This window comes from Seriola dumerili, unplaced genomic scaffold (assembly GCF_002260705.1).
Source record: "Seriola dumerili isolate Sdu_G_001 unplaced genomic scaffold, Sdu_1.0 BDQW01000120.1, whole genome shotgun sequence".
NCBI classification, from domain to species: domain Eukaryota; kingdom Metazoa; phylum Chordata; class Actinopteri; order Carangiformes; family Carangidae; genus Seriola; species Seriola dumerili.
Window position 1 is genome coordinate 674,525 of NW_019174375.1, and position 70,267 is coordinate 744,791.

The following is a 70,267-nucleotide window of genomic DNA, read 5'->3' on the forward strand; positions in this document are numbered from 1 at the left end:
TTGTCACATAATTTCTGCTGCTTGATCTCAGGGAGGAAAGATTATGGCATTACTAAACCAATACTGGCCCACAGACTAGTGAGAGACAACTATGCATTTTGAGTGAACTATTCCTTATTCCTTAGTCCATCCACACTGTGGACTATTCTCTCACTTGGCAAGTCGGTGGTTTCTTTTGTAAACTGTCTCTTTGAACAGCTGATTTGCAACAGATAGCGTGGACCAGAGTGTGCCACTATTATAAAATTAACATGACTTGATCAGGAGTAGCTTGTAGGTATTACTGGTCACACAGGCAGCCTGCATGAATGTAAAATGTACATGAGGCAAACATGGTGTTTCAGTCATTTTTTGAACATTTATTTAAATAAAATACTTCAGATCTGAATTTGACAACACATCCCTGTTCATATTTCACCTTAGATTAAAAAAAACACAAATCATTCTCTTCCACACATCAAAACCAATCAGATAAACTCAAAAGTGCACTGTCGTAAAATTGAAATAAACACTATTTTAGCATACCTCGTTAGATATATATAAATATCATATGATGATTGAACATCATTCAAATTATTCAACAAAACAATATGTAACAAAACAACAATATTTAGTTAACATTGAAAAAATATATATGTATTTACAACACATCAACAGTGATATACTTTCTCAACCCAGTACTGGGTTTCTAACCTTTGCTCATACTACAGTATATTCCAGACAGACTTGCTTTCTGCAGGAGTTTTCACACTGCACTGTGTAGAACGCACAGAAGAGGCGGCACAATGGCTCCTCAACCAGGTCCTTGTATACTTTCTAGGATCAAATTTGGAAGTAGGCGGGCCGTTAATATTAATCATCATCAAGTTTGATATGTTTGAGATCAGTAGGACAGCCCTCTTGTCTGAGCTTATATTGTTCATAAGGCTAAAGTTCCTCTCACACTCTGCTGTACTGACAGGGAATGTTTTCATACAGTTCATGAGTGGTTTTAGGTCCTTGGGCTCACTACTGGGCTCTTCCAGTAGGTCCCGCATCCCATTCAGTGCTTGGTCTGTGCACAAGTTAAATCGCTTGCACAGTCGCTTAATTTGTTCTTCACCATGGCGGATGCTGGGCTTTGATGGCCATTTACTCTGATCAAGGATGCTGAGGTCCTTGATGGTCTCATCTTCAAAAGACAAGTGTTTCTCCAGATTGTTCACAAGGCTTTGTAAGAACTGGCCTGGATTGATAGACTTCAGCTTTGCATTTGTTTTCAGTGCTGTAGACCGATACTCCCCAGTCTTTTTTGCTTCTAAAGCCTCACTATATTTCTCACCTGGACTCTCTATGAATGACTGGATCACTCTGAGCGTTTCAGCAGATGCTCTGCTCTGAGGAGAGTTATCGAACGAGACTGAAGCTCCTGTGACAGGAGACTTAGTTCATGGAGAGTGTCATACATGAGCCCAAGGTCACAAATAAATTCTGGACTTTGAACACGGTCTAGTAAACCTCTGTACATTTGCCTCTCTTTGGTGGACCTCTTCTCATCACAGCAAGCATTTTTAAAGTGCTGCACAAGAGCTCCCAGGGATGTCCAAACAGCACGAACAGTCCCAAAGCTACTGGCCACCCAGCGTACATCCAAGATTCTGCCAATGCGAAGAAGTTGTGAGCCTACTTCAGCTACTGCATTTATAAGTTCACGTTCATTTTTGTTTGATGTACTATACAGAGAATATAGCTTCTGGATAAAGGTTTTGAAGTGATTGACAGAGTTTACCGCATCAACTGCATCTGACACAGCGAGTTCAAGTCTATGGTTCATACAGTGCCATACAAAAAGCTTTGGGAATCTCGAGGTCAGCCTGGTTGCTACTCCTGACTTCTTTCCTAACATGGCACTGGCTCCATCAGGTACAAATGTTCCCCAGTTTTCATGAAGCCACTCTTCTGTAAAGCCAGCATTAGTTAAACAGGTGAGTAACGCCTGTACTATGCCATCTGCTCTCTGATTTTCCAGTTCAACAAGTTCAAGGAATATGAACTCAGGGCTTTCTTCTTGAATTGATGCTTTAATAGAAACTGTCATGACAGCTTTGTGACTTAAAGAAGATGCCTCGTCAATTAGGACAGCTAACTTACTGGATGATGCTATAATGCTACTGATGATTTTGCTCTGCATCTCACTGGCAACATGTTGTATTATTTGTGTTGCACTGTAACGTGAATGAAGTATTGAGCCCATTTTTACACCACTCAGTTCATGCAGCTCAATGAGGCTCTCGTGGTCAGAAAAGGGTCAGTTCTTTTTGGCCGGATGGTAGGCTGTTCGAAACACAGCTTCAGTTTCCTTCATGTAGGACTCAGTCATAGCCTCCATTGCGTTCTCAGTGGCAGCTTCGTTCTGTTGCTCTGCCACCTTCACAGCCTGAGTGCGGGCCTTGGACAAAGCATATTTCCTCACCTTATTTCTCAAGGCCGAAAGACTTGTTGTTCTACGTCCCTGGCCAGACACTTGAATTTCAAAGTTCATCCATTCTATTGAGAGTGATACACCTTGCTCCTTGTTGATCCCAACGGAGTTCACACTGCTACAGACCAGACATCCTGTGAAGCATAAACAAACAATGCAACTACTGTATCCACAGCTGTATGTGTGCATGGTCCATTTCTTCCACATACATCCAAGGACACACACACACACCCACAGGTCTGGCCAGTCATTATTAATGTCTACAGGAAAACAACAAAAGTGATTGAATTACAGGCTATTAATGTAACAATGGAAACAATGACCACAACCCATTCAAAAGTGTAAAGTTGTCATAATACATTTCATTTTATTTATTAAATTTTTTCCCCCTAAGCAGTCAATTACACATGATGTAGCTGTAGCTATATCCGTGACTGTCGAGCCCTGACATGTTATTAACATCATTTACAAGGTCCAGCAATAAAAAAAAAGGGCCCACGCCCACCTACCCTAGTTGAAGTCTTTATCTGAAGTTGTACCGGCATCTTTGGCTGTGGGCGAAGAGGCAGCATCTCCCTCACTGACAGCATCCTCTCTGACGGGGGTGGGGGGCGGAGCAGGCGGAGCGGGCGTCGACGTTGGACTCAACTGTACCAGTGTAGCATTGCTAACATTAGCTGAGCTGCTGGCTGATGTTGATTCGCAAGGACGTTTGTAATTGTGAAATTAAATTTTTGTTTGAATAGCTCGCTTCATCGTACTGGTTCATTACATATCGTAAAGACAAATCATTTGAAGTAAACTTGTAAAAGTAATTTTGTCAGTTAGCAATATTTACCTCAGCATGACCCGCCCTTCTCTGCCTCCGATTGGCTCATCAGTCCTGATGCCTAAAGTTAACCAATCTAATCAGTAAAGGCAGCGAGTAACAGCCAATAAGAGGCAGAGTAGTGTGGGTCATGGCTTCACCATTCTAGGGAAAAAATGGGCAATTTGGCTTGCAGATACCACTGAATGGTGCGCATCAGGGGGGATTTAGAAGTGGGTATACGCAATGCTGACTGAAAAATAAGTGGGTATATGCCGTATACCCACATATACCCTGGACTACACCATTGGTTGATACATAACAAGAGGACTGGACTGTAGGTGTACAGTAATCTACAGTTGTATTTAGTCTCTGTTTTTACCCTCTCTTGCCTTAAATACCAGTAACTTGAGATTTGTGCTAAAATGCTGGATCACTAAGATTTATCCTGAACTATAGTTGTACTGTATTTGTGTGAACAGCACTTCACAGCTTTAGTATTATCACTGAACAATGTGAGGTAGATGTTAAAACACTTGCTGATCTCTCAAACAGGTTTCACAGTGAAGAATGGAAGATTCCTTCATTAACATCACCTCACAGAACAGAAGCTACGATGACAGCACCACCATCTACTTTAATACAGAACAAAAAATCATGTACGTGGTGACATGCATTATCATTTGTATCGGCCTTCCTTTGACCCTAGTGGCCATCCATGGAGTCTGTTCTCTGGTGAGTACATGATGACTGAGAAAGTAGGAACCAATGAGAGTTTGATGAAAAATACATCTGACTGCAAATGTTGAGCAGAGTAAGATGATAACGTGTCATCAGCAAAGATCATGATTTTTTCTACCAATGTTTTCCTGCAGGTCAGAAACGATCACGTGGCTCCGATCTACATCATCAACCTTCTGATTTCTGACCTCATTCAACTCTGCTGCATGATTGTTGAAGTGGTACTACCTGAGGATTCGATCATCACAACAATCTTCCTTTTTATTTACATTTTTGGTCTGATGGCGAGTGTTGGCTTCATGGTGTGTGTCGCCATGGAAAGGTAGCTATCAGTTTATTNTGTTCTCTGGTGAGTACATGATGACTGAGAAAGTAGGAACCAATGAGAGTTTGATGAAAAATACATCTGACTGCAAATGTTGAGCAGAGTAAGATGATAACGTGTCATCAGCAAAGATCATGATTTTTTCTACCAATGTTTTCCTGCAGGTCAGAAACGATCACGTGGCTCCGATCTACATCATCAACCTTCTGATTTCTGACCTCATTCAACTCTGCTGCATGATTGTTGAAGTGGTACTACCTGAGGATTCGATCATCACAACAATCTTCCTTTTTATTTACATTTTTGGTCTGATGGCGAGTGTTGGCTTCATGGTGTGTATCGCCATGGAAAGGTAGCTATCAGTTTATTCAGTATTTGTGTAGCTACTTACATGTCTGACCTTTTTATATATGTATACTGTATATAGTGTTTGTATTATACATGATATAATTCAGATGCTCTACAAAGAATCTGTGTGTCTATGTTGTATCACAGGTATTTGTTCATCGCCTGGCCGCTGTGGTACCGCTTCAGACCAACCATCAAGACCTCTGTAGTGGTCTGTGTCGTGGTCTGGACCCTTCCTCTTGTGACTTTCCTCTCTATAGTTTTCTTTGCTGATTTAGATGACATGCTAATCCCCTTTGCAGTCTTGCTCCTCCTTCCCTTCCCTCTGTTCATATTCTTCCTGCATGGGACCGTTAAAGCCCTGTCTGCAGCCATTAGTGTCCCTGCTGATGAAAAACGACGAATTGTTGCAGTTTTGATTCTGGTTCTACTTATTTACACACTGTTGTTCCTGCCCTCCATCATTTTGTTCCTTGTTGAAGAAGCCAAAAATAACAATACCTTCAATGGTATGTGTAACATTTTTCTAAGGTTGAGTCCTCTTGCAGACGTGTTCCTGTATGTTTTCAGTAGGAAAGGAGCTGTAGACAAGCTGTTGGCCTCTCTGTGTCGTTGCAGGATGGACAGCGATGATAGAAACAGACCAACAGCATGAATGATGACAACTTATACACAGTCGCTCCATGTAGGCAGAGAAAGAGAGAAAAACAGAAGAAGAAATGGAGGAAATAGAGACAAGACAGATACTGTCGTCTTCTCACATGATTTCCTACAAGACATCTAACTGTAGGTTCACTTGCTGCGGTGCACTGTGAAAGCTTCAAGACATGTACATAAAATGTTCTATAAAAAGTTCATGTATATCATTATTACACTTTAATCACAAAAACAAACCTTATATTATTTGAAGATAATCAGCAGCATGATCACTCTGCCAATATAACCACATCTCTCTCATTCTTAGATCTTTATTTGGTCTGTTTTCTGTAAGTTTGACTTTTTCCTGCTTATAAATAGTGTCTAACCACAACTGTATTTTTGTTGTTGTTGTTGTATTTTGTAAATTATTTTATAGTAAAGTAAGTTTTTGTGGTTTGTTGTAAATTTATTTTTCAATAAAGTAAATCCTGCTTGTTTACCTTTATTCAATGTCAATTTTCTGTTTACATCACATATAATAAATTGTTTTGCAGGTCTCACAGTTTGAACTAATATAAACTAACTAATGGCGTCACTACACTCAGAGCAGAGTATGATCACTATCATCTGAACTTTCTGTCAGATGGTTGAGCACCCACTCATCCCCCACACCTTTCTGACAACATGTCTCCTTAAATCTTACTTACAGGTTGTATTCAAGGAACCATTAAAAAACAAGGTTTGGTTTTACATTTTTAATAGAAAATAACAGAGGAAGAAACGGACACAGAGAAGTCATGCATCTGCATATCTATGGCATGAATGACACAGCATTGACCTCTTTAGAAAACCACATCTTCCTTAGAGAGAGAGATCACATCATCCTGAACCTCCTTTGCTTCATATCTTGCTACATTACTGCATTTCACATCACTAGACTGTGGATACAGAGGAGAAAACAGCAGACTCTGGTGAAAGAAGCACATCCAGATTGTGGTCCACCAGCTTTCAAAGGTAAAGTTTGTGTTACATTACTTCTCTTAATCAATGTTTAACCTAATACATTAAAAGTGTAAAGGTGTTGATACATAACAAGGGGACTGGACTGTAGGTGTACAGTAATCTACAGTTGTATTTAGTCTCTGTTTTTACCCTCTCTTGCCTTAAATACCAGTAACTTGAGATTTGTGCTAAAATGCTGGATCACTAAGATTTATCCTGAACTATAGTTGTACTGTATTTGTGTGAACAGCACTTCACAGCTTTAGTATTCTCACTGAACAATGTGAAGTAGATGTTAAAACACTTGCTGATCTCTCAAACAGGTTTCACAGTGAAGAATGGAAGATTCCTTCATTAACATCACCTCACAGAACAGAAGCTACGATGACAGCACCACCATCTACTTTAATACAGAACAAAAAATCATGGATATGGTGACATGCATTATCATTTGTATCGGCCTTCCTTTGACCCTAGTAGCCATCCATGGAGTCTGTTCTCTGGTGTGATGACTGAGAAAGTAGGAACCAATGAGAGTTTATTTACACTGTTGTTCCTGCCCACCATCATTTTGTTCCTTGTAGAAGAAGCCAAAAATAACAATACCTTCAATGATGTGTCTTTCGTGTTTGTAAAGTTGAGTCCTCTTGCAGACGTGTTCCTGTATGTTTTCAGTAGGAAAGGAGCTGTAGACAAGCTGTTGGCCTCTCTGTGTCGTTGCAGGATGGACAGCGATGATAGAAACAGACCAACAGCATGAATGATGACAACTTATACACAGTCGCTCCATGTAGGCAGAGAAAGAGAGAAAAACAGAAGAAGAAATTTCCTACAAAACTCAGCTCCATTCAACTTTATTTGTACATATAATAAGAAAGAATTTGATATCATTTTATCTAATATTCTTTGTTTTTATATTGTTTTAATACTGTTTTCCTATTATTAAAAACAGTTTTCTTTAAAAGGTTACCAAGAAAATGAAGATTAGAAATGGTAATAATGTTGTTCAAATTTGATTCTTTGAGGAGAGGTTTGATCATTGACGTTTTTAAAGCTTCAAGACTGTTTTTGTTTAACTAAAACATTGTCAGTAGTTTGTAGTTTGTAGTAGTATGTGTCTTTTTTTTAACCACAGTAAGTTTATCTTTAAACCACTTCTCCCGCAAATCATCCAGCCTCTATCAGACAGATTCAATCTGTATTGCATTATACCACAAGAAAATGGTTTATAACCCCAGTAGCTCTGTTCCTGTTTAGGTTCACAGAAATAATAAACATTATTTCTAAGAACTTCTCTAAAAGTTTTCACTCTTTTCTTCCTGTATCTACACCACATTGGACCAGGTCCAGATCAAAAACTACTACACTCAGACTGGACTACATATCCCAGAGAGGCTAAAGAGTCTTTAAAACATTCTGTCTGACTTGTGAAACTTGTGTATGCTGTTCATGAAAATGCAAAAAAGTCTTTTCACAGCTTTTTTTTTGCATCTAGACAACATGGGACCAGTTTTGGATCAAAAACCACAAAACTTAAACTTGTCAAATCTGGATAATTTTCCTCCATACTGCACATTTGATAGGTTTACAGTCGGTTCATACATACACACACACACACAACTACACACACACATATATACACTGTATGTATATAAATGAAACATAAGACTTTGCACTGGTAAAGGCAACAATCTTTATTTACTACAGTTGATGCTAAACGTGAGGGCGGCTCTATGTTCTATGTGTTGTGTGTCTGAATGTGGTTTTTCCTGCTCTTTCATGACACTAGTAGTAGAAAAGTATGTCATTCATGCAGAAGTCGGGTTGCAGGCTCTCAAAGGTGCAGTCAGATGTGTCCATCGCACACCTGCCGCAGTGGCAGCTCAAAGCCACCGGGTAGGTGACGGTGGGGTTCACATCAGGAGGACAGTCAGGAAGGTCAAATGTCCTGTAATACAAGTCCCGGTACGTGCACACATGCTGGTACACGTTACTGAATGGTATCTTGATGACAGGGTCCTGGAGAGAAGCAAAAGTAAGGAGCATTATCTGTGAATGTAAAGTCTGGTATATCTGATTCATCTGAGCCATACAGCTCCATCATTGTTCCCAAAAACCATTATCAGTGAGCCACACACGTGGTTTATTAGGGCCAAATCCCACACACACCATCCTGCTGCCCCAAATTCTCACTAGAGCACCAATTGTGTATTAATCCACAGCTGAAAATAGTCCCCAACAAATGTATTATTTAGTCTTGTTTGAGCAACATTTGCTAAAAACTGTAGCCTCAATTACTGAGACTATTTTTAAAAAATACACATACAGACGAGTAACGTTTGATTAATGTTTTCTAAAAACTTACAGTGATCAGCTGTTTTCGGAAATTTTTGAGATTTAAAAATTAAACTGTGTATTTGTGTGCTGATTTTAAAGATTTACGCTGAGAGCCGCAGACACGGCATTACATTATATTTTATTATTCCTACAATACAATAAAATCTCCCTCTTGCCTTTCCCTGCACTGTATGCTATTTGTTTTTCTTTGTCATTCTCTATGTATTCTAAATTGTGCAAAATAAATAAACTAGTAAAGTAATTCACTAATTAATAGGTGATTGTAGTCACATTGGGTTGAATTATAAATGAGTTGATTAAACCATTATCTTACTGGGTGAAAAAGACGAGACAGAGATTGTGAAAAGAAAATTAGTGTTTATCTGAAAACATAAAACTGAATATATTTTTCATGTGAGCTCAATACATAGATTTTATAAACCTGCCATTGCTTGTTATTTACAGTATATATTATTAATAATTCCTTTTTTATTTAGTTTTTTTCTTGCAAATTTTAAAATGGTCATTTGGTCAATTTTTTATTTGTTCATCATTTACCATTTCAATAATTTCTGTTTTCACTTTAGTTAAATAAAATATAAATTCAAATAAAATGTTGAATATATAAACTTGTTATCATGTAACTGAAGTTCAGTATTATATATCCAATAAATATTGCTTTTTCCAGCCATAACTCCAAATAATTGTTACCAAAATTATCAAAAATATTTGGCGTTCCAAAATAGAAAATTAATCTTTTTTTTTATTATTATTTTCTTTATTTGAGCCCCGTCCTCTAATTCCCTCCTTCTCATTTCTTTGGCCAGAATACCTTGGTGATGCAGTGACCACTGCAGATGGTAGTTTCCACTGCGTGACACTTGGGGCAGCCCTCCTTCTCCAGAGACACCGTCTGGTTGATGAGCTGGCAGGGCGGCAGCTGGAAGGCCGCTGCTGACAGAAAACCATGCAGTTTGGTTCAGATGTGTCACAAACTGGAACTCTGTGCGTTTTCTCAGCAGAGGAGACGCTAACATAGGATTCCTACTTACACATTATAGTATAGATTTATTGCTCAGGCTCATGGGTCAAAAAGATGTTGATAAATGTCAAATGTTATTTAATGTTACTTAATGTTAATGTAAAAGTCAAAAGCCGCCACTTTCTTTATTTTCAGTGAAAACATTCAGATTTCGATCAATAAAATTCTGAATGAGTTGCAAAATGTTTCTTTTGCATGAAAATAAAATAAATTTAAAACTGTCTTATTGTCTTATTTACCTGCAGGAGCCAGGGGCCAAATGGAAGATGGGGCTCCCAGAAACAAACTCAACATCAGGGGGAGTATCACTCTGGTGACCTGTGGAGCCGTCATCCTGTAGGAGATATATTGACTTCTATCAATAAACTAAGATCAATAAATGCTACATCATCACAGTCTGTGATTTTGATTGTGAAATTATCTATGAATAATACACAATCAGGGACTTTATTCAGCTTTAATTAATCAACAAAGAGCCTCTAATGGAGTGTTTGACCCCTGACCTTCTTGAGGGATCTGGGCCAATAACTATTTGATAATGACTAGTCTTCATTGTTTTCTGTAAATGGGGAAAAATTACACAACCTGGCAACCCAGCCACAAACCACAGTGCAAAAAGAAAAGAAGAATAAATAATATGCAGATAAATTGAATGAATCGGCTGTTGATCGTTGGTAACTTACCTCTCCGGTGTCTGCGGCAGGTGTGCTGAGGCCGGCTGTCCTGCTCCGGCTTTATACAGCACAGAGGAGCCTGGTATCCAGGAAGACACTTGCTCATATTGGATGTCACACTGCTTTGAACCCGATCACCTGTTTTTGTTCAAAGGAGGGAACACAGGACAGTTTTAACCTTTATTTACCCAGGAGATTAATCTGTCTCTGTATCACTTTCACATCCTGTTACAGTGGACGTTTTAGAAGGAGGGAGGAGGAGGGGTTAAACTCATCCTCCAGATTGACCTGCGGCTGAACTGTGAAGGGGTTAATAAAAAGATAGAGATTGAATAGAGATTTATTATAGTATTTAATATTAATTTCTAAAATATTTGGTTTTGGTATTTGGTTTGTATTGCTTCCATTTGAATAATCACTTTATTGTTGGTATGTTGGCCTCCCTTGTCTTCTCTACTGAGGCTGCTGTCCTCAGACATGACCACCAGATGGCGGTTGCGCCTCTTTCACAGCCCTCACTACCTTTTCATTGTAAGCAGTACATTCTACGGCTGTTATGTTACTTGAGTTTAATCGCAAATTGATTTTAAACTTTGTGTATTCATGGGCAAAATGGTAAAATAGTGCGCACAAACAATTTTTTTTTACACTGCATATGAAATGCAGAAAGTAAATTGAATTTATGAAGTAAAACAAATGTGTTGTTTTTCACATCGTTGTGTTAATGTGTTGATGTCCAGCTGGCGGCAGTCTTTAGTTAATTAACAAGTCCCATATGGTCTAGCGGTTAGGATTCCTGGTTTTCACCCAGGCGGCCCGGGTTCGACTCCCGGTATGGGAACTGGAGTTTTCATTCTAATGCTGTACGTCGCGGATACGGCTGATATGAGACTTTATTCCAAAGCCATGTTCTGTAGCGTGTGGCTTGTTCTATAAGCTGCTGGTCGCATGAAATGACTTATAGTCTGTTCATAGATGTGCTCAAACTTCAGCTTATAAGACTCAAAGAAATTGCGTTATAGAAGTTAGTGCTGTTTGTATTTCCAGTATTTTCACGACGAAATTCAGTTAAATATGTTAAAAGAATATATAATAGCACAAATATATGGATCTCCAGTTTTAGTCTCATTTTCATATTATATTATTTCTGCCTTTATTTTCTTTAAAGTTGTGTCTAACTCAAACACACTCGTAAAAAATGATAAGACTCATTATTGTATTCGGAAATAATATCCAACACGTAAACAGGATGAATGTTTGTCAGGTAGTAATCTGCTGCTGCCGGTGAAATAATCCTGTTTTATCGGTGTGGGATCACAGTGACACGCTGGTCTCCTGTTTGACTTGGTTTGTTTTAGACCTTGATCCTGTAGCTTTTCTACAGCCATAATTCCTTGTTGCAGTTTTTTATGGGCTAATACGACACTACAGTTCTTTTTTTCCCTTCAGTTTACTTGAATTTCATTAAGTGCTTCTTCTTTTCCACATATCATCTGGATCACAACGTAAAAAATTAGGAAATTTCGGTTAAAGAAGCAAAAAAGACGCAAATAGGCCGGAAACTCATCTGCAGACTGTATTTACAACATAGAATAAAATGTAAGAAATACAGCCTCACCGTGTCTGTATTATGCTATATTTTAGATTGTAAAATATTCCTGTTGTAGTCTATTTTGTTTTCTGCTTGTTTGCATGTTATTGATTTATGAATTTATGCATCTCTAAATAGGGAATAAAAGCAGCTGTAAGCTATTAACCTAACCTTAAAATAAATAATTAACACAAAGAATTTAAATAAAATTATAACAAAAGTAATAAATATAATTAAAAAAAATTATAATAAATAGAAATAAAGGAAATAAAATTGACTTACTTGCTTTTTATTAATTTATTTTAGATTTATTTGTGAGATTTATTTTATTTGAAAACATGTATTTACAGTATAGAATTTATCTAATATCATCATGTACATTGATCGGAACTATACAGCGGTAAACACCGTTTCCTGTTTTCCTGTCGGCGATTAAAAGCGAACGGACCCATTCGGCAGCTACAGCGCAGGCGCAGAAGAGCCCAATATGATTACGAGAATTGTCGTTACATGATGAGTTTTTTCGAGCTAAACTGGTCGTAAACGTTTCACAAGTAGACGGACACAGTGGTGCGATGGCGGGAGAAGAGCAAGAGAGCAAAAACAAGGTAAGAGTCTAAAAATTAAATTCAACCGCGAAACGTATTTTAAATGGAAGATGTTTGCTAGGCTCCAGTTTTCAGAAGGTCAACAGCAGCTAGTAACTTTCAGAAACTGTTGACGTGATTTATGAGGTTATCACGGTTAATGTCGGTAAAGTTGTGTTATCTCAACGCATTTTAACACTTTAGTTTCCCGCTTTAACAAGACATATCTAAATTTCCGTAAAACTAGCACGCTAATAGCTATCCGTTATCAGAAATAGTTTGGTCCCACCAGATCCCGTTCAAATATTTGATGATTAAAGGTTAACTTGTACCCGGAAACGAAAATTATACCACAGGAAGTTACTGAGAAGTTTTTCAGAAATATGATATCCTACAGAAAATCTCGGCTCACAGATTATTAACCAAATAGAAATGGATTTCACTAAAACAGCCTCAACCCAAGTGATACAAACATTTACACTCACATTCATACATACATTCACACTAACACGATACAATACATATAACAAAACATGTTTTAAAATAACTGAATAAAGATGGTATTTGCCAAAACAAGATGCACATTCACTTCCCCATTACATTTCATGAAGGTATGAATTTTCAGTAGGTGTTAATACCTCACGTCCGCTTCTGTCCTTCAGGGTTTCAGGCTGCTGGGGATTCTGGATGTCCAGAAGACTCCCTGTGCCAGAGAGGCCATCCTGCATGGAGCTGGAGGTTCACTGGCTGCTGGCCTTCTGTATTTTCTGACCACCAGTGAGTTTTAATTGGGCTTATGTTGAATCTTGAATGACCTGTAAAATTAAATGGACAATGTCACTGGAGTCTTTCCCATCCAGAATATGAGAGTTTAGCCTCCAGGTAAACTAAGGGGAAGTTGATGATGGTATATTGAAACAGACACAAAAGATACAGGTATGCTAAAAAGCAAAATTACTCTTAATTTTGATTAGTAATTAATGTTCAGAACCTGCAGCTGCAACCTAAATATGAGACGTATGAGACAATCTGGATTTAATCCACTTCATTTTAGAATAAAATAAAATAATAATGTCAAATAATCTCATAAGTCTGTTCTGATGTCCGCAGGTCGGGTGAAGAGGTCTTTTGACATCGGATTTGCAGGCTTCATGTTCACCACGCTCGGGTCCTGGTAGGTCTTCACACTGACTGACACTTCATCTTTTTCTGGTCTATCTCTCTTGTAAGAGAAACGCTCCTCCTGTGTCTCCCTCTCCAGGTTTTACTGCAGGATGAACAACGCTAAGATTCGCGTGCAGCAGAGGATAATCCAGGACGGCATCAAGAACAAGGTTGTGTACGAAGGATCTGGTTTAGACCCCACAAACAAACCTGGAGCAGAAACAACATCAGGGCCCTCATGATCTCCAGCACCGGAACTCATCTCCCTCCTGTATGAGGGCGTGGAGAAGAGAGGACACTGTCAGGGTAAACTGATGAAAAGCCACTATTTTACGGATGCTTTTTTTGTTATTGTTGTTTTGGTTTGGTCCAACAACTTCTCAAGCAAGTTCGCAGTCTGTAAAATGCCTGGTCTGTCAGTCACATGACGGGACAGATGAAGTCTTTCATCATATAGAAACACCAATTCTAGATCACTCACTTTCAAATTCCAGCCCCCTCAAACAAAATCTCTTTTGAATTTGATCGTTTTTACAAGTCACACTTATTGATCAGGTAAATTTACCACTCCCTCAAACTCTGTGATGCATAAATTCCTGTAATTTCAGTCATTTATTTCTCTTGTCTGAAAGTCAAACCACTAAATGGTGTAAAAAAAAATGTTTTAAAAAGTGACACATCCCCGCAAAGCTCCAAAAACTGAGATGTCGTCTTTATTGAGAACCGTGTTAAATCGCTTGTTGTTGGGGAAAAATATGTATAAGACAAACAAAGTGTGTGCTCGTGTTTATTTTACTTGTATGTGACAACCAGATCTCTGCTGTGTTATTTCTTTATTTAAGAATCACTGATGTGGTGGCTTCGAAAGGTAAATCAGCGCTGGATTTATACTCTTTCACTCATTTCACTCGAGTTACTTGTAACGTGTTGCTAAAACAAATCAGAGCCCAGTGGGTGTTTTCATCCCCCACTGAGCCAGAATCAGATATTGTTTTTATTTGATGTGGAGGATTTTAATTCACAAAGGGCCGAACGGCAGCAGTTTCCTGTGATCCAGTGCTGTATCAACCTTTCACTTCACCTCAAACCCCCGACTGTCAATATGTTAATGTTAATATTTAAAACTTGATGTGTGGAAAATAAATTTTGTGCTGATGTAAAAAAAAAAAAATTGTGCAATCAAGGATGTTGTCGTCATTGTTGCTGACATTGTGAGTAACTGTTGCACCTCTACCTTCAGCTAGTCTGTAATTAGTCATCAGGAAATTGATCATTTTGATAGTTGTTGTCAGGTTAAATTAAGTTAATTGGCGACTCTAAATTGCCTGTCGGTGTGATTGGTTGTTTGTGTCTAAGTGTCAGCCGCCATGCGACTGTATATGATAGCGGCGTGGATAATGAATAAAGTATAAATGAATGTTTGCTTTATATTGTTATACTTGCGGCTGCTTTTTTGGCTGCTGATCAGATTCAAGTGAGAAACGAAGTCACTGGAGAAAAAAAAAAAGAATTGTAAGTTGAATATTACGTTTGTTAATTCATTAACTGAGAATAATCATCAGCAGCAGCCTCACTGAACATGTGCTGTCCCGTTTTAGAGGATGAAGCAGTGCTGAGAAATGAGCGTCAGTACAGTTTGATCCATGGAGGAAACAACCGTCCAACTGACTCAAAGTGAAGTGCCCATGAGCAAGACACTAAATCCCTTCAACCTCCAGGTAGGTTGTTCACAACTTGGGTGTGATGGTGGACATTAACTTTGTAAAACTGATTTATGTATGGTGGCCCGGAGAGTTCAGCGCACTGCAATTTGAGAAAACAAACATGCTGCAAATTCAGTCCTACAACAGAATGGAAGTGTTTCCAGGGGACACTAAAAAGTGATGAACCTGGCTGGGACTTGTTCAGCCCAGTTGTGACTTTTGAAGTTAAAAACATTGAATAACACGTGCATCCCAGCGGGCTCATCACTTTTTAGTGTCCCCTGGAAACACTTCTGTTGTGTTGTAGGACTGAATTTGCAGCATGTTCGATTATTTGCACGTGTTTTCATTAGTTGTGGTGTGTTGAGCTCTCAGGGCCACCGTACATATGCGCTGAATGCTGTGCTGGCTGTTCTACTAAAATGTGAAAAATGCTGTTGTACCATCAGTGGGCCAGCAGATGTCACCACATCCACATCCTGTGATTGAACTTCCCGTCCAGTCACACACTTCCTGTACCTGACACATGTGACATAATCCTCCAACAGAAATGAACCATGGTAGATTACATCAGCATGTAAGATGTGACTCGATCACTCTGCTACAGAACAAAAACGAAAGCCAACTCTCGTGAAGTGCATCTGTTTTTACTGACAGCAGAAGCCAAAACCATTTCACTCCTGTTTGACAGTTTATCTCCTTTTACAACCTTTTTTTTTTTTTTGTTTGTTTGTTTATTGCTCCAAGTGAAATTCTGCAGACTTGTCTTTATTTACCTCACTCACAGAGAACAAATACAACAGATTTTACACCTATTTGAGAAGAAAACTTTGTGCATCATATCCTGATCCACAAAACTTTCTTAGTTGGTGCACCTAATGCAGACACAACAGTAGCCACAGAATTTGTGCATTTAGCAGCTGTAATGTCACTCTTTATTCTGCGTTAGAATTTAATGGATTAAACTATTATGTTTTCTACATCAACTCAAAGATTTAATAGGAAAATACTCAGATTATTGTTCTATCTACACTGTTGTGCCAAAACATGTACAGTACAGGGCCGTAAAACCCCCTGAAACTGTATTGAAACCATCATGAAACTCTCCACTCAAATCTGATTTAGTGGCAGAGCAACATGAGTGAAATGTAAGGCCTTTAGCAGAATCATTTTCCAAACAAACATTAATTAATTTAACATGCAAATAAACAAAAAAAATCATATAGAAGTATAACTTGTCATTTTGGAGCTTTGCAACTCAAATAATGTCAAATTGATTTATTTATCCAACACTACACATTCACTACCTAGTTAGTGCACACTTAGACTTTGCATTCTGAACCTCATCGTCGACTTAACCATCAACTATCAAACGAAGGACACAGGAAGCAGCCGGAGCAGCGTCCTCTTGTGTGGTCTTATTTTAGAAGACCTTTATCTCGGTCAGCGTCTCTGTGTCCTGTGGGACGATTTTTCCACTAGAGCTGTTGGCACGAGTCAGGAGCGAGATGCCACCTCATATAATACCACACTGATATATTGTTGCATGACTTAGACTGACACAGACGTGGGGGAGGGAGAGAGAGAGCGAGAGAGAGGGGGAGGGAGAGAGGGAGGGATTGTCCAGACATCTGTCACTACCGGACATGCCACACAGTCCCATGCTGAATTATGTAACAGAGGGTGGTTATTTTTGTGTGTCATCATAAGCTCATAGGACACATGAAGTCAGGTTAAGTCCAGTGGACTTTAAGCAAATTAAGGGTTTAATTCTAACACTGATTATATCCATGTTTAGCAATATATCCATGCAGATTTTGATAATTTTAAAACACAAAAGGTCTCTGTCCTTACTAAATTGATTTTATTTGAAACTATCTAAAATCATTAACCCATTAACTGTTTAATTATGCCAACAGTCAATAGAGAAGAGTGGATACCTTCTTTTTAAACAGATAAAAACAAGGTATCTGTATCTTAAAAGCAGTGCGAGAAAGCATGTTTAAAACATAAATTTCTGGTCACTTTGCCCTTTTTGCTTCCATGTTTATCTGTTTATCTCAGCTCTGGGTACAACATAATTTAATCAAGTTGGCCTTCAAGGCACAAAAGAACCTGTTAAATTAGTCCAGCTGGTGTTTCTCTGTATTTATTCACCGATCAGTTGTGCAGCATGTCGGCAGTTTTAATCAAACCACAGGTGAAGCCCTGGTTTTTAACATTTGCAATACTTTACTGTTGACAGCCACTGTTTTTTTTTAAATGCTGAAGCTGCAATAAAACCAGGACCAAAAGAACCAAAATAAGAATGGTGTGCAATCAAATATAAAATTACTTTTAAAGCACAGATGGATCATCTTATGAGCCAACCAGGCACAGGCGCAGCCAGGGGCCCTTAAACCAGAGTCTCTGTATTAAGTGGCAGTGATTGATATTAAATTCAAAGAGCTCATTTAAAAATAGGGATGTTATATTCATGTCCTTTTGCCCCTGATCCAAATCCATGTCCATTAATTTTACTGAGTGCCGCAGGAGTGTGTCCTAAAACCCGGAAATAAGTTAGCATTTTAGCACTTCTGGTTCCCTCGTGCTCAAGTCTGTGGGGTTTTTTTTCGTTAGACGGTTAAAATAACATTATCTGTGGATAACGTACGGTCACTATATATTCACATTTTGTTGTACAACATAAAATACGTCAGTAAATAGACCAGTCGAGATTTATTTAAAGCTTTTACGTCTCTAAAAAAAAAAAAGCCGGTTGTGTTGTCGGGGACGTTAGACGTCATCATGCAGGACACGAAAGCCGATCTACTCACATGTCCGTCTTTACAGCATCGTTGTGTTTGTACTAACTTTAAAAGAGGAAAGGCCTTTTTGTAGAAGAGGTCAGAGTTAAATCAAATTACAAATTTGGAAGTTCAGCAGCGGTGACGTTGAAGTCATGTGACCGTGGTGAAGTTAGTTTGTAGCTTAACATTGGCGTTTCACTTCTAGCTTCAAACATCATAAAGTGCTGCTCATTAGGTAAAATTATCCTGCTGAACAAAACGTGTCATTATCATAAACTGTTGGTCACAGAGTATTTTCTGTAATAATCCAAGTCAGTCAAAATACAAGGGAACCAGGGTGATGCTAACTTCCGGGTCGGCCTACAAAAATTCGTCATCCCTGCGTCACTCTACACCTTTAGTCTGATCTGATATTTTAATATATTTTTTATGTGTCTGTGCTCTGGGGTCCATTGTCTTATAATCCGTCAATGCTTGAAAGTATCAATGCTGCATAAAATTGCAGAAAACATTCTGAGCTCTTATAACAAAGAGCATAGGTGTGATGTTTTTTCCATTTATGCTGCATATAAAAGTATACAAAACGAAAATATACTGTACTATAATTAAAAGTGTGCCATTACACAATACATACATTTGTTCTCAAACCAGTCAAAACAGATGAAACATGTATTTCAAATAATTTTTCCTACTTAACATGTTGATTCTAACATCGGTTCACACGCTTCATTGTTCTCGTTCTGTTCTTTCAACTTCTGGTTCGATTTGGTTTCACCTTGTGTTTGTGACGAATACTGAGCTTTCACATTAAAAACATCCCATTTCTCAGGAATCAGGCCTCTGTTAAAGAGCACAGACGCCAGGTAGGAGAACAACAAGATGGCCGCCACAGCTGACAGCATGCAGATGGTTCTGATTGGGGACTGCTGGACGTAGACGCCGTTTACCAGGGTGCATCCTGGGAATTTGATCACAGGTGTTATGCCTAGCAGCGGCTCCCCGCACAGCACCCGCAGCAGCACGCCCACCACACAGCCCAGGATGGCGCCGTAGCCATTAGAGACGCTGAAGAAGAGGACGCAGACGAGCTGCGGCAGCATGAGGGTGTAGGTGAGGTCGGAGCGAAGCAGCCAGATCATCAGGACGCTGTTGTCCAGGAAGGTGAGAGATGTGCCGGCCAGGCCCACCACCACCACCGAGACCCTGATCACCCACTGGATCTCCTGCTCTGACGCCTGTAGGGAAGAAAAGAAACTTTTCTGTTTATTTCCAATGACCATTTTTAGTAAATGTTTTGGTTCGCCTGAATGGATGAGTAAAATCTTTTTGACAATCTTATTGTCAGACCTTCCCCTCCCCTCACTCGCCTCCTCCTCCTTTTCCTCACCTGTGTCCTCAGGATGGCCCTATAAATGTTGGAGGTGAAGATGGAGGCAGCAGAGAGCAAGGCAGAGTCAGTGGATGACATCACAGCGGCGGCCACCGCCCCGATACCGACGATGGAGATGTAGGTCGGGGTGAGGTGCTGCAGGACGATGGGCAGGACGAGTCCTGTCTCGCCACGCTCAAACGGAGATGGAGATCCATAAGAGGTCAGGTTCCAATCTGAGGAACATTAAGGCAAAAATTCAACTAATGCCAAGTTACATGTCAACTTAAAATAAGATAGAAAAAATAACATTAAAAAGTTTAGATTTATTCCGTACTTGTTGATGCAGCCACTGCACCGAGCAGTATGGGCGGGATGCCTAAAGTGGGAACGATGAACGCGGCGGCGAAGCAGGTTATCTTGGCTGTAGCCGAGGAGGCGGCGGACAGCGTCCTCTGGTGGAAGTTCTGAAGACCCAAGTTTCCCAAACCCTTGGATGACAAGAAAAATGTTGTCAAGGCAACATCGAGTACAGGAAAAACATACCCAGCTTCAACCTTTGCCCCTTATATATCACTGAATCTTAGCGTCTGTTTTTTTTTTCTTTTTTGTTTTATTTTGAAAGAGTTGCATCACTTCCAGTTACCATGTCTGTGTGGACTCTTTTGCAGAATCCCCAAAGAGTCTTTGGGGATTCTGCAACATCTTTCACCCGAAACCTCTATCGCCCTCTAAGGAATCCTGCAGGTCTCCTGGGCATGCTGCGAAATATAGTCCTTCAGTATTCCCCACCCAAGCTTCCCAGCTGCAAGTCTTTGCAGTGACAAAAACAAAACATTTCCTAGTTGTTTAAAGGGGCTATTTGTCATTTTTTTCTGCCACCGATCGTAGCTTCGTGCCAGGAAGAGGTGGTGGTGTTTACATGACAAGAGGTTATAATATGTCCTCTGAGCAACGCTACGTCTTCAGGGCAAACTGGAGGCTACAGTGAGCCGCTATCAGGAAGTGACGAGACGGGCCTGGGGCTAGCTTGTTAGCATGCTAACTTAAGAAGAAGAAAAGACGTGATAGAGACAAGAGTTAACATTGGCGATGTTTTGAAGTTTGATGCCGAACTTGCAACGTTTCTTCTAGACTGGTAGGTAAACAGCTGTTAATGCTAACATTAGCTATGCAAAACTTACAAATAGCTCCTTTAAGTCCTATTTAGAAACAAAATATATCATCTGAAAATTAATAAATGAAAGTAAGTCCAGTAACCTCATAGCTGTGTGTGAATTTTAAAAAACAGTAGGAGAGGCCTGGAACAGTTAAACCTTGAATCTATTTTTTGATGTGAGGTTTTCTATTTTCCATCCTTACCAGCAGCAGAAAGTTGTCGATCCACCTCCAGGCTCTGTCTGCCTCCAGAGTACCGACCCATGGGGACTGGAAGGTGTTGTTGTAGGCTGTCTCCGTTATGTCCAACACAGCGGGGCTCATCAGGGCAAAAGGGACGCACAGCCACTACGAAGAGACAATGACGCTCAGTAAACAACAGTAGGCTAACTGCTAACCCTTCACACTGACTGCAAAGTAATAATGTTAGCACTCTCGAGTCTGGAGCAAGAGCTAAGATTATCTTAGTGTGGCATACAGGCTGGATATAGGGCAGCTAGGCTTTATGCTAGGCTAACTGCCTACATATAAACACAGACTGATACGAGAGTGGTATTAATCCTCTCATCTAACTCAAAGCAAAGGAGCTTGTTGCTAATGTTGAACTATTCCCCTGATGTGTTTTTTAATAGCTGCCCTCGGGACAGTCAGGGAGTAAATTGGGCAACAGGAAGGGCGGCAACTCACCAAGCTAATGAAGATGAGAATGAGCTGTATGATGTCTGTGTAGGCCACTGAGTAGAGGCCTCCCAGCAGAGTGTAGGTGATGGCCACAGCCGCAGAGATCCAGATGCTCACAGTGTAGGACAAGTCCAGGATCACACTCATAGTTACACCTTAAACACACACGTTTATGTTTTAGACATAATGTTTATATATATATGTAACAGTTGGAAAAATAAACTTGTCAGTGCTCTTTGGTGAACAAACTACAGTATGTGATGGAGGCACTGCAGCCAATATATATCAGACCAGGCAACTGAAAACAGCACAATTTACGCTATAATTTGAGACTTTAAAGGTCCCATATAGTATAAAGGTAGATGTCTGTGTGTAGTTTGATTATAGATCAGGTCTAGGTTCTATATTAATACTGTGAAAGTATCAAAGCCTCAGTCCACAGAGAAATGCACACAGCCTGTATTCAGAAACTGAGCCTTAAAACCAGCCGTCAGGACTTCTGTAACTTTGTGATGTCACAACAAAGCAGTCACACCTGAAAATGATATCTTAGTGATCAAAAGGGCCCATATTTTACGCTTTTACTGTGTTTTATTTGAAGTGTTGATCCATAAGAAGAAATATTTGTGGTTTTAAGAACCAAAAACCATGAGCTTGAAAATGAGTCGTTAGGACTTCCTGTAACTTTGTGATGTCACAACAAAGCAGTTACTGCTTTCAGCTATGCCCCAAGCCCCGCCCACCTGGACCCACCATCCAAAACCTTGCAGGATTTGGTTTCTCTGAGTGTTTTTACTTGAAATCTGCTATATTTTTATTGGATCACTCAGAAAACAGTCAGCCAATCAGAAAAGAGGCTCAGAGCCTCCTCTCTTCTGATTGGCTCACCGACCTGTTGTTACTAGAGCTGCAGAGAGAAGCCTGAGAGAGGAGATGTAAAACTACACTGAGATGGTTTTTGGTTCTTAAAACCACAAATATATCTTCTGATGAATCAATGCTTCAAAATAAAACACAGAAGAAGAAGAAAACATTGTTGCTTAAACCAGAAATTCCTACATTTTCATTACACCCAAATCTAGTGCAGAGGTCACCGCCTTAGCATCTTTACAGTGGATTTAAGACTTGACTTGTTGCAGACACAGGAAATTCAGTGGTTGGTAATTATAATGCAGTATGTTTATGTACCACCACACACTGTAGCTTTCCCATGTGGCTACTGGTGCGATTTAAGGTCTTGTGCCCTCGTGGAGTTATTTCAGACCAACCTTACAATTAGACAAAGGCTTGTGTTTCACACAGCACCTCAGCAAAGAGCTGCGATCGACAGCTGCTCGGCTGCCAGGGTCAACATGCATGGATCAGACGCATCGCACATATGCCCTCGTGTACATATAGAAAACATTCTTACCTAATCCTATGAGTGTCCCTGTCACCCACATGATCTCTGATATGAGCGAAGCCAGCGACAGAGCGGCCGTCGGTACTTTTCCGTATTTGATCTGGAAAGGATCCATCATGGTCACGTATTTATTGTTTCTCATCGGCTCGGCGAAGAACAGGCCACCTCAATGATGAAACAGGGAAACGGATAGATTTAGGGTTATTGGCTGAATGTATTATTTGTCACTTCAATGTATGACAGGTTTGCTATGATGAAAAAAAAAATCAGCTTTTGACTTAAAATGCTATTAATTAGGTTGATTTACCAGATTTCTATAATGATTTCTTATTTAAATAATCTATTTTTCTTACATTTCCCCTTTTAGACTACAGCCTAAACAACAACACACTCCTTAAACACATGTGATTTGCTCTTTTCCTCTTAGTATGAAATGTTTTATTTCATAAAGCACAAAAAAAAAACTCCACAATACAAACAGTCTCTTCATAAAAAAAAAAACCCCTACAGTCAAATACTTTGTCAGTGCCGTGAACCACATTTAGTCACTGTACGTTCATCGGGGTTTAAGAGGATAAATCTTTCTTTTCTCATGTGATTTTCACGTGGAGCAGGAATGTTGTTTTTTTTTTTTTTTTTTTTTTTTTTTTTCCGCTAATCTCCACACACGAGGGAAGTCGTGTAACCTGTTGTGTTTCCTCCGTGTTTTCATGTTTAAGGGAAATAAAGGTGTCAGGTGATAATTACTCTCTCTGCGTCACTGTTTTGTGACAATTCGGGAGATAAATGTCCTTTCTCAGGAGACTTTTCAGCAGTTTCCAGAGAAAGGCATTGTGTGAAATGAGGTGAAAATACAACAATGACAATCCCTGAATAGTCGGATTACAGATTCTTAAGAAAACCGTCATGTTTTCATGTAGTAGTACCTGTGAAACTAATGAATGGACGGCCCTGTCGGTTTCTGTTTTATGTTGAAACAAAGTCCTGATCCCATCAGCCTGAGTCTGAGATGTCCTGACTCACAGCCACGGTGCAGGGGATAAACCCTTTTGATTTACACGACTTTCTGAAAAAATACCTTTGTCAACAATAGGAGTGTTTTCTGATCTGATCTGGTTAAATCTTAAGCAGCCAAAACAACTTGGTTGAGGTCAGAGAAAGGATTTAAGAGGAAGCAGTGGAGAGAGTAGATGTAAAGGGTAAAAATCAGACAGTTCATTGAACCATCCACCTTTACATCCTGTGGTGCTGCAGACATGTCACTATCGGCAGCCCGCCCATGCTGTAGATTTTCACATTCTTTGGTTTTGAGTTAGCTGGGTGCTTTTGTGGTTGCTCTGCTGTCAGTTCCCCATTGTGTCTTGCCCATTTAATGACTAAGCACCCTCCTTTTAGATGGGCACAGTCATATAGTGTGGAAAGCTATCACTGACTCAGACTCAGACCCAGTTTGAACTCGATGTTGAAACAGAGGACGGTTATTACTGATGCTCACAGGAGGCTGCAGGGGCCATTATCGTGATTATTTCAACAATCTGCAGAAACGCTGTTGTTTTCCCGGTGAGAACGGCCTGTCCTCGGGACAAACTTTTACATTTCTGCCCCGCAGAGTCTAAGAATAACAGAGGTTTCTGTCTCATTTTTGCTTTAGTAGGACAAGATCCAGGTGAAAATGAAAACCAGTGACCCTGAAGCGCCCCAGCTCTACTGTTTCTGTTTTCAGTTACTTTAAAAGGAAGTCTTACCGATGATGAAACACATGGTTGCTGTGATTGGCATGACGGCCCAGATCAGTCCCATGGAGGGGTTGTACACCGCCTCCGCTGTGCCCACAATGAATCCGCCTCCAACCCATGTAGCTGTATGACACACACACACACACATACAGATTCACATACAGGCAGACAGACCGGCTGCTACTCCTGCACCTGCCTGTAACCCGATAAACCAGCCTGTCTACTGTAACTTTGATAGGGAATTAAATTTAAATAGGAATTTACTGTAAATTTAATGACCAATTACTTTGAACCATCAGTGTTCTGGAGGTTGTTGGCTGACACGTGATTTTTTGGGCAGAGAGGCATGATACATAGGATATGAAAGCATAAGAATAAAACACCTTCCCTGTATTTTAATGCTGTCTCAGCTCATGTTAAAACCATATGAGTTCCTCTTATCTTATAAGCTTCCTGTTTTGTTTTTTGTTTTAAGTTTTTGCTGTTTTCTGTTCCTGAAATAAGACAATAATTCACTTGTCAAATACTCTAAGTCTTCTCCACTCTTTTGTTTCACCATCCGTTATTGTCGGCCAATAAAATATGTACAAATACATAGGCCTATATATATATATTTTATATAATCTCTTGTAGACTAAAATGTTGTTTCGTAGCCTCATTTGTCACGTTACGATTCATAATGTCGCGTAGTTATCGCTATAAGAAAATCCTTAAAACTGCGCTGGGTTTTATTTTATTCCCTTTTATTTTATTCTCTTCTATTTTACAAAGAAGGTATTTTAAGGCTCAACACAGGAAATCGATTTAACGTTATGTAATTTAGAGCGCGGGGACAAAAACTGTAGGCCTGGGGAAAAAAAATAGAAAACCTTCCTCTAAACACCGGTTGATTTTTACAGGAAACAAACGCAGAACCGATTTAAAGAGATGATTTCCCGGTCGCCTGCTCCTCCACCGCCGCGTGTTACTCGCCTGTCATGGTGAAGATGCCGACCACTAGGTTGATGCCCCGGTTGCCCAGCAGAGCCATCTCCGTCTTATCCCCCTGGCCCTTCTTGGCTTCCCTTTTGGACTTGATGGAAGCCCAGATGCCGATCCCGAGGACCAGCAGGTAGAAGAACATCATCACGGCCACTCCGGGGATGTTGAGAGCCATGATGGAGCTGCAGGATTCCCACTGAAGGACGGAGCGTCTGCCGGGCTGCCTGGATGATACAGCACATCCCTCCGCGCTGCTGCTGCTGCTGCACGAGCACAGTCATGGCAGAACTGCTCTGAGAGCTCAGTGGAGGCGCGTGGAACTGCACCTGTAACCCACAGCAGACAACCGTCAAGGTGAAACACGCATGCATATGGCACAGCACTATACCACAACTATAAAGAGCTGCGTGCGAAGCAGTAATTAGTGGGAAAGTCATTTATTTGTGTTAATTTGATCAAGAAAAAAATATATAAATATATTTGGGAATATGTACCATTAATATTTCCACATAGTAAGGCCCTAATTTAATAAGGCCGTAGCATTTGAAGCTATAGCCACTTAATGTATTTATAGGACATAAGCTTGTAGTATTACAGGATTCAGGTTGCCTTCGCATGCTGGAGGATTCATAATCAGGCTGCATGTAATACTGTGTTACTGTTTCTAATTATATCTCACTGGCATCAACCTCTGTCATCACCCAGCATTCACTGCGGCTTCACATTAAAAATACTGAAATGGCGACGCATGGTGTGGCTTTTATTGTGAAGCGGCGACAGGAAGCGGAAGCTCCTTTTCACTGAGGTTACTTTAGGTTACTGACTGCGATAGTTCATGTAAAACTACAGCTTCAAAACAAAGACAGAAGTGGACGTTGTTTAAAAAAAAAAAAAAGGGAGTCATAATTTTGTGAAATAAAACTTTAAATGATATAGATGTTTAAAACGTGTCTTAAGGTCAATTTACTACCTTTTTCCAGAGCTTTCAACAGCATGTAATGGTCTTAATCAGTAGATGAAGTAAGGGGAGAAAGTGGGGACAAACTCTTTCCCTACATGCAACCACCCGTGGTCAACATACAGTTTAAAGCTAATTAGAAAATTGCTGATTTATGTTATCAAAACCATAATTTTAACTTTCAGAGGGGGGCTGCCATGAGAGGACTTGGAGTCAGGGAGTCAGAGTCTGACTGACTGATAGAAATTACAGATTGGAGAACAAGTCTCTATCACTGTTGCTACATCTGTGCTTCGTGCCTATCCAGACTTTCTTGTTTGTGTATGGCATCTCAAGGGCATGACGAAGGTCGGCACCTAGCAGTCTGGATCCAGTGATGTTTGGATGAACATCGTCTGGTTCAAAGCGATCTTTACAGTTCCAGAAGATACTGAAATTGTCAATAAACTTAATCCTATTATCGATAGCTGAATGTCTCATCAACTTGCCTCGGCCCAATTAGTGTTTAGTGTCTCTGCCACTGTGTGTTGCACAAGGAAACTGAGATTGTAGGTAAATGTAAGTAGCAGTAGCCACTTACTTACTTACTTAAATCACTTTACTTACTTACCTTCTGAGTTCTGAATTAGATTGCGTCAAAAATCTATGGATGGGCTCTAATGTTAGCTAGTTTTTAACTTTAGCTTTAAGTTACAGTTTAGCTAACTAATGTTAGCTGGCAGATAGCATGCCTTCTTATTTCCAGTGTTGGCTTGGTGACTTAGTTAGTCTTATACCTTTCTGATATTAATAGTCACCCCCCTTTATTTTCACTCCTGAATTCAGGAGTTCCACGTTGTCGGGTAATTGAACAAAAATAAAATACATGTGTACTGAAGGCTTAGTAATTGTATTAGCAGTGATGGAAAGTAATTAAGTGCATTAACTCTAAGTACTGTACTTAAGTGCAATATTGAGGTAGTTTCACTTTACTTCAATATTTACATTTTGTGCTATTTTATACTTCCACTCCATACGTTTCAGAAGTGTTACTGTAAGGACTGCAACACTACAATTCACTGAAGCATGTGCCTGCCCTGTGCTGAGTTTCCTTTCGCCCGGGAGAAAAAGTCGACCGCCCTGATTTTCAGTTTATAATTCACACTCTGCTTGGAGTCATAAAAAACACACACACACACAAAGGAATAATAAGAAAAGATAAACACACAAACCTACACACACAAAAACAAATGAAAAGCTTACAAGTAAATAAAAAAAACTCACAAGCTTTTAATAAGGACAGAAATGGAGTGAGAGAAAAAGGAAGAAGAGTAAGAGTGGGTCCTTTGCTTCCCGTTAATAATTGCTATTTTTGACATTCAACATCATGCCCCTTGTGTATAAACGTGCAGTAATATGACCTCAGTGTTTCTACAGTCCTGGCCGTGACCCTGCTTATAATCTTACTATGATCAGACAAGATACTGGCTAACATAAGAAATATGACCAAAGGAAAAACATAACAGGACACAGACTCTGCACGATTTATTTTATCAGCAGATTATTCTAAACACACCTCCACCAACTTCATGCTGTCTTTCCCATAATGCAAAGCAACATGCCCAGGCCTTCTCACAGAAACAATAGCTGCGTTCACAGCGTGCTGCCGGTCACAGGTCAATTGTAACAAGACCTGAACACATCATGTGTAAAGACGGACTGAAAAGAGCCGAGGGGAGCCCAACGGATTTTAAACTTTGTCTCACAGCTCGACGAGCGAACGGTGAAGCAGAAGGACGATTCTCTTATGTCTTTGAACTCGGCTGAAAGGACGAGCGGCCGCTGATGACCCCAGTATGAGCGCTGTCAGGGCAATTTTTACAGTTTTCTTTGATTTACATTCATTACCTATACCCTGTACACCAGGATGACACCGACACATTAGACTAATGTTGGGCTCATTTTGCTTCAGCGCCGGCGACAGCCATTATGTTTTCAGTTCATCCTCACGTCCCATGTTTTTCGTGGACACGCTATCTCAGTAACGGCTTCTTCAAAATTTGGCAAAGATGAACTGATTAGGGTTTGGTGGTCAAAGGTCAAAGGTTAAGGTCACTGTGACCTCTCAAAACATGTTTTTGGCCATAACTCACTTATTTATACACTAATTATGACACGATTTAACACAAATATCTAATGAGATAAAACAATAAAGTGATGACATTTTATATCCAAAATCCTAAAAACACTTCTGGCAATTATTCAGCGCTTTAACTTAGAAAGGAGAGATTGTGAGAAAATTACAGTAATAGATGTTAATTATCATAAAGTTAATTATCCTTTTTACTCTTTTTTTTAACACAAACTTTATGTTACGACAGACTCATTATCACATAGAATTATATTATTTAAAACAAATTATTTTATCACTTTGTTAACAGAAATCTCCAGTGAGACGAGGATCATGTGACACATTAATTTTGTGTCAGGAAAACTGATAACTTTCATGTTACTGTAATAGATTATTAGTTAGAGTGTGATTCAGCTGAATAATTAAAAATGTTATTTTAATTTGACTTTAAAGTTCCAACATTTAATGTTGTTTGTGCATAAAATAACTAAGTTATGACACATCATTTTGTTTGTGTTTAATGAACATAAAGATAAACCTTCATCAACTCAGTAATTTTATACCAAATAAGATATTCCCTGTTAATATGATGTAGAGTTAATGCTCAAAAACCTTTTTTTGTTGCATGATTTTAAACAAAAAGGTTAAACCGACTGTCATTTCCAGTCAGACGAGGTTTATGTAACACCTTTATTTAGTGTCAGGCGCTCTCATACTCATAACGCTCATGTTATTGTATTAAACTAAAAGTTTGTGTGCGGCCGGTTCCAATACACATTTAAGTTGAGTGAGCGAATGAGGATTCACATGAGGCGATGCTGCTCGGTCTTTCTCTCTGTACTTACTGTTGTGCTTACGCAACAGTTTGAATTCTTCATCCCTTTTCCCCTTTTTTCCATCTTTTGATACGACTACAGCTGCTTCTTCTTACAAATTCAAGCCAGAAACACAACTTGGCTTCAGCTTGTGCAGAAGCAACAATCCCACTGTGATTCCTGCAGAAATTTCATTTTCTAATTTAAGAATTGCAACATGTTTTTTTTTCCCACATGATCCCAATTGTCATCCATAATGATTGACTGCAGGATGTATATTTACAAGTGTATTCATAGTCTGGTATGTCCTGCATGTATATGAGGACGTTAACATTCATGTGTCTGAGCGACACTGTCAACAAGACAAACAGCTGTGAATTTACCCTTGTTTATTCAGGAAAGTTTCACTGACGGCCCAGCTGTTGCTTGATCACATCTGGAAGCTGTCCAGTACGACCACAGTCCGATCTGCAGGCCACCGAGCAGCTCCACTGGAGCAGCTCGGGTTAACGGCCTTGCTCATCAGCGCCTCAGATGTCATCTGAATTATGAGTCACTGTTCCACCGCAGGAAACAGTGTTCGGCGATTCAGTTGTCAGACACTGAAGCCGACACCCTCAGTACTTAACTGGTGAGACGCCACTCTCAGTCCACTGTCACATTCTTCAGATTACAAAGTACTTTAGATTACAGACCAGCATCCCGGTGTCACAGACGACCTGAAGTGTTTCTACGCTCTTTTTTTTTTTTTGTCCTGTAGCCATTTTAATTTGTCAAAACTTGGGTCTGTTTGTGTTTGACACTGTAAAAAAAAACAGCCACACAAACACACAGGAATAAAGTTAAGATAAAGGCAGTTTCAATATGTTGACATCAGTCTTTCATGCAAATCTTTACTTCCTGCATTATCATGAACACACAGAATGAGCCGTGTGAACCAATGGAGAATATTCAGGTACATTCAGCTTCATTCAAAGCAGGCAGCTCAACTCTGTGGAGATAAGGAGCCTCAGAACTGCAGCTATAAAATAAATGGCTTCCCAGAAAGAACCACATTAAACAAAGATCCGCACACAATCACACGCAAACCTGGACTTAAACGTCTTCACCAATACTCAGGTAGACACATCCTCTCCGGCTCTCCAAGTGGGAATTGAGATACTTGAACAGGATTCAACACCAACCTCAAACTATTTCAGCTGAGGAGTTTTTCATGTTTGAAAGTTGACTCAGCGTTTATTAAAGGTAAGATAATGGTTCAAGATGATAAGCGTGCTTTGAAAATTAGAAAAAAAAAATGTTTTAAAACATACATATATATTACTTGAGAAACAAACATGGATCATTTTGAATCTTAAACCTGCATTAATCAGTATTTTCAATATTAACATCAATTTAATGAAGTGCTGAAAATTCTCTCTTTAACAGTCACGCCAAAAAAAACACCTCAGAGCTCTGCAGAAGTGGTGTATTTAGCCATAAATTGATGACGCTTTTGTAGATATACTTTTATTTTGATAAAGAAGCATGATGTCGAGGGTGAGGGGACAGTGAGGACAGTTCACAGGTGTCAGATTAAATGCACAGGCGTCACACATCAGACATTGTGGGTGACAGATAATTGAGCACCGTGTTGTTGGGCTTTACTCTGTCTACATTCAAAGCAAGAATACACGAAGCCCTTTATTTTAAGCTTCACAATTAAGTCATGTAAAATCATGTAGTGCTTATTTTGAGCTGATTCTGGTCTTTGTTTTGACTGTAACTAGGCTGACGTTGTCCTCATTACGACCTACTGCGTCCACACCATCAGTTGAGCAGCTCACTCCAAGGATCTGAATGATAATCTAAACAGCTGAACACATAAATAGCCGCGGTGTGGCCTCTTATGGCTGACAGTAACGCGGTGACAACAACTGCGCCCCTCCTCATCAACCTCACAGGCAACACCTCCACGCCCGCCACTGTGCAGGTGGCCAAGGTGATCAGCTGGTTGACCTTCACTTTAGGGCTGCCTGTGATTGGACTGGCCCTTTACGCCCTCAAGAATCTGTCCAAAGGTTTGTTCTGTGCTCTGCTCTCTGTCCTGTAACTTAAATTATCCACTAATCATATGAAAACACACAATGATAATCAACCAATGTAGGGGTTTGCACTAAGCTAGCGTCATTTTATCGTTTGATACACCTGCTATAAATAACCCATGTAAATACACTGTCATTTCAAGGGAAGCTTGAACGTGATGATGTCACAGAGAAGCTGACCTCTACCTGTGCAGATACAATATGTCATCACTCCATCATAGACATTTGTGTTAAAGGGTCTATTTGTAAGTTTCCTCTGCCGCCGAACGTGGTTTCTTTCAGCCATCGTTGTTTTTACAAGACAAGAGGTTATAATACGTCCTCTGAGCAACCCTACGTCTTCAGGGCAGACTGGAGGCTATGTTGAGCCGCTAACGGAAAGCGACGAGATGGGCCGGGGCTAGCTGGTTAGCATGCTTACTTCAGTAGAAGAAAAGACGTGTTAGAGACAAGAGTTAACTTGGCGTTGTTGAGTAAAGGAATGAAGTTTAATGCTGAACTCAAAACGTTTCCTCTAGACTGGTAAGTAAACAGCTGTTAATGCTATCGTTGGCCACATAGCTAGAACAAAACTTACAAATATCTCCTTTAAGTTTCTCGAGTCTTGAGTTATGGCTAAAAGAATGCTTTTTCGGTTCATCCTTGAGTCCAAGTGAACATTTGTACCAAATTTGAATTTGAAGACACTCCGCAAAGGTTACAAGAATCAGACGGACAGATGGACAACCCTGAAAACATAATACCTTTGGCCACAAATGTCGCCAATGCCAAGCTTAATAAGTAGTAGCCAGTCAGAATGCGTTGTAGTAGTCCTAGCCCTAGCAGCAGTAGCAGTAGTAGTTATCATTTCAGTATCAGCAACAGTATGTTTTAAAACCATCATACAAATAAGATAAAGACAGACAAAAGTGTGCAGGAAATGAAAACTATCAGTATTAATAATTCGTCTTCCTCTGTGCTCCATCCAGGTGAGAATAAAGTTCCCATGCACGTCATGTTTCTCCTGGTTTCCGACGTCATCAGTTTCTTCGGTCGCCCAACTGTGGATGAGGACATGGAGAACGGGACCTTCCTCTCCTCCAACGCCACCGACTTCATCTTCTATTTTGGCGTTGTCTCCAACATCACCCTCATGCTGTTCATAGCCCAGGAGCGTCACCTCCTGGTGGCTTACCCGCAGTGTCTGGGCTGCTGCAGAAATATCCGTCAGTCTCCTGCGGTGGTCTTGATAGCGTGGGCTGCTCCATTTGCCGTCCTGGCCCTGGCCGTGCTCAAGTACACCCTCTGGTTTGCAGTGGCTCTGCTCAGCCCTTTCCCCTTCCTCCTCTTCTTCGCTGTGGACTCCTGGAGAGCCCTGATGTGCTCCCAATCCAACCCTCCAACACCAGAGAGGAGGAGGACGGTGTGGGGGATCGCTGCTATCTGGGCTAATTACACCATCCTTTACGTCCCCTTCATCCTCAGCGTCCTCCTGGAGGCGCTGTCCTTTAAGGAGGCGGTGCGCTACCTGGGGTTGGTGTCTCACCTGCTGCTCTACCTCAGCCCTCTGGTGGACCCCTTCCTCTATATATTCATGACCAAAGGACCCAAAGAGGTGCTGCAGGCACTGCCCTGCTGTCAAAAGTCAAAACAGAAAGAGAGCCAGAGACCCACTGTGGAAACTGTGGCTGAGACTGTGGAGACAAGACTTTGAGGAGGGACATACAAGATTCCCAAACGCACCCTTTGGTTGAGTTTGGGACAACTCAGACAGATACTGAAACCATTGTTCAGTCATGGACAACGACGTCAAGGAATGCAAATTACTGCAACATCTTCACGGCCCACAGGTTGGGAACCACGGCTCTAACTTTTCTTTATGCTGAAAATGTCTGTACGCTCAACTTAGTACTTCCTACAATGCAATGTAATGGCTTTCTTCTTTTTACTCTGCAACACGCACTTTATCATATCATATCATATATCATTTCCTTTTTTTTTGCACTCTTATTTTCGTGAACATACTGAACTCTAATGTTAAGTGTTTTTGTATTGATGTGTTTTTTGTTTTGTGGGCCTCGAAGAAATGTTACTTCATTGAATATCCAGAGAGACTGACATATTGGCTAACAGTGATTTTGCCGCAGTGACTGTCAGCAGTTTTTAAGGTGACCCTGTGGAGCCCTGCCATGAAATTTGTCTTTCATCTAATTAAATTTATGGTAGTTGATAACACAGCTGCATATAGTTTCAGACAATTTTATGTATATTTAGCTAATATGAAATCATATTATTTAATTACATTACAGTTGGTGGTGTTTTTATCATTCAGATCAAATAAAACACAATTGTAGATGAACTGGTTTCAGATTTAATTTATTCAGTTTGTACCTTTATAAATAAATCATTTTCCATATTTGATATCTATCTTGATGTGTACAAACCACACAAACAAAGATTTTGACCTGAGTTTTCCTTAAAAACATGAAGACGGCAGCCTCACTTTCACTGTTGACACTGACAAAGTCAAAAGGCAGTAAGGTCATGGCAGTTCAGCTTGATGTGTATGAACACACAAACAAAGTCCTTGCTCCACTTGTTCCGTCACTGTTGTTGTGGGTCTGTTGTGGTCTTTGTTTCTAGGAAAACACCTGAAGACTCCACGGAGTGAGAGGAGATGGTGTTTTTACTGAAATGAAACAAATCAATAAAGCAAGTGAGTGTTTGGGTATTTGAGCTGAGGTGCAACTTTTTTTTAATATATTGTATTATATGAAGTTTGTTACCAGTTTGAAAATAATCAGTCTAATCATTGTCGTCTCTCGCTGCCATTCTCAATTCTACCACAAGGTGGCGCCAAAGTAGCGACAGACTACATTCTCAAATACCACACATTGTGTCTGTCATGTATAGGTTTACTAACCTTGGTTTTTCAATGTCGTCGATGGTCTCTGGCAGCCTCACGTTCTGCGTCTCAGGGAGCAGCAGAGCCACCAGGCCGGACACGATGGCCACAGAGCAGATGATGATCTGAGGGAGAAGAGTCCACACGTCCTCCAGCAGCAGGACGAGAGGAGCCACCGACACTCCCAGACGACTCATGAAGCTGGTGTAGCCCAAACCGTTTTGTCTGGTGAGAGAGAAAATCAATCATAAGCTACATGGTAAATGAGTTTGTCCATTGCTGTTATTTAACTCTCTCTATGAGCTTTCTGCAGGTAGGAAAGGTTCAGGTTTATTTCATGGCCTTTGACTGAACTGATCACAAACATCCCGTTTCAGAAAATTCAGTGATTAATATCAGAGTTTAATCAATCAGTTTAAAGTCAGTCAGTCTCTAAAGTGTTTCCCAATCACATTAGAACTGAAATAATTGGCTCCCAACACAGACTAAAGTTGTAAAGAGTGTTAAACATGATTAAATAAATCAGTATTAGTGATAGTTAGATAGAAAAAGCTGGTAAACTTAACTGATAAAGGGATGAAGTAAACAACACAACACAATACTGTTCTCTACCAAATAAATTAAAATCTAAACAAAAGAAATGAGAAAATAATTTTAGTTTTTACCACCTAAACCATAAAATACAAAAGTAAAAATAGAGTAAAGGGAAATTACAGCATTTTACAACTTTTGTTCACACAGTTTTGTCCATCTATCCTATCCTTAATGATAATATTTAATTACATCTTAAAGTCCAGTAGGTAAGTATCATGACACACTGGAGGGTAAACTACAATACAGAACCGATGTGAATGATGAGCAGAATTATGCTGTAAGGTCCTGTCAGTGCAGCACATGCAGGACAGTATGACTGTGGGGTAAAGCTCTGTTGTGTAGAGGAAGATAGTTGTGAAGGAAGCTTCTGATAGGCCTTTCCCAAGAATAGCAACGACAGCACGCACATGCCACAGACCTACAAACAACAAGTACAGTATACAGTGCTGTGCATGAGATAAGCCTGGATGACCATATAAGGCAACTTTTTATTACATAAAATGCAGATCAAAGTACTTTTACAAGAGGAGGTATTAAAAACAAAACGACACATGCAGAAACATTAAAGCAATAAAAGACAATAAAGCAATAATAACCTGCTGTTGTGGATGTGGCAGAGAGTTATGAGAAAAGATGCTGCACCACACAAATGCCCTACTATACCTGAGTAAGTCATGTAATTATCATTCATTTTTATATTATAATTATTATTAGCCTTACTTTAGATGGTTATCATTGCACTGTGATAGCGAATATTGCATGGCCTGGTACAGGTCCACTGATGAGGGTTTGGATCCAATTTGAACAAAAAAGTAAATAAATCACAGGGAGGCAAGTTAATTTTTAAACTTTTTTCTGTGAAAAAAACAAATCCCATATGACCCATTCTTCAATCACAGCTTATTACTTTACAGACGTTTTTGCTCCTTTATTTATTGATAGATTTATTTATTTTTATTTGTGTGGATTTTTTTTATCTGTGTTTTTTATATAATCAAAGTTTTGTTTTTTCAGCTGTGAAAACATTCGTCAAGAGGCAAGTGAAATTTTTCTGTTTTTTTTTCTTTCTTTGCTTAAAAATATAAATAAATAAATTAAAATTAAAATTCACTTGTCTCTCGGGGGTTGTTTTTGTAGTTGAAAAAAAACCCAAAACTTGACTTTCACTTGATTTTCGGGGCTTCCATAAAAAAATGACTCTTAAAAACTTCACGTCACTTCATTTCTGTAAAACGTAAAAGCAGCTCTGATGTGCATCCTGACCTTTAGGGATGAAGATGTTTATGGCGATGCAGACTCCTGTCAGTAACAAGGCGCCTGCTTGGCATTTCCTGCGTCCAATGATGTTGAGGAAGCAGTAAACCATCAACTTGGCAGGAACTTCGATGGCTGCGTAGATGAAGTGTGTGAGGTACATATTCAAACCAAACCCGGTGATGTTCAGGCTGATGCCATAATACGTGGAGGCAACTCCATACCTGCAGCGAACAATGTGCATTTAAAACACAAATTCCCATCACTTTTGGGACCATTAACAGTAGTAATTTAGATTGATGCTTTCTGAGGTGATAGTCACCACACAATCCCAGTCAGGAGAGTCAACTGTCTCATCTTTGGGGTCTTGATCAGGTCGAGGTAAGTGTAGTTTTTATCCTGTTTTTCCAGCATCTCGATGTTGGAGAGTGTCTGCACAGAGGCAGAGAAGTAACGTTAAGTGATACGTAAAAGTGGATTTTAAAAGGATAATAAAAATTCAACACATAGTCATTTAGTTATTCATTTATCTTACCTCCAGTTTTAATTTAGCTGACAGTTTTGGTCTTTTGTTGAACTTTGCACATTTGTCGAGGTAAAACTGAGCTCTCTCCACTTTACCATTCGCCAGAAGCCATCGAGCTGATTCAGGGATCCACCTGCAGATACATTCAAATAGTTACACATTAATTAGGTCATAATTGAAATTAATATTTAATTAATGACTAATTAGTTTTTTTTAAAAAGTGAAAGGTTGATTTTGGAGAAATGGATTAAATTAATTTGTCAGTAAGTAAAAAATATATATCTTTTTTTAATGAAATAATACATGATGTGCTTCATTTTCATTTACAGGAGGAAGTCATTTTAAATTTTTTTCACATTAAATCATATTTAGATGTGAGTTCTACATTATGAAATATACATTTACTGTTAATTTGGTGTAAAACAATAACACACTGCCCCTATGCAAATGTAAATATATTGATCTGTCATATTTGAAATACATGTACATAAGAAGTAAAAATATATATATAAAAATCATGTATAGCCCATACAAATATATATGTTTATGTATGTATGCTTATATTATAGACATAATGTATGTAATGTAAATATTTATCCATCCCAAAGCCTGTCAATCTATATTGATATTACATATTTAAATATAAAAGATAGACATGTATCTTTAAATTTAATAAGAAAATTAAAATATAAACATGAAATTTTTACACATATGTTGTTATAAAAAAATGTATTTATAAATTAAATACGTATCATAAACACACATATAAAATTTCCTTATATAGATATTTTTTTATTTAACTATATATACAAATTTTACTATGGGTATTTCATATATGTTATAACTTTATATCTTGACATATCCAGAGGGTGTATACTGTATATGTGATAATAATATATTCCCTTATAGGTGACATATAGGGCAGCATCACTCTTCACTCTTGATATATGGGCATATATGTCATGTATAACATGTCTGTGTGGGTGCATGCACTTCACTTACCACCAGGTCAAAACTGCAAAACCCAGAGGGGCTGTAACAGTCATGATCAGCGTCCGCCAGTCCGTCACCAGCAAGGCGAATCCTGCCAGCAGCATGTTACCTACAGACCAGGCCAGGCTGCCGATCACACCGATAAATGACCTATGACCTATGTCTACCCACTCGATGCCTGCAAGGTGAGGAAAATGACAAAATAAATGAAAAATAATGATTTCTACATTTTGTTGTGATCAGGTTAGCTATGTAATTTTGAATTTGTGTATCTTACCTTTTGAAAAACTTTACCTGCCATAACTGATTTATTTGGCCAACAAGCACAACACATGATACATCATTACCTTTTAAGATGATATGGTGAACTTGTTAGCTTACTGAGAACGATTGAATTGATGCTGATCCCTGTCAGTGCAAATCCAGTGAGAAATCTCAGCACTGCGAACAGGACGTAGGAGTTTGCAAAAGCACTGGAGAAGCCGAACACGATCACCATGATGTATGAGGCCAGGAGAGTGTTTTTCCTCCCATACCTGAAAAAAAAATGTAATAATTCATTTGTGAAACAATTTTTCTTTAAAGTGTCAACTCCTTCAAAGCATTGGAAATGTGATTCTAAATGTTTTTTATTAAAGTATAATGAACAAAAAGAAGTAAAATTAGTTAGTAAAAAGTAAAGAAGTTAGTTTTTTTATACACATACTTATCGCAGAGGAATCCAAAAGCTATGGCTCCCATCATCACTCCGAAGAAGAAGATGGTACCTGTGGTTTTTGTCAAGCTTTTTCTATCACAGACAAGGTCCCACTGAAAATGCAGATCACAGAGAAAAGCTACCACAATAAATTATGTTGGTCCCAGATTTCTGGTAGGGTAAGGTAAGGTACCAAACACAAAGTTTCACGAACAAAACAAAAACCTATTTTGTAGCTCAAATTATTCTTGTGTAAAGGGCTATTTCTCACTGAAATTTCAATTCATTTATTTAGCTGTTAATACTTAACAATATGGCACATTATAAATGCTGTAAAGCTGCTTATGTTGAGTCTTGTGTTTGGTGTTTTTTTTAGTGTGCTGTACAAATATTATAACTAGACAGATTTTAATTGATAATTGATTTTAAAACATCACTGTATACCTCTGTTGCCAGGGTGGAGGTGAAGGTGGAGTTGTCATAAATCCATCCACTCTGACACTGAATTGTGGGAAGCTCAGCACTGCTGTTGGAGCCGTTGTATAAGATCTGAAACTGAGGTGATGAAAACATCTCACAGGATTTTGGTTCCCCATCTTTTCGTAGGGGAACGCTGACGGTCAGTCTCTGTTGCTGGGTTAAACTTCTGAAGAGTCCTCCATCATCCAGGGTGCTGACATCACACCAGTGAGGCGGCACGGCAGCGATGAAGTTGTTCAGTAAAAAGTGACAGGGGAGAACTATTCGAGGGGTGCAGAGCAGGACGATGATGAGGATTTGGAAAGGCCCAAAACCACCGATTTCCTCCAGGATATTCTCAAACTTCATCCTCAAGAGCAAAGAAAATTTGCTTTAAGTTGACAGAAGTAAAACTTGGAGTTATGCAAGTTTGGACAAATGATCAAGACCATTAAAAAAGTTGAATTACTCACCTGTGTAGCTGCACTGTCAGGAACTGTTCTCTGCAGAGGAATCTCTGTTCACCACGTTGTTTTCTGTCGCTGAATTTAGGCTCTTCAGCCCTACCTGGCCATTTATCTCTGCATCACCTTTGGACATTGTAAATCTGTAAAATATTACAAGGGACAAGTTAAAAAGATTACACATTACTATGTGGTCAACAGGCTCAGCAGCCCCCTCAACTCTCCTGTCACATGGTCACTTTGGGACCTGGCAGAAAGAAAAGCTACATCTTCGTCACCTCTTGGGCATATTTGTTTTTAGGGTCATAAAGACTCCCAGTGTCATTGAGTTCATAAAAACCCCAACACTCTCTTTGAGGACAATGTTTATTGATTACATGACACAGATTACCAAACAGAGTCTATGGAGTAACTTTTTTTGTTTGACTTTGTGCATTTTTGTGAACTTTAATACTGTAAGTGTTTGATGGTCATAGCCCTGGATTTAAGATATTTCAAGTGATGACCGTTCGTCCTGAGAGGATGAAATAGTGGATTAAGCATTTTAAATAACTCCATGTTAGACCAACCCAAACTGAACACCTATTACAACATGATTTCACATTGTTAAATTGTAACTGTTACATGATATAATAATGTATACTAAATTATCATAATATAACATAAGTAATGCATTCTATTCTGTCATAACACCACCACACTATTATTTTATTATTGTATTTGCATACATTTTACAATATAATATTAGCATATTTTTTGTTATTAGATTAATTATAGTTATTTCCTTTTTGATATCATATAAATTTTAATTATTATTATTATTATTTTATTATCAATATTACTAATGTTTTTTGATTTTCATTTTATTATTTTAATTCTACCTACGATTATATTTGTATTACATTATTAATGTAAATAACTGTTTAGAAATGTTACTTTAGATACTATGTATCTAAATTGTATTTTATTCTGTGTTTTCTTTTATTATTGTACTTTATTCTATTTTATATGTTTATTTATAATTGTATCCTTTTCTATTTCATTTGTACTTCTATTATTGTTTTTTCTTTTTTCAAAGTGTTATTTTATCTAATTGTCAGCATTTTTACTTGATTTGTCCTCTTCTGTTTAGCTTATCAGTCATCAGTGAAACACTGTGAACTACACAAACCTGTATGGAAAAAGCAACAAATAAAGACTGGTTGACTGATTGATTTATTACACCAAGCCACCCCATAAAAATGACATTGTATAATAAGGCATAGAAAGTCATAGTATAATAAGGCATGAAGACAACAAAAAATACAATAGGATAGTAAGGAATAAAAACGTCAAACATTGTTGTTTTTATGATTTTTTATGCCTTAATATACTATGTTGTTTTTAAGCCATACTGTACTATGAAATTTTTTAGGACTTTTTATGCCATACTATAATATGACGTATTTATGAATTTTTATGCCTTACTATATATACTAAGTCATTTTTATACCTTACTATTATATGTCGTTTTTATGCCTTAACATGCTATGTTGTTTTTATGCCTCTCTATACCATGACATTTTTTGACTTTTTATGCTTTACTATACTATGTCTTTTTTATGACGTTTTATGCCTCAATATACTATAGCATTTTTCTGACTTTACTAACTATACTTTGATGTTTTTATGACTTTTTATGCCTTACTATACTATGCATTTTTATGATTTTTTTATGCTTTACTATACTGTGACGTTTTTTGGCCTTTCTTTGCCTTGCTATACTATGACTTTTTATGCCTTATTATACTATGACGTTTTTATCACTTTTTCTGCCTTACTATACTATGTCGTTTTTATGACTTTTTATCCTTTACGATACTATGACGGTTAAACAGTTATTATAATATAGTAAGGCATAAAAAGTCATAAAAACGTCATAGTATAGTAAGACATAAAAAGTACGAAAATGACATAGTATAGTAAGGATTTAAATGCCATAAAAATGATATAGTATAGTAATGCATAAAAAGTCATAAAAACGACATGGTACAGTAAGGCATATAAACGACAGAGGATAGTGAGGAATGAAAAATCATACAAACCACATAGTATAGTAAGACATAAAAAGTCAAAAAAACGACATAGTATAGTAAGGCATGAAAAGTCATAGTATAGTAAGGCATAAAAAGTCATAAAAACGACATAGTATAGTAAGACATAAAAATTCATAAAAACAACATAGTATAGTAAGGCGTTAAAAGTCAAAAAAACGTCATAGTATAGTTAGGCATAAAAAGTTTAAAAAAAGAGACATAGTATAGTAAGGCGTAAAAAGTAAGAAAAAAAGGCATAGTATAGTAAGGCATAAAAAGTCATTAAAATGACATAGTATAGTATGGCATAAAAAGTAAAAAAAAACGTCATAGTATAGTAAGGCATAGAAAGTCATAAAAACGTCATAGTATAGTAAGGCATAAAAAGTCGTAAAAACGACATAGTACAGTAAGGCATAAAAAGTCATAAAAATGACATAGTATAGTAAGGCATAAAAAGTCATAAAAACGACATAGTATAGTAAGACATAAAAAGTCATAAAAACAAAATAGAATAGTACGGCATAAAAAGTCAAAAAAACGACATACTATAGTAAGGCATAAAAACAACATAGAATTGCAAGGTATGAAAAGTCATAAAAACGTCATAGTATAGTAAGGCATAAAAAGTCATAAAAACGACATAGTATAGTAAGGCATAAAAAGTCATAAAAAAGACAGTATAGTATGGCATAAAAAGTCGTAAAAACGTCATATTATAGTATGGCATAAAAAGTCAAAAAAAGGTCATAGTACAGTAAGGCATAAAAAGTCATAAAAACGTCATAGTATAGTAAGGCATAAAAAGTCATGAAAATGACATAGTATAGTATGGCATAAAAAGTAAAAAGAACGTCATAGTATAGTAAGGCATAAAAAGTCATAAAGAGGACATACTATAGTAAGGCATAAAAAGTCATAAAAACGTCATAGTATAGTAAGGCATAAAAAGTCATAAAAAAATCATAGTATAGTAAGGCATAAAAACGTCATAAAAACATCATAGTATAGTAAGACATAAAAAGTCATAAAAACAAAATAGAATAGTACGGCATAAAAAGTCAAAAAAACGACATACTATAGTAAGGCATAAAAACAACATAGAATTGCAAGGTATAAAAAGTCATAAAAACGTCATAGTATAGTAAGGCATAAAAAGTCATAAAAACGACATAGTATAGTAAGGCATAAAAAGTCATAAAAACGACATAGTATAGTAAGGCATAAAAAGTCATAAAAACGACATAGTATAGTAAGGCATAAAAAGTCATAAAAACGACATAGTATAGTAAGGCATAAAAAGTCATAAAAACGACATAGTATAGTAAGGCATAAAAAGTCATAAAAACGACATAGTATAGTAAGGCATAAAAAGTCATAAAAACGACATAGTATAGTAAGGCATAAAAAGTCATAAAAACGACATAGTATAGTAAGGCATAAAAAGTCATAAAAACGACATAGTATAGTAAGGCATAAAAAGTCATAAAAACGACATAGTATAGTAAGGCATAAAAAGTCATAAAAACGACATAGTATAGTAAGGCATAAAAAGTCATAAAAACGACATAGTATAGTAAGGCATAAAAAGTCATAAAAACGACATAGTATAGTAAGGCATAAAAAGTCATAAAAACGACATAGTATAGTAAGGCATAAAAAGTCATGAAAATGACATAGAATAGTACGGCATAAAAAGTCAAAAAAACTACATACTATAGTAAGGCATAAAAACAACATAGAATTGCAAGGTATAAAAAGTCATAAAAACGTCATAGTATAGTAAGGCATAAAAAGTCATAAAAACGACTTAGTATAGTAAGGCATAAAAAGTCATAAAAACGACTTAGTATAGTAAGGCATAAAAAGTCATAAAAACGACTTAGTATAGTAAGGCATAAAAAGTCATAAAAACGACTTAGTATAGTAAGGCATAAAAAGTCATAAAAACGACTTAGTATAGTAAGGCATAAAAAGTCATAAAAACGACTTAGTATAGTAAGGCATAAAAAGTCATAAAAATGACATAGTATAGTAAGGCAAAAAAAGTCATAAAAACGTCATAGTTAAAAAAGGCATAAAAAGTCAAAAAAACGTCATAGTATAGTAAGGCATAAAAAGTCATAAAAACGACTTAGTATAGTAAGGCATAAAAAGTCATAAAAACGACTTAGTATAGTAAGGCATAAAAAGTCATAAAAACGACTTAGTATAGTAAGGCATAAAAAGTCATAAAAACGACTTAGTATAGTAAGGCATAAAAAGTCATAAAAACGACTTAGTATAGTAAGGCATAAAAAGTCATAAAAACGACTTAGTATAGTAAGGCATAAAAAGTCATAAAAACGACTTAGTATAGTAAGGCATAAAAAGTCATAAAAACGACTTAGTATAGTAAGGCATAAAAAGTCATAAAAACGACTTAGTATAGTAAGGCATAAAAAGTCATAAAAACGACTTAGTATAGTAAGGCATAAAAAGTCATAAAAACGACTTAGTATAGTAAGGCATAAAAAGTCATAAAAACGACTTAGTATAGTAAGGCATAAAAAGTCATAAAAACGACTTAGTATAGTAAGGCATAAAAAGTCATAAAAACGACTTAGTATAGTAAGGCATAAAAAGTCATAAAAACGACTTAGTATAGTAAGGCATAAAAAGTCATAAAAACGACTTAGTATAGTAAGGCATAAAAAGTCATAAAAACGACTTAGTATAGTAAGGCATAAAAAGTCATAAAAACGACTTAGTATAGTAAGGCATAAAAAGTCATAAAAACGACTTAGTATAGTAAGGCATAAAAAGTCATAAAAACGACTTAGTATAGTAAGGCATAAAAAGTCATAAAAACGACTTAGTATAGTAAGGCATAAAAAGTCATAAAAACGACTTAGTATAGTAAGGCATAAAAAGTCATAAAAACGACTTAGTATAGTAAGGCATAAAAAGTCATAAAAACGACTTAGTATAGTAAGGCATAAAAAGTCATAAAAACGACTTAGTATAGTAAGGCATAAAAAGTCATAAAAACGACTTAGTATAGTAAGGCATAAAAAGTCATAAAAACGACTTAGTATAGTAAGGCATAAAAAGTCATAAAAACGACTTAGTATAGTAAGGCATAAAAAGTCATAAAAACGACTTAGTATAGTAAGGCATAAAAAGTCATAAAAACGACTTAGTATAGTAAGGCATAAAAAGTCATAAAAACGACTTAGTATAGTAAGGCATAAAAAGTCATAAAAACGACTTAGTATAGTAAGGCATAAAAAGTCATAAAAACGACTTAGTATAGTAAGGCATAAAAAGTCATAAAAACGACTTAGTATAGTAAGGCATAAAAAGTCATAAAAACGACTTAGTATAGTAAGGCATAAAAAGTCATAAAAACGACTTAGTATAGTAAGGCATAAAAAGTCATAAAAACGACTTAGTATAGTAAGGCATAAAAAGTCATAAAAACGACTTAGTATAGTAAGGCATAAAAAGTCATAAAAACGACTTAGTATAGTAAGGCATAAAAAGTCATAAAAACGACTTAGTATAGTAAGGCATAAAAAGTCATAAAAACGACTTAGTATAGTAAGGCATAAAAAGTCATAAAAACGACTTAGTATAGTAAGGCATAAAAAGTCATAAAAACGACTTAGTATAGTAAGGCATAAAAAGTCATAAAAACGACTTAGTATAGTAAGGCATAAAAAGTCATAAAAACGACTTAGTATAGTAAGGCATAAAAAGTCATAAAAACGACTTAGTATAGTAAGGCATAAAAAGTCATAAAAACGACTTAGTATAGTAAGGCATAAAAAGTCATAAAAACGACTTAGTATAGTAAGGCATAAAAAGTCATAAAAACGACTTAGTATAGTAAGGCATAAAAAGTCATAAAAACGACTTAGTATAGTAAGGCATAAAAAGTCATAAAAACGACTTAGTATAGTAAGGCATAAAAAGTCATAAAAACGACTTAGTATAGTAAGGCATAAAAAGTCATAAAAACGACTTAGTATAGTAAGGCATAAAAAGTCATAAAAACGACTTAGTATAGTAAGGCATAAAAAGTCATAAAAACGACTTAGTATAGTAAGGCATAAAAAGTCATAAAAACGACTTAGTATAGTAAGGCATAAAAAGTCATAAAAACGACTTAGTATAGTAAGGCATAAAAAGTCATAAAAACGACTTAGTATAGTAAGGCATAAAAAGTCATAAAAACGACTTAGTATAGTAAGGCATAAAAAGTCATAAAAACGACTTAGTATAGTAAGGCATAAAAAGTCATAAAAACGACTTAGTATAGTAAGGCATAAAAAGTCATAAAAACGACTTAGTATAGTAAGGCATAAAAAGTCATAAAAACGACTTAGTATAGTAAGGCATAAAAAGTCATAAAAACGACTTAGTATAGTAAGGCATAAAAAGTCATAAAAACGACTTAGTATAGTAAGGCATAAAAAGTCATAAAAACGACTTAGTATAGTAAGGCATAAAAAGTCATAAAAACGACTTAGTATAGTAAGGCATAAAAAGTCATAAAAACGACTTAGTATAGTAAGGCATAAAAAGTCATAAAAACGACTTAGTATAGTAAGGCATAAAAAGTCATAAAAACGACTTAGTATAGTAAGGCATAAAAAGTCATAAAAACGACTTAGTATAGTAAGGCATAAAAAGTCATAAAAACGACTTAGTATAGTAAGGCATAAAAAGTCATAAAAACGACTTAGTATAGTAAGGCATAAAAAGTCATAAAAACGACTTAGTATAGTAAGGCATAAAAAGTCATAAAAACGACTTAGTATAGTAAGGCATAAAAAGTCATAAAAACGACTTAGTATAGTAAGGCATAAAAAGTCATAAAAACGACTTAGTATAGTAAGGCATAAAAAGTCATAAAAACGACTTAGTATAGTAAGGCATAAAAAGTCATAAAAACGACTTAGTATAGTAAGGCATAAAAAGTCATAAAAACGACTTAGTATAGTAAGGCATAAAAAGTCATAAAAACGACTTAGTATAGTAAGGCATAAAAAGTCATAAAAACGACTTAGTATAGTAAGGCATAAAAAGTCATAAAAACGACTTAGTATAGTAAGGCATAAAAAGTCATAAAAACGACTTAGTATAGTAAGGCATAAAAAGTCATAAAAACGACTTAGTATAGTAAGGCATAAAAAGTCATAAAAACGACTTAGTATAGTAAGGCATAAAAAGTCATAAAAACGACTTAGTATAGTAAGGCATAAAAAGTCATAAAAACGACTTAGTATAGTAAGGCATAAAAAGTCATAAAAACGACTTAGTATAGTAAGGCATAAAAAGTCATAAAAACGACTTAGTATAGTAAGGCATAAAAAGTCATAAAAACGACTTAGTATAGTAAGGCATAAAAAGTCATAAAAACGACTTAGTATAGTAAGGCATAAAAAGTCATAAAAACGACTTAGTATAGTAAGGCATAAAAAGTCATAAAAACGACTTAGTATAGTAAGGCATAAAAAGTCATAAAAACGACTTAGTATAGTAAGGCATAAAAAGTCATAAAAACGACTTAGTATAGTAAGGCATAAAAAGTCATAAAAACGACTTAGTATAGTAAGGCATAAAAAGTCATAAAAACGACTTAGTATAGTAAGGCATAAAAAGTCATAAAAACGACTTAGTATAGTAAGGCATAAAAAGTCATAAAAACGACTTAGTATAGTAAGGCATAAAAAGTCATAAAAACGACTTAGTATAGTAAGGCATAAAAAGTCATAAAAACGACTTAGTATAGTAAGGCATAAAAAGTCATAAAAACGACATAGTATAGGAAGGCATAAAAAGTCATAAAACTGCATAGTATAATAAGGCATAAAGAGCATAAAAACGACATAGTATAGTAAGGCATAAAAAGTAAAAAAAAAAAAAGACATACTATAGTAAGGCATTAAAAGTCATAAAAATGACATAGTATAGTATGGCATAAAAAGTCAAAAAAACGTCATAGTATAGTAAGGCATAAAAAGTCATAAAAACGTCATAGTATAGTAAGGCATAAAAATTCATAAAAACGACATATTATAGTAAGGCATAAAAATTCATAAACACGACATATTATAGTAAGGCATAAAAAGTCATAAAAACGTCATAGTGTAGTAAGGCATAAAAAGTCATAAAAATTACATACTATAGTAAGGTATAAAAAGTCAAAAAAACGTCATAGTATAGTAAGGCATAAAAAGTCATAAAAACGTCATAGTGTAGTAAGGCATAAAAAGTCGTAAAAACAACATAGTACAGTAAAGCATAAAAAGTACGAAAATGACATAGTATAGTAAGGTATAAAAAGTCAAAAAAACATCATAGTACAGTAAGGCATAAAAAGTCATAAAAACGTGATAGTGTAGTAAGGCATAAAAAGTCATAAAAACGTGATAGTGTAGTAAGGCATAAAAAGTCATAAAAACGTCATAGTATAGTAAGGCATAAAAAGTCATAGTATAGTAACGCATAAAAAGTCATAAAAACGTGATAGTGTAGTAAGGCATAAAAAGTCATAAAAACGTCATAGTGTAGTAAGGCATAAAAAGTCGTAAAAACAACATAGTACAGTAAAGCATAAAAAGTACGAAAATGACATAGTATAGTAAGGTATAAAAAGTCAAAAAAACATCATAGTACAGTAAGGCATAAAAAGTCATAAAAACGTGATAGTGTAGTAAGGCATAAAAAGTCGTAAAAACGACATAGTATAGTATGGCATAAAAAGTATGAAAATGACATAATACAGTAAGGCATAAAAAGTCATAAAAACGTCATAGTATAGTAAGGCATAAAAAGTCATAAAAAGGTCATAGTATAGTAAGGAATTAAATGTCATTAAAACAAAATAGAATAGTAAGGCATAAGAATTCATAAAAATGTCATAGAATAGTAAGGTATAAATCAACATAGTATAGTAAGTCATAAAAAGTCATAAAAACGACATAGTATAGTAAGATATAAAAAGTAAAAAAAAAGACTGTATAGTGAGGCATAAAAGGTAGTATAAACGTCATAGCATAGTGAACCATAAAAACTTCATTGTATAGTAAGGCATAAAAAGTAATAAAAAAGTCATAGTATAGTAAGGCATAAAAGGCATAAAAATGAAGATATAGTAAGGCAAGGCACAAAATGTCATAAAAACAACATAGTATAGTCAGGCATAAAAACTATATAGAATAGTCATGCATAAAATTTCATCAAAACAACATAGTATGGTAAGGCATAAAAACGACACAAAAATGATACAGTAGAGTAAGACATAAAAGGTCATACGATAGTGAGGCAAAAAAATGTCAAAAAAAGTCATAGTATAATAATGCAATAAAACCTCAAAAAACATCATAGTACAGTAATGAATAAAAAGTCATCTTTTAGTAAGGCACATAAACGTCAAAAATGTCATAGTACAGTAAGGCATAAAAAAGTCATAGTATAGTAGGGCATAAAAACATCAAAAACTGTCATAGTATATGTAAGGTGGTATTTGTTTTGCATGTGTGCAACTTTGGTTTAAGGAGGTTAAGAATATCAGCCTTAGGTAAACTGTTGACTTTTCAGGTCAACAGGAGGTCAAGGATCCATTACACATCTGGGTTTTATTGTTATATTGCTGTTTGTGGGTTTATTTACATCTACCAGAGATTTTAGTGATGCACCCCCTTTTAGGAGCTTGGAAGTAATAAAAGTGAAACACAGAGGTAAAGGCCTTGAGGTTAACAGATATTAGTTACAACACCCAGAAGAACATACTATAAGCAGTTGAAATTCTGTCATTCAGTTAAAGACGTGGTGTACCCTGCAGCAGATCATGAACAAACCACACAAATTGAAGTGTTGACTTGTTGGTCTGATTGTGGATATTTTTTCATCTCAGGGACACGAGAAATCATCTTTTCAGTATAATAAGGCATAAAAACATCAGAAAACGTCATAATATAGTAAGGCACAGAAACGTCACACTATAATGGGGCACAAAAACGTAAAATAATAACATAGTATAGTAAAGCATAAAAAACGTCATACTACAATGAGGCATAAAAACGTCAAAAAATGTCTTAGCATAATAAGTTAATGAATCATAAAAAACGTCATAGTATAATAAGGCGTACCCACAACCTTCAGTGAACTGTGGGACCACAGTCGACTGAAATAATGAAAATAATAACTCTATTTGAATGGAAGTAGTGTGATAATGCATATAATTTTTTAACTTTTGCATACCACCACAAATTAGGGTATCATAATTATTTATCTGTTTATTTAAGGACGTCTCATCTGTACCTCTTTATTTTTTACATTATTGGGTTTCACACTGTAGCACTTAGAAACTGATAAAAGATTTATATTCTATGTTTCTACCTCAAAAAGCCGTCAGTTAATTAATAAATAATCTGCAGTGACTGGTTATGTCTCGACAAATTGAAGTTAAGTTTGAAAATAAATGAGTGAAATTCAGATACTGTATAATTCTATTGATCATTTTTCATCCATCACAGAAAAGAATGAAGTCAAGACAACTACTGCAGTACTTGTTTATGTCCACTAGATGGCACTTTAGGTTCATTTTTAAAAAGGGAACTCGGCCTCATGTTGTTGGTGAAATGAGGCAGTAGCTGGTTTAACAGAGGAACAGTGGGAATGGTCTTCCATATTGAAAGGCAAGTTTATCATTATTATTTCATACTCTCAGACTGATATGTGCTGTGATCAAAATGTGTTTCTTTTAAGAACAACGTGAATCAGCAGAAAGGTGCACAAATTTTAGGTAAAGATCCAGAAAAAATAGTATAAATGCATCATCATAAGATTAAAAGATGAAATCTGAAAAAAAATTTACAGTTATTGATTTACATTAAATCCCTGGAGGTTTACCTCAACTAACTTTAAAACCATAATGGACATACACTTTACCCTGACCTGAATATTACACAAAATTTAGATTTATTATTTCATTTATTATTAGTATTATTTTCATTAGTAACTTGGTTTTGTAAGTAAATACTTCCACTATTTAGTAAAGTGCACAGTAAACCAGAAACCATTTCAGTTGACCTGTGATGTAACGTGCAGCCAGTTGCATCAGCTGTTCCTACAAGGATTAAATACATTTATAAAGTTCATCAAACAAAAAGCAAGATCTGTTTAAAGTAGCATTAAATTACATCTTACAAAATCATGGCACGAATTACACAACAATAAAAACATCTGACTTATTGAAGCGAGGGTAATTTTCTTTTGATTCTAAACTATATACATGTGTGAATACAACAAAGTAAATTACCTTTACAGAGGGCTGGCAGGCAGGTTGAATAGTTTGGCACCTTGAAACTATTAATTTTGGATTTGCTACATTACAGCTAGTGTTGCTGTTGCTAAGACTTTCAAACCAATTTAGTAAATTAAATTACAGTCCTTGTTCTGGATGTTAGTGTCTCATTAACACTGAAAGAAAGGCCTTAAAAATGAAAATACACATGCCAGTGCTTTCTTGATAACATCTGTCTTTCTTGCATAACTCACAGTATTGTGTACATACCCACAACACATGTACTGTACGTACACACACACACACACACACACACACACACACAAACACACATCCTTGTTGTACCATATTCGAGAGGACCCGTCGTTGACATAAAGCATTCCTCAGGCCCTTACACCCTGACCCTGAAACCAAGTCTTAACCCTCAAACAGCCATTTAAACGCATGGCCTTCAGCAATTTTGCTGTCAGACCCCATAAGTATAGTGGGCTCCTGGTTTTCGGACCCCAGGAATATAGAAAAACAGGCCCACACACACACACACACACACACACACACACAGAAGAGGTCTGAGCAGTTCAGTGAGGAACGTTCTCATGAGAAAGCTGATGTTTACCCTCCGGAAGCTATACAGCCTGCTCTGTCTGTGGCTTTCACTTAAACACACACTGAAGGATGAAACGCCATCTCTGCCATCTGCCTGTATGTATGTTTCCCCTCCACACAGGAAGTGCTCTCGAGGTTGGCGAGAGGTTAGAAAAGGCAGATAGACACGAGGTCGAAAGGCCCCTCAGATCAGAAACTGACGGCTGCTGCCGGGGGTCAGGAGAGTCTGACGGGATTTAGCTGCACAGCGTTCATGACTTATTTGCAATAACACTTTGATTAGTCCAGGGTTGAAACAATTAGATGATACAGAGACAACGTTTCACCTTTTTCTTTTTTTGTTTTTTCTGACATTTTATAGACTAAATCATTTATAGATTATTCAGACAAATACTGGATGATGAAAATGCAAAAGAGCCAAACTTTTCCCACAGGTGTTTGGATACCAAAAAAAAATAAGAACAGAGCTGAAAGAGAATGAATGGAAGTTAATCATATCAAATTAAAATGTAATGATGTGTCATTGCTGTGTTCACAAAACAAGTTTTCTTAATATAGTGCCTTTCAACAACAAGGTGCTTTATATAAGAAATAAAAGGCATTAAGAAATAGATGTTACTCGTTTCTGCTGCCCACATGTGGCCAAAACATCAGCTATTACACAAGTGAACAGAAAACAATAAAAATACATCTTCATCAGCTAAAAACGCATTTTTATATTTGACAATTGTTGTTTATTCATTACTTCATTACTACTGTATTGTATCTTTTACACAAATTACTTCAGATTAAAAGGGTTTTACAACTATGTGTAAATTCACTTTACTTTTAAAAGTATTTGTAAAAGTAGAAAAAGAGGCACATTCAAACATCTTAAGATTAAAAAAAAGCAGAGACAGCAAAGACACAAGCACCATGTTGAACCTTTACCTGCTGCAGCGCCATAAGTAATTGACATGAATATGAGCACGTAACGTGTTGTATGCTTGAAAAAAATGAGCCTCGTTGATGATCATTAGTCTGAGAACATTTCTGCCCCACACTTATTCATCACTTACATAACGGAGGAGCAGGAACAGACAAAATAAACGTTTTGCCTCCGCACCAGTAATTTCATTATTCGGAAAGAATTTGTATATTTGTGATCTGTGGAGGATGTCCCAGTGTTTTTCTGTTTATTGATGGTGAATAATCACTGACCTTCTCTCCACCTTGTCCAGTCAAAAGGCTTATTTCTGGCTCTCTTCCTGATCAGCCAAAACTGGGCTCTGAAGGGGTCAAACAGTGAAGATGATTGAGTAACGATTGCGTAAGCTCTTTGTCTTCATGCGGAACAATTGCTGAAAACAACAATTCTGGGCAGGGAAGGCTCGATTTGGCCAAGCACTGTATTTCTGAATGAATTCCCACAGAAAAACAAAGGCTGAAAAACAGACAGTTTATCAATAATTATGTGATGTAAGATATCCATTGTGTTACTGTATCGCTGCTGGGCCGATGTAGCCTGGTTCCAGTGTCGCCCACATCTCAGATTTTGTTGACTGGTTCCTAAACGTCTCGTGTTGCTCTCATAAATGGAGAATGATACCAAACCAGTCAGAGGTTTTGTCAGACGTAGAGGTGGAACATGCTTCTCCATCTGCAATAAAGTGAACAGAAAGTGCACAGGTTTAAACCCACAGTAGCTTCTGCCTCTCAATCTTCACCACCATTAATGTGAGCTCCTCCCGGTTTGATTTCCTTCAGTGTCAGTGGTTCAGGGAAATCAAACCAACCCGGTGATTACACAGTGATCTTCTTGTTGCGTCCTCTTCTTCTACGAAGGTTTAATGGCACCTGACTGGACAATAAGCGCCATCAACTGTTTATCTTGACGATGCAGCTCCTGATATTTGAATGATAAAAATCATTAGCATAAAAACACAGTATATGTTATATTAATGTTACCCTTATTTCTTGCTCAGTAGCGTTCTCCAGTCTCTCTGGACGACAAGCGGGCTACAGTTTTCTTTTTAGCTGTCTTCTATAATCACCACCAACACGGCAGGACAGTTCACTGAACTGAATTCTGCTCTCTCAGCAGTTATATGTGCAACTCATAGACAGTCACATTCACACCTGTCCCCCTGCAAACAATGTCAGGTAGGAACCAAAAGTGCTCCACACTAACGGCGTTGTAAATAACCAACTTAAATGTTACACCAGCAAATGACATATATAAAATACTGCAACTATATAGTAAATATATAGGAAACTCATACAATATTGCACCACTTAATATACAACTTAGTATACAACAAAAATGAATGTGGTTAATTTATAGTCAAAATAATCAAAATGTTACATTAAGATAAAATTATATCCAATCACTCTCGTTTGCTAAAATCCAAACATAAGTAGTCTCCGATTCCAACATGGGAAACTGGATGTTTGTTTACAGCGAGATCTGAGCTGCGTCAGGGGGTCAGTCCCAGTAGGTCCAGCTCAGTGTCCTGGGATTGGAGAAGAATATAAACAAACTGTCCCTGGATCAGCGTATTGGACAATTGTCTTGAGACATACTCAGGTCCCAAAGCACAGGCTGACATATGCGTGGACAGACAGGCGGAGGGTTGGACTGGTTCATCTCACAGTAGTGTGTGTGTGTGTGTTCCTGTCTCTCAGCTGGCTGTGTGGTATTTCTCAGGAGGAAACAGCAGGTGTTTTATAGTTTAGTACCATGCACAGTATTCTCATGTCGAAACGAGAGAGGGTTTTCCCCAAATTTGGAAGAACACTATCATCTTAAAAGAAATGTTGTGCTGCAGGGCTTCCCCTAACTGTCAGTGATCACTGAGAAGGAGAGAGACGCAGAGTCAACGTGATGTAAATACTTATTTTGATGAAAACAGAAAGCAGTTTACTGAACCCTGTCGGACTAAATATGTGGCGTCTGAGACAGTGTCTCTCTTCTGGCGTGCAGCCACACTGAGGTTTGTGTGTCTAAATGTGCAGACCTACTGTTGACGCATACTGTACAGAAAGACTTGAGAGGTTCAGTCTTAATTTAATCAAAATGTTGCTTCACACTGTTTGCAGTGTAGAAGTCTGCACCCTCAAAATTAAAGATAAGTAATGAGGTATTTGTTGGCAGCGGTGAGATGTCGGAGGGTTTCAGTGCAGCATGACTCTGGATGAAAGCTCGTCTTGGAAACCTGAAACAAGAGGAAGCGGCTTGGCCTGAGACGCCGGTTCCTCCCATTCGACGCCCCACCTGAAGGAAACAAAAGGCCCTGAATCAGCTGGAACAAAGGGATGCAAGACGTGTGTGTGTGTGTGTGTGTGTGTGTGTGTGTGTGTGTGTGCGTCTTGTTGCTGTTTACCTACATTTCTCTCTGTCTTTGTGTGCCCATAAAGTTTGGGTTGCCGTCTTCCTGCAGAGGAAGGAAGACTCACACACTCACACTCACACACACACACACACACACAAAAAAAAAACCTCAAAAAAAGTTGAATGTGTTTTTGTATTTTGGCAGACCAACAGACAGATCAGCGGGACGTGCCAGGATTTATTTTATAATACCGTCTGCCAGCCATTTCCCAAAATTCCCATTGCTTTCAATATTAAGATCCTGTTATATCAGAAGTGATGAAGTGTCTTTATCTGTCAGTGAATTCTAAATTTGGGGGAAACACATTTTGGACGCAGCCAAATAAATATTTTCCCCAATTCATACTATTATAACAGTGTATAAATGGTGACAGTCAGTGCTTGAAGTGGCACTTCTCACTAGCTGCCGACACTCTTCTGCCCTCTCCGTTCACAGTTCTGTGTGATTCATATTGACCCCAGTGGTGTAGTCTACGCAGGTGTACACTGTATACCCACAAAGAAAGCTCCAAAATGTCCAAATAATTACTTCAAAATACCCATGGATGCGTAACAACATAGTTTTGTGACAGAATTTTCACTGCATCAATTTGTTTTTGTAAAAAACTTGTGGCGAGATCTGACTCCGATCTGACACAGCTCCATCTGATTGGTTAGACGTCACAAGTAACAGCCTATCAACACCGAAGGCTGCTGTGTACACAGATGGTCACAGACTAGAGCAGCTCCGGTTAGCTAGCGTAGCTGTGTGTCGAAGGTAAGACAGCAGACATCACTTAAGATGTAATAAATGTCATAATCCTCTAAACTGAAGTTACCCACACACCACACTCTGACGAACAAGTTCCTCTGTTGGTCCAAGCCACACCGATCAAGAGAGAGAGAGAGAGAGAGAAGCTAGCGCTAACTGCTACGCTGAAGAACTAGCTGATCTGAATAGCATGTAAACAACTGCTGAATTAGTGAAAGTCGCTAAAAGGAGCAGAGAGCTCTGGATGCTGGAGCAGAACTAGTGTAAGTTTAAATGTACAGCGGGTAGTTAGACACTGTGATAAAGAAAACAAGCAAGGTAAACTGTGTTCAGACAGAGCAGCAATAAACTCAACCAGTAACAGAAACTCCAGCTGGAGATGAGACGTTACATTGGCGTCAGCACGTCAGCACGAACAACCACTAACTACTGTTACTGAAAACACATTTTACTACAGTAGAAGTAGAATCAGTGTAAAAATGTTCACAGATAAAAGTCAGTAAATGTATTTAAAAGGGGGAAGGGGACAGGTAAAATGTGTCTGATGCACAGATAAGTACCGACAATTTTTTTACACATTTTTAAAGGGTTTGAGAAAAAGAGCTTTTAATTGGTGGATTGATGAACAGCTCAAGTAAATCTCTTTCCCACACATTCTTGTATTGATCTCCAAGGTGTATTGACCTGCCATCCGCTGTTGTCTATGAAGTGCAACTTTGAATGAAAGTTGAACAGAAAGTTTGACCAGTATGCTTGTGCCTGTGCTGCTTATTTGAGTTCATGTGTAGCGTCAGGGGCTGACAGTTGGAAATACCTCTAAACATTTTAAGTATGGATTGAAAATGATCCCAATTTGTTAAATCTTTGTGTTTTGCTGCTTCTGCAGGTCATCCTCAATTCACGTCATGTCTTGAAAACTCAGAATCACCAGTACCCGAGACATATGGTAGGAGACACTGAGTGTATTTGTGTCTTTCTGTGCCAGTTTTGGCCCATTTATGCCAAAATGTCTGCTCAAATCAATTTGAGGAAGTGCGTCACAGCCCAAAACAAAAACATCAAGCACAATAACAAAGGTGGAGTTAAAGCTTTGAAACGTGTTTTCCATGCAGCAGGGAAGCAGACCAGACTCTCATCAAACAGCTTCTCAGTCACTCGTGGCAAATATTTGTAACATGAAGGAAAATTTATGTTTTTTCTTTGCTCACAACAATGCCACGATTCTTACAGTGTTACTGAAGGTTGCAAAGATTCCCATTAGATCAACTTGCAGATACCTACAATATTAACATCTAGAACATCTAGAATAAGAAAAACACCGGCACCTCCAAAGCTCTCAATCTATCATAGTCAACCTGTTGCAGGCTTCAAACATCAAGCCCAGTCTCCCCTGAAGTCACCAGTATGTGTGTGTATATGTGTATATATATATATGTATTTGAAATATAAGTATTTAAAGGTTTATTGAATCAATATTTAACAGGTGCAATAAAATGTTCAAAAAATGCCCAAAATAACAGATTTTTTAAAATGTATTTAAAGTTATTTTTAAAGTGTACAAATGGGTCAGAGGTCAACAGTTGGCCTATGATTTGCTGGACACAAAAGAAAATGTGACATTTCACATGGGCATTTTTCTTGGTAAATGAAGCCTGTGAGGAGTCTTAGTCATCCAGGCCGTGGTTATCCACAGATCAAGGGCAATCAGCATTGGTTGTAGATGCTTTGTGGTTGTTTTGCAAGTAACTGGATAATAGTTGAGTAGCTGAGTAAATAATTACAGTGTTTTTCTCTTTATACTTTATTTAATCAGGAAGTGACATTGAGCTCAAGATCTCATTTACAAGGGAGACCTGAGTCCAGAAAAACAAAAGAAATAACAAAAAGAAAATAAATATTACTAGCAGAAATACAAAGCAATTTAAGAGTGTTCATTAAAGTGATCTGTATTAAAATACACAACCAGGTGGACTTTAAAACTGAATTTAGTGCAATACTTGAGTATTTGGTTATTTTGGTAACTAAAACTGATTTTAGTTGATTGTGACATAATGCCGCCTCTTTTTATGTCTGTTCTGTGGTTGGTGTTGGAAGGAAAACGAATGGAGAAAAACAGTCACACTTAGGTATCTGTGTTTCTGTACCTGTGTGGACTCCAAGTCTTGAACCTGAAACAAAATGGTGGTCCTCACAAAGACACACACAGAGACACACAAAAAGATCCAAAGAAAACAAAGTTAAATGGAGATTGTAAAGAGGTAGGAACAAAAACCACAGAACAGGCTGTTACAGAATGTTCTTCAATTAGCATGTTTGAAACTGCTAAATGGTCTTGAACTGAGCACTGTACTGGCTGAAGAACAACTCAAACACTAAAACACTCACTCACACACACACACACACACACACACACAGAGGCTTGCATGTGAAAACATGAATCATCTGGTAAACACTTGCCTGTCAGAGGAATATTTTAAGGTGGATAAATGAAGTACCGGGTGAAAGGTGCACGAGTTGAAGAAACTGTGGCTCCTAGCCAGAAGGAGAAAGTCACCAAGTACAATATTTTGGTGCAGGATGTTATTGTATTTATACCAATGTGTATTTCCATTTTGAGAAACTTTTCTTTTAGTATGCTCCAGACAGAATATTCCTCTGTACTATTTTCTTCAGTTTAAGATTTTACACTAAACGTAAGTACATCAGATATACAGTAGCTGTTGCCAGGTAAAAATGAAAAAATTCTGCATCTCTGAAATCTCGCCTTCTCACTTTTGTTTTAACTTGATGCTAAATGCATTTTTATAATTAAAATTCTAAGAAATTAGAATTAAGAATTCAACTGATCTAAAATATGACAATTAGTGATGCACAGTTTTTAGCTAACAACAGTAACAATGCTAATAAAAGCAATGCTAAAGTTTAGCAAAGGGGTGCCACAGGGCTCTGCAATAGCACCCGTTATTTGTAAATTAACCGGGGAGAAAGTTTAATGCTGCAAATATAAATTTTTATGCAGACGATACATTTATTTATTGCAATGTTGGAGACCTTTAGATTTTAGCTGTTTTTTTTTTTAGCAAGGAAACGTTATTTTATGGAAACGTTCAAATAATACAAAAATTTATTTTACCATAAAAGTTGAAAATATCATAAGACAACACTTGAACAACAGAACAACAGTGTCTGAGTTTTCCACAGTTCCTAGACAGAAATAAGCTGCTGCTCTTCATAAACAGAGACCAAACTTTGAAGTATCAATATGGTGTCAATAATCTAAAAACTGGAAAATTTAACTTTTGTTTAGCTCTTTGTGTTTATGTTATTAATCGCCTCAGCCAACTATTTTTCCATGAGTAAAATAAAATAATAGATGTTTTAACAGTAACAAAAAATCTATGATTATTAACCATTTTCTTCATTACAACTCATTCACAACTGCTAATGATCCTTCAAACAAAACATGAGAGGTCATGTAAAATAAAGTGAACAACAATAAACCACACGTGAAGCCTATGAGGGAGGGTAAGATCAGTATGCTTTAATAATAAGATATCAGTGCAGAAACACAAACTTCTTAACGGGTTAAATTCCCCATATAGTAATAACAATGATAACAATATATGATAATAATAAGATCAATATGAATTTTTTAGCGTATTAAAAAAAATGCAAAATCAGCTAATATAACTGTACTGTATGACATTGATGAAAACAGAAGAAAACAGAACATGGATCCCATAAGGAAAAATAAAAACGCTGTTGTTACAGGAGACGAGACAAAATGCTGACAGTGTCTTTAAAGAAGATGCGATGACTGAGCGGATTAAAACCTGAAACTTTTTTGTCACTTTTGTTTTGGGAGAACCCCTTCAAGCAGCACAGTATGATTGGGACTGGTGATAGGCCTTCTAGAGTTAAAAAAGAGAACTGAAGCCCCGCCCATTTTTGGGTTAGCATCTATTTCACCAGCGCTCGCTTCTCGTGCGTTTTCTCAGCGATCGCTGATAGAGATAGAGACACCGGTTCGTGGCGTTTTCTATCTCTATTCTAAGATGGACAAATATTTACTACAACACACAACAAATTTTCACATTTCTTCATTTTAGCAAGGATAAAACAATATTAGCATTTGAGAACGACACCTTCTACAAAGGTTTAAGGCCCAAGAGATGTGTAGTTCTTGAATGCTAACAAAATAACTTGTGTTTATCTCGGTTAAAACATTGAAGTGTAAAAGATTTTACATTTTTAAACTATTTTGAATTCTCCGTCCGAAGCTAGTGGAGCAGAAGCTAGCTTAAAAATGGGGGGTTGGGGCTTCTCCTCTGTTTACACTTTCTATTTTTAAAATCGACTTCCATCTAACCAACTCTTTCCACATACATGAACGCAATTTAGGTCAAATCTCATCAGCTAAAAAACCCATCTGAGGTGCTGTTCTTTTTCCATGTGCATGTTTCAAAGCACTTAGTGTAAATTCCTAAAACCTCTTTGGCCTCTGAAAGTCGCCTTAGCACTTGAACCATTCAATGAAAATAATTATAATGACTTCAAAACAAAACATTTAAAAGTCTTTAAATGCTATGCAATGATCCTACAAATAAGAGTAGCTCCATTTGCAGGTGTTTTACTTTGAAATATTGTTTAAATTGGACATATTCATGTATAAAGTAATTGCTGACATATCAGGAGAGAAAACAAATGAATTGATGTTGTTAAAGGAAAGTGAAGAGAGAGGGGGGAGTGAGAGGAGAAACAGATGAGTGATGGTGTCGAGCGGAGAGATATGCATCAGTGGGCAGGCTGAGCAGGATGTCTCTCTCTTCAGGTTTCACTCAACTCCACATCACTCATGTCTCCTTCATCCCTGTTTCTCAGCCCGTCTCAGGATAATGTCCATCTCCAATCCAATTAAACATCATGTGTTTTTTTACAACAGGGATTAAATCTTCATAGCTTTGGATTTCTTTGCTATCACTTCTAAAAGGTTCAGTTTTAGATACTGTCTTATACCTAAACTGTGAATTATGTTAAAACCTTTCTAGACATCTGAATTATCATGATGTAGCACAGTCCATCCCCATGTCTGAGCAATTAAGGTGGTCCAAAAAATCTGACTGTAACTGGTGGAACAGCCAAAGCCTGAAAAAAAGACCCAGCTTGTAGAAAATATATTAATTTTAAATCTTCATTGTTAAAACTAATGGAACAAATTCTTTCATGTGCAGTCAAGTCTTATTCAACTAAACCTAAAAACCCACAAGCAGCTTCATCAACAGACAGACTGTTAGGTCGTTTTGATGAGCTGGGGAATCCATTTCCTTAAAAACCTTAAACCAAAATTTGACTCGTCATCACCAGGGGATCTACAGTGGGTTCTAATGGGCGTTCTACTGGAATTTATGAGGTTTCTTCTGCATGTTCCGTCACTAAGAACAGAACCTTAGGGTTCATTATGAAAATCATCCCAACTGTGACAGTCGAAGACAAAAGTTGAGCAGATCCAACAAATGCAAAGCTTCTGCTGTAATATCTGGTAACAATCATTAGGATACAGTCAAATTAAAACTGCAAACAAAACAAACAAAAACTGAAATTTGATGCTACTCTCTCAGATAATAGGACTTTAAAATGTTTAACTTTGAAAGATGCAACGTCGAGTTAGGATTATCTTCAATAATAGCCCCCCAGGAGTTGAAGGACGTCATCTACAGGTTGTAAGGAAACAAACTGTGCTCTTGAAGGGTGAACTCAGATATGTGTTGAGACAACCAGGAAGTCATGATAAGGCACATTATATGGATTCAAATGAACTTTAAAGAACATCTCAGCATGACACAAAGCGGAGAACATAAAAAAATACAGTGTTAGTGGATCCAAGAGATGTAATAAAAGTTCTTAAAATGACACATACATGGTCTATGAAGCACCATTGCTTTTATATATATAGTATATGCAACTGGAAAACTATGATTAATTATGTGGCAACTTCACCTTCTTTACAATATTCAAAATGCTACATATCTGAAGTGAAACTTAGAAAACTGATATTTATCTTTAAATCTGAACTTTTTTTTCTTCTGTTGTTATGTTTGTTTGTTTGTTTGTTTTTCGTTTTATCTTCTTAAAGCAAGAACAAAAAAAAAAATACTGGCCAGCCAACAGATTCAATAGATATTTTAAGGATAAAACTCTGGGGGACAATTAAAAAAAAAAAAAAAAAAAAAAAAGCCAAAAAAGGAAAAAAAAAAAAAAAAAAAAAAAAAAAAAAGTCACAACACGGAAAAAACAGCACGAGAGGAAACGGCACTGCGAGGGATCTACAGGGGTAGATAAGGACAAAGTACCAGGACACATAAACACTAAAAACACTATCTTCAACATTAGTTTTGTCTTTTTTTTTCTTTTTTTCTTTTTTTAAATACGTAACTTATATGTGTACAAAGCTCTATAATCCATACTCAAAAGTGGTCACCACACAAAAGACAATTACCTCGAGAAAATACAGTGAGATTAAGAAAAGGAGAGAACAGACGAAGAAACGGTGAGAACTTGATGATGATGATGATATTACCGAAAATAAAAAAAATTTTTATTAGTTCGAAACTGATCCTACTCTTAGTCCATCGTCATTCTGTTGATTTATTTCTGGTATTGGCAGCCACTCTCATGAATTAGAAGAAAAACTGGCCTTGTCCTAATCACAAAGAATAATACACATACACTCCACCTTCAAGTCACTTCACAGGCTGCTGCTGCGGCTGCTGCTGCGGCTGCTGCTGCTGCTGCGGCTGCTGCTGCGGCTGCGGCTGCTGCTGCGGCTGCTGCTGCGGCTGCGGCTGCTGCTGCTGCTGCGGCTGCTGCTGCTGCTGCGGCTGCTGCTGCTGCTGCGGCTGCTGCTGCTGCGGCTGCTGCTGCTGCTGCGGCTGCTATGTACATGTACTGCATGTGTAGTCTGAAGTGATTATAGTTGACCTCACACTGTCTGGTTTGTGCAATGTTGTGCACAGGGGTGGGGGGGTGACCTCTCCTTGGAAGATGTTTAGCTTCTCCGCTTTTGCATGTATCACCTGCTGCTATTACTTGTTGTATAGTTAACTGAATATCTTTGGATTTTGGACTGATAATCAGATTAAAAAGAATAAGATAGCTCGGACTAAAGGGCTTTTTTTTAATTTTTTTTTAACCATTTTCTGACATTTTATAAACAAAACAATCGATTCTTTGAGAAAAGAATCAAATTTAAAATCAAAATAACTGCATGTTGCAGCCTTACAACTTTATAATGTGTTTTAAATAAACATTTAAATAATTTTTTTTTGTCAGATAATGCAATCTTTTCAAATAAAGCTGCAATAGAAAGTTTATTATGATGTTTTACACAAGTCGAGCAAGTTTCAAAAGTCTGATAATGGATAAAATAAAAATACATAACAGAAAGTAAAACTATATACTATTGTTAAGGGCAAACGCTGAACCTGCAGGAGCGGTCTGCCCCGCCCCCTTTATATAACCTGTGCACACACCTGGTTTTTCCGTATTGCGTGAAGTGTGTCTGTGTGTGTGTGTGTTTGTGTAAGCCTGCGACAAATAATCAAGTGAACTCTTACAGTGTAAGTGTGCAAGCCAGTTTCCTTTGTACAAGCTAGCTTTGTTGCTGACTATATAACTGAATTAATTGCACAATAAGAACAAACCCTGTAGTCACACGAGCTACTCACCTGATGAACAGGTGAGAGTGAGAGAAACATGTTAAGGTAAATCAAAGGGAGATAGAAAAAAAAAAAAGGAAAAATAAAACTTAACAATATTCAACTTACAGTAGAGTACATGTATTGCAATATATGTTTATTAGTGTGTCTGTGAGATAGACACAAAAAAAAAAAAAAGGTAGGTAGAATAACGACATAAAAAAATAAATGAGAGGAGAAACGAAGCAGTATTGATACGGTAAAGTGTCCTGACGATTTGGATTAAATAACGTGGGGAGATCTGATAAAAGTTAAAGTGTCTCAATTCAATGACAGAAGTATAGACTAGCGATAATAACTACAATAAAAAGCACAATGCATGTGTAATTAAAACTGACCCAAACTGATGTTCTGAGTCGGAGAATCACTGAACTACAGGTGATGAGCTGGGAGATGAAGAGGCAGGTTGATGAGTGTGTGATGAAGGCTTTGATTCTGCTCATTGATTCCAGATCCTCAAATCTAAATATGATTCAAGAAGCAGTGAAGTATTTTCAAGACGTTGAAATAATTGTCGACATCATCACGTACAAGATAAATGTTTTTTTGTTGTTGTTTTTTTTACCTCAATTGGAAATCCCAAACTCCTAGTCTTAAAGATTCTGGAGCGATATAATTTCAGGCGTCAAAAAAATTGCAGTTTTTGTGCAAAATAGAAGCGATTTTTAAAAGTCGACAAAACACAGTGTGAATGTTCTGAGTTTCCACCGAGCGATGTGAATAAACCTGGGTTTTCTCCTCTCGTGATATCGTTCCAATTAAACGTGACGGCGGTTTTTACAGACGCCACAACTCGGATATGAAAAGTTCCATTTCGCAAAATATTGCTTCAAGTTAAAATTGTGCATTAAGCAGGTTAATAATACTTTTCCTATTGACATATTATAATTTCTCCTGCGTGGTCACAAGGAGATAAAAATGATGCTTATAATAAATAAAATCCTGCTCTTGTTGACAGATTTCTATTTATTTTTTCCCAGACTTTAGACTAATTTTTGCTTGTTTCATGTGATTTAATTTAATAAGTTTTATCCCTACGATCATTAAAATGAATCAATCCAAGAGGAAAACAGACGCAAATGTTGGGAACAGCTGCTATCACCAGCGCTGTGCTGTGTTGGTTACCGATCTTGCATATTGCACCTTTTTTTCCGATCAAAAAGTTTGGGAATCAATAAACGGAATCAAAGAGCGTGTCTTCGAAAAAGAATCCTCGGTTCTTATTGATTTTAAAATGTCTACGAGTCAGAACCGATTCACGATGCCCAGCTCTCGCTCGAGGCTTTGACTGGAACTAGAAAAGTGGTCTGGGGTCTATCTGCTGGTCAAATGCACGAAGTGAAAGAACACAGTGTCTCTGTTAATGTGTAGGTAGAATAACATCCTCTCCTCGGAGCGAAACGAGTTAGCCGCTAGAGAGAAGGTAAGGCTGGGAACCGAGCTGCATAGAGTTCATATCAGGGCTGTAGTTCTGCAGAGGAGACAGTGTTGTAGGTTTGAATCCCCCCACCCCACCCCCCCACCCCCCCGTGTGCCTATGTGTAGCATGGTCATGGATTCCCACGTAAGTCACGGCAGGAAACAGCTGGTATGACGCGGCGTATGGCTGTAGGTGTTTGGGCAGAGCTGGCCTTTAAGGCAGATCGTGTGTCTAATAACCCGTTTGCACCAAAGACCCGGCGGTGACCAGAGACGTCCCGGTGTCGAGACTTTAACACAGGACTCAGGTCGGGCATCGTTTTGGACTGACCCGCGTTTTCTTACATGTCTGGGTCCTGTGTGTGTGCGGTCGGCTCAATGCAGGGCAACGTTCGCACATCGGTGGTCGACCTGCGTCTGATTTGAGTCAAACGTTTGCGAGGGGAAACAAGGGGGCGTAAGTGGCTTGACCCTGATATCTCAGCTTGTTTAGATGGTCAAGGCACAGAACTACAGAGAGAACCAGTGAGGGGCCGAGTCATATAAGCTAATGAATACCATTCCCTATAGGTAGCTTAGCCTCAGAGCTTTCAGAAAACCCAGAGGTATGAAGGTAAAGATTTAGGCTCTAAGTCTCGGGTTGCAGGTCGAGGTTCAGGGCCGGGATTAAGTCCGGGTCTATGGTGGGGTTTGAATCTGGGGCTCTAGGTGGCCTGGTCCAGGGCTCTCAGCAGGTCACAGCCCTGGAGGAGGTGCAGGTTTCCCTGCAGCGGGACGTTGACCTCGCAGTCGTAACGGGTCAACTCCGGCAGACAGGAGGGCTCAAACGAGGGGCCCAGCAAACGACTAGCTAGACCTGGAAAATGACAGAGGATCCGTGTGAGTGATTCAACACAAACAAACAGGCCCAAGACACCGACAATCTCCACTTTATCTGGTCGTTTTGGACTCAAGCAGAAACCCAGAAACATTAAGAAGCAAAGAAAATCTGCCACAGTTTGACCTGTTTCCATTAAAACTGAGAATAAATCTTTAAAGAAGAGAAACTAAACTTCTCGTGAAACCAGTTGATTTGCACTGGAAACAGGTTGAAATATTATTAATGCACTGGCACATTTGTATCTTATATGCGCTTAATGAATCAATTAAAGCATAAAATGAGTCCATAAGGAGATTTTTTTTATGCAGCCTATTAGTAAATAAATCAGAAACCGGATCCAGATGTTCGATATGTTTCCTGGTAGTTTAACTCTCTTCACAGTCAGGTCAACTCACCGGCGGGCTTGTTAGAAGGCAGCATGTTGTAATCGGTGTAGTTGCAGCTCTTTTGGGCGAAGACTTTCTCGCTGGCGCCGCCGATCCCGTTTCCAGGATACTGAGACTTCCTGTGCTGCTGCAGGGAGCTGAGACACGAGGACATGCTGCCTGACATCATCCTGCTCATCCCCGACTCTGAGAGGAAGGAGCGAGAGGTCAGGTGTTTGTGATTGGGGAGAGAGAGAGATGATGATGATGACGATGATGATGATGATGTCGTGATATTTTTCGGCAGGCTCACACGTCTCGTTACCTGTCAGTGATCCTGCGCTGAGGGAGCGATCCATGGCGACACAGCCGTTGCCCCTCATCTTCTTCCATGTGAATTCTGACGCCTTACTTTCACCCTGAAACACAGTCGGATCAAACGGATTCTCCATCAGCTGTTTGTCAACGAAGAAGAGCGTGAGAAACTGACCTTCATCATCTTTATACCTTTACAGTCTTGATCTCGTTATCAATCAATGAAGACGTGATATGAGGTGTTAAAACTTTTGCATATTCTCTATTAATCATGAGCTGCTTCTTCTTTTTCCACTGCAGATACTACCCCCCCCCCCCGATTCTTCTCTGACCAATCAGCATTCTTCGGTGATTCCGCGTCGTCTGCCTGGAACCTCAGGAATCGATAAAGGCAAGGTGTGAAAAACTAAAACCTCTTTTTAGTCCATGTTAGAAGAGGAGAAAAACGTACGTCCGTCTCATTCTCTTGGACACGATATCTTGGTAACGCCTCGACAGAACTTCTTCAAATTTGGCACAAACATTCACTAGGACACCGGGGGCGAACTGACTAGAAAGGTCAAGGGTCAAGGTCACTGTGACCTCACAAAACAATATCTCAGTAACGCCTTTAGGCGATTCCTTCAAATTTGGTAAAAAATGTTGACCTGGACTCAAGGACGAGCTGATTAGACTTTGGAGGTCAAAGGTCAGAAAAACACTTTTTAGCCATTAACCCTGGTGAAGTTGACACGAAAAATAAAAAAAGAAATGTAGCAGGTAATATTCAAAAGTTTTGCACGATGAAAAACCAAAAAAGTGGAGTTGGTTTGAGCACGAGAAACTCTCATCACTAACGCACCGGCACACTGATGATCTTCACCCCGTAATGATTCTTTTCATGTGAAAAACACTGTCTTCATCAGAGACACTCACCACAGCCATCTGGGTGAAGGAGCGCTTGAAGCTGTTGGTCATGGCCACTCTGGCGGGACTCATGTCTCTGTAGGCTTGTATAAAGTTGTCAATGGACCTGCACGGACACATGAGCACAGAGTTAACACTTGATTCAATGCAAAGACACAAACATCTCTAATTTTTTTTTTTAACTGTGTCGTTTCAACCTCCGTTGTTCACCTCTGTTTCTGCATGAGATGCGTCATGTTCTGTTGGCAGGACGGGCGCGCCTCTCCTGTCAAAGTGTCCATGCGGTAGGCCTTGGTGGCCTGTGGTTGTTGTTGTTGGTAGGTTAACAGAGGGTCCGGCGGCCACTGCAGATTCTGCCTGCCGCCCATGGAGGACAGAGGGGTGCTGGCCGGGGCCTGGTACGGGGGATTCTGCATGTGACCCATCATGTATGACCCCGAGCGGGGGTTCACGGTCCCATGGCTGGAGCCTCTCTTCTCCCCTGTGGCCCAGGCTGCAGCTGGCTGGGGCTGGTAGTGGCCTTGGGGCTGAGGAGGGGAGGACAGGGGCTGGAAGAGGCCGGCGATGTTGCTGGAGCTCTGATGGGATGCCTGGCGTGTTTGCGGCAGGCTGCTGCTGCTCCCCATGGATCCCGCCGGACCCCCCTCCAGGGGCTCGGACTCCGGGATGATGGGATTCAGCTGGAAGTCCTCTCCGTCCATGGGGATATAAGGAGCCAGAGTCTCCAGGTCCAAGTCGCTTAAGTCCGTCTGGGAAAGTGAAAGACGACATGGTTTGTTAGAAATGAAACGAAAAGTAGTTTAGACAAGATCGACCAAAGTTCAAACCCAAACAGAGAAGATTGATGCCAAGAGACCTCCGCTGAGAGAGGAGGAGAGACAAGGAAAGTCAAGGCCTCGTTATTCAGATGAATGGACTGACAGCACAAAGAGACAAAGAGGAAAAACCACCTCAGTGTTTGCAGGACTGTTGCCCTCTGTGTCCAGAGCAAACAGCTTCTCCGTCAGCTCCACCTTCAGGTCACTCTCCACTGAGCTGTAGTAATCACCTGGGCTGCTGGGCTGCAGGGGGGGGCGGGGGGGACAGGAAATACAGAAACAAGGAGCGAGAAGTGAGTTTTGACAAAGACGGTATTCACTGCTCTTTCCAAATATCCACCCCCGTTATTCTCACACACACTGCCCACTGTTGGTGTCCTTTAACCCCCCCCCCAGGCCTCACTGAACACAGAAAGAACAACCAGTCAATCGCCCACTAACTAATCACTCTTTTCATTTTAACACTCCGTCCTCGTCCTCACCGTGGAGCAGCTGCTCAGGCTCGGGGTGGCGCTGCCCGGCGGCGGGTTCTGCTGCACTGTGAATGTACCGGCCATGTTAGCCATGTCCCCTGGAACCGGGACCGGAGCCGGGGTCTGGCCTGATGCCGGAGGGCCCGCCTTGTGACTCTCGCTGGCCCAGGACGGAGGTCCTGGAGGGAGCATGGCGGCGGCGGCGGACACCTCGAACTGAGGGCGACCTGCAAGAGAGAGAGACGGAGGTCAGGGCGAAGAGTAAAACAGCTGATGCCACATGAGGCTTCAACTTTTGGGTAAAATCAAAACAAATAAATACTTAAACATCACCACGGCTACAGGAAGTTACTTTTTTGACTGGACAGCAACAGGACGCCTTAGACTATGTAGAAATCTATGTATAAAATATATTCAATAGCAGGTAACCATAGCAACATGTATGTATGTAGAAAACTTTGGGTTTATTTGAAGATTAATATAATTGGAAAATTGATTCTTCAGGAAACACAAATTAGGACAGACGTGAGTACAGACCGAAGTCGAGGGAAACGATGGTGTCTCCGGGCGTCGGAGCCAGCTGGGCCAGGTCCTCGGGCTCCTCTTTGAGTTTGGTGAAAAGGGCGTCTCCCGGCTCTCCGGTCACACCTGCGCCTCCGGCAGTGAAGAAGCTGCTCATGTGGCGCGGCTTGAACAGGGACTCCGTCTGCTCCAAGGAGAAGATCATCGACTTCTCCTCGATGTCGCTGCAGGGTCGGAGACGGAGAGGCGGCGTGAGACGGGGGTTTTGTGAGCGGACACGAGAAAAACAAGAAATCCGATAAATCCAATTATTCCAATAAATCCCAGCAAATTTAGCCTCATTTTGACAAAATCTGAAATCTGCCAGAACCACAATACCGGGGACCGCAGCGCTCACCTGAGGACATAGTTGATGCACACGATGCACTGGGGCTGCGAGTTGCGGCTGTTATAAATAACAGTTCCCTGGGTTTCGACCCAGATGTAGCCTCCGTTCTTAGCCAGCATTCGGTACTGACCGCTCACCGCCTGACCCTTACTACACACTGCAGAGAGAGAGAGAGAGAGAGAGAGAGAGAGAGCTATGAGTGCATAATGTTTGGTCACAAAAGGGAGCTACAGTATGGAACTGATCTGCTTGCCCATGATCATATCCAGGCTGACAGCCAGCCATAACAGGCCGCTGTGGTCACAGCCAGCGACAGTTACTTTTATGGTTTTATGCCGCAGAAACAACTGTCCTCTCGCTTCCTCGTCTGATCAGATCTTTTACGATCGTGGCGAGGGACACACCTCTTTCACGTGTAATGTCACCGGTGCGCCAAATGTGACGTCATCTCCTCTAAAAGTTTGTAAACATTGTTCTTCTGAGAAAATAAGTTTTGTCATTTTTGGTCTGTTTTAAATAAATTAAAGGTCCAATCCAGTGTAAAGGTCTGTGTCCATGTGTAGTGTGATTATAGATCAGCTCTAGCTTCTATATTAATACTGTGAAAGTATCAAAGCCTCAGTCCACAGAGAAATGCACACAGCCTGTATTCAGAAACTGAGCCTTAAAACCAGCCGTCAGGACTTCTGGAACTTTGTGATGTCACAACAAAGCAGTCACTGAGGCTCAGAGCCTCCTCTCTTCTGATTGGCTCACCGACCTGTTGTTGCTAGAGCTCCAGAGAGAAGCCTGAGAGAGGAGATGTAAAACTACATTGAGAAGAAATCACAAATAATATAATATCTTCTTACAGATCAACACTTCAAAATAAAACACAGAAGAAGAGGAAAAAGTGAGACCTTTGAATAACGACAAACATATTATCTTTCTGCTAAAACAGGAACAACACAC

General features: G+C 38.2%; 7 protein-coding genes and 1 non-coding gene across 8 annotated transcripts in view; 4 read left to right on the forward strand and 4 right to left on the reverse strand.

Annotated features, from left to right (window-relative positions):
• The first annotated feature begins 3,839 nt into the window (after nucleotides 1–3,839).
• On the forward strand, nucleotides 3,840–7,570 carry LOC111223884 (G-protein coupled receptor 4-like). Its single transcript, XM_022748181.1, has 4 exons — nucleotides 3,840–4,004; nucleotides 4,500–4,687; nucleotides 4,831–5,368; nucleotides 7,115–7,570. The coding sequence occupies exons 1-3, from the start codon at nucleotides 3,840–3,842 to the stop codon at nucleotides 5,336–5,338; spliced, it is 861 nt and encodes a 286-aa protein (XP_022603902.1). The 3' UTR covers nucleotides 5,339–5,368; nucleotides 7,115–7,570.
• Nucleotides 7,571–7,997: 427 nt separating this feature from the next.
• On the reverse strand, nucleotides 7,998–10,504 carry LOC111223861 (gonadotropin subunit beta-2). Its single transcript, XM_022748152.1, has 4 exons — nucleotides 10,387–10,504; nucleotides 9,943–10,037; nucleotides 9,494–9,612; nucleotides 7,998–8,343 (listed from the first exon to the last, which is right to left on the reverse strand). Exons 2-4 carry the CDS (start codon nucleotides 10,034–10,036, stop codon nucleotides 8,110–8,112), a joined length of 447 nt encoding a protein of 148 aa, XP_022603873.1. The 5' UTR covers nucleotide 10,037; nucleotides 10,387–10,504; the 3' UTR covers nucleotides 7,998–8,109.
• A 642-nt stretch (nucleotides 10,505–11,146) lies between these two features.
• trnae-uuc lies at nucleotides 11,147–11,218 on the forward strand. The gene has a single exon. It is a non-coding gene; the product is annotated as a tRNA-Glu (tRNA).
• A 1,199-nt stretch (nucleotides 11,219–12,417) lies between these two features.
• On the forward strand, nucleotides 12,418–15,137 carry LOC111223862 (cytochrome c oxidase protein 20 homolog). The gene is made up of 4 exons (XM_022748153.1): nucleotides 12,418–12,576; nucleotides 13,218–13,332; nucleotides 13,666–13,729; nucleotides 13,817–15,137. Exons 1-4 carry the CDS (start codon nucleotides 12,544–12,546, stop codon nucleotides 13,959–13,961), a joined length of 357 nt encoding a protein of 118 aa, XP_022603874.1. The 5' UTR covers nucleotides 12,418–12,543; the 3' UTR covers nucleotides 13,962–15,137.
• A 916-nt stretch (nucleotides 15,138–16,053) lies between these two features.
• LOC111223865 (high-affinity choline transporter 1-like) lies at nucleotides 16,054–25,835 on the reverse strand. Its single transcript, XM_022748157.1, has 8 exons — nucleotides 25,530–25,835; nucleotides 24,567–24,680; nucleotides 22,831–22,986; nucleotides 21,426–21,574; nucleotides 20,943–21,086; nucleotides 19,918–20,071; nucleotides 19,599–19,816; nucleotides 16,054–19,446 (listed from the first exon to the last, which is right to left on the reverse strand). Exons 1-8 carry the CDS (start codon nucleotides 25,711–25,713, stop codon nucleotides 18,904–18,906), a joined length of 1,662 nt encoding a protein of 553 aa, XP_022603878.1. The 5' UTR covers nucleotides 25,714–25,835; the 3' UTR covers nucleotides 16,054–18,903.
• A 4,664-nt stretch (nucleotides 25,836–30,499) lies between these two features.
• LOC111223907 lies at nucleotides 30,500–33,870 on the forward strand. Its single transcript, XM_022748207.1, has 3 exons — nucleotides 30,500–30,666; nucleotides 31,191–31,481; nucleotides 32,474–33,870. Exons 2-3 carry the CDS (start codon nucleotides 31,310–31,312, stop codon nucleotides 33,196–33,198), a joined length of 897 nt encoding a protein of 298 aa, XP_022603928.1. The 5' UTR covers nucleotides 30,500–30,666; nucleotides 31,191–31,309; the 3' UTR covers nucleotides 33,199–33,870.
• On the reverse strand, nucleotides 33,866–39,933 carry LOC111223906 (solute carrier family 22 member 7-like). The gene is made up of 11 exons (XM_022748205.1): nucleotides 39,386–39,933; nucleotides 38,898–39,282; nucleotides 38,463–38,566; nucleotides 38,138–38,292; nucleotides 37,766–37,934; nucleotides 36,773–36,896; nucleotides 36,560–36,669; nucleotides 36,247–36,461; nucleotides 35,296–35,401; nucleotides 34,408–34,617; nucleotides 33,866–34,173 (listed from the first exon to the last, which is right to left on the reverse strand). Exons 2-11 carry the CDS (start codon nucleotides 39,279–39,281, stop codon nucleotides 34,089–34,091), a joined length of 1,662 nt encoding a protein of 553 aa, XP_022603926.1. The 5' UTR covers nucleotide 39,282; nucleotides 39,386–39,933; the 3' UTR covers nucleotides 33,866–34,088.
• Nucleotides 39,934–64,765: 24,832 nt separating this feature from the next.
• The window catches only part of LOC111223860 (endothelial PAS domain-containing protein 1-like), a 44,641-nt gene continuing 39,139 nt past the window's right edge, over nucleotides 64,766–70,267 (reverse strand). The window contains exons 8-16 of the mRNA XM_022748151.1: nucleotides 69,326–69,473; nucleotides 68,944–69,152; nucleotides 68,416–68,633; nucleotides 68,066–68,176; nucleotides 67,326–67,864; nucleotides 67,125–67,221; nucleotides 66,220–66,313; nucleotides 65,925–66,101; nucleotides 64,766–65,505 (exon numbers count right to left, since the gene is read on the reverse strand). Coding sequence (XP_022603872.1) covers nucleotides 65,354–65,505; nucleotides 65,925–66,101; nucleotides 66,220–66,313; nucleotides 67,125–67,221; nucleotides 67,326–67,864; nucleotides 68,066–68,176; nucleotides 68,416–68,633; nucleotides 68,944–69,152; nucleotides 69,326–69,473 — 1,745 coding nt within the window. The 3' untranslated portion in view covers nucleotides 64,766–65,353. The remainder of the gene's footprint in view (nucleotides 65,506–65,924; nucleotides 66,102–66,219; nucleotides 66,314–67,124; nucleotides 67,222–67,325; nucleotides 67,865–68,065; nucleotides 68,177–68,415; nucleotides 68,634–68,943; nucleotides 69,153–69,325; nucleotides 69,474–70,267) is intronic.

Coding starts and splice junctions, on each gene's coding strand:
- LOC111223884 (XM_022748181.1), top strand. CDS start 3,840: ATGGAAGATTCCTTCATTAACATCACCTCACAGAACAGAAGCTACGAT. Junction 4,005..4,499: donor TCCATGGAGTCTGTTCTCTG/GTGAGTACATGA, acceptor GTTTTCCTGCAG/GTCAGAAACGATCACGTGGC. Junction 4,688..4,830: donor GTGTGTATCGCCATGGAAAG/GTAGCTATCAGT, acceptor GTTGTATCACAG/GTATTTGTTCATCGCCTGGC.
- LOC111223861 (XM_022748152.1), bottom strand. CDS start 10,036: ATGACGGCTCCACAGGTCACCAGAGTGATACTCCCCCTGATGTTGAGT. Junction 9,613..9,942: donor TTGGCCCCTGGCTCCTGCAG/GTAAATAAGACA, acceptor TTCTGTCAGCAG/CGGCCTTCCAGCTGCCGCCC. Junction 8,344..9,493: donor GTGGTCACTGCATCACCAAG/GTATTCTGGCCA, acceptor GCTTCTCTCCAG/GACCCTGTCATCAAGATACC.
- LOC111223862 (XM_022748153.1), top strand. CDS start 12,544: ATGGCGGGAGAAGAGCAAGAGAGCAAAAACAAG. Junction 12,577..13,217: donor AGCAAGAGAGCAAAAACAAG/GTAAGAGTCTAA, acceptor TCTGTCCTTCAG/GGTTTCAGGCTGCTGGGGAT. Junction 13,730..13,816: donor TTCACCACGCTCGGGTCCTG/GTAGGTCTTCAC, acceptor CTCCCTCTCCAG/GTTTTACTGCAGGATGAACA.
- LOC111223865 (XM_022748157.1), bottom strand. CDS start 25,713: ATGGCTCTCAACATCCCCGGAGTGGCCGTGATGATGTTCTTCTACCTG. Junction 20,072..20,942: donor TCGACAACTTTCTGCTGCTG/GTAAGGATGGAA, acceptor TTGTCATCCAAG/GGTTTGGGAAACTTGGGTCT. Junction 19,817..19,917: donor TGCAGTGGCTGCATCAACAA/GTACGGAATAAA, acceptor AATGTTCCTCAG/ATTGGAACCTGACCTCTTAT.
- LOC111223907 (XM_022748207.1), top strand. CDS start 31,310: ATGGCTGACAGTAACGCGGTGACAACAACTGCGCCCCTCCTCATCAAC. Junction 31,482..32,473: donor CCTCAAGAATCTGTCCAAAG/GTTTGTTCTGTG, acceptor TGCTCCATCCAG/GTGAGAATAAAGTTCCCATG.
- LOC111223906 (XM_022748205.1), bottom strand. CDS start 39,281: ATGAAGTTTGAGAATATCCTGGAGGAAATCGGTGGTTTTGGGCCTTTC. Junction 36,670..36,772: donor CAGCTAAATTAAAACTGGAG/GTAAGATAAATG, acceptor GCCTCTGTGCAG/ACACTCTCCAACATCGAGAT. Junction 34,618..35,295: donor GAGCTTTACCCCACAGTCAT/ACTGTCCTGCAT, acceptor TTTCTCTCTCAC/CAGACAAAACGGTTTGGGCT.